This window comes from Nyctereutes procyonoides, unplaced genomic scaffold (assembly GCF_905146905.1).
Source record: "Nyctereutes procyonoides isolate TBG_1078 unplaced genomic scaffold, NYPRO_anot_genome, whole genome shotgun sequence".
In the NCBI taxonomy this organism is placed as follows: Eukaryota; Metazoa; Chordata; class Mammalia; order Carnivora; family Canidae; genus Nyctereutes; species Nyctereutes procyonoides.
Genome location: NW_026575147.1, coordinates 22,970,337 through 23,042,425, shown reverse-complemented (window position 1 = coordinate 23,042,425; position 72,089 = coordinate 22,970,337). Strand labels below are relative to the sequence as shown.

At 40.5% G+C, this 72,089-nt stretch overlaps 1 protein-coding gene and 1 non-coding gene across 3 annotated transcripts; one reads left to right on the top strand and one right to left on the bottom strand.

The window, feature by feature from the left end:
• Positions 1–18,024: 18,024 nt before the first annotated feature.
• LOC129501417 (monocarboxylate transporter 1-like) lies at positions 18,025–28,755 on the bottom strand. 2 transcript variants are annotated; one of them, XM_055312546.1, is made up of 5 exons: positions 28,747–28,755; positions 26,868–27,128; positions 25,630–25,773; positions 21,027–21,893; positions 18,025–18,689 (listed from the first exon to the last, which is right to left on the bottom strand). In XM_055312546.1, exons 2-5 carry the CDS (start codon positions 27,082–27,084, stop codon positions 18,481–18,483), a joined length of 1,437 nt encoding a protein of 478 aa, XP_055168521.1. In that variant the 5' UTR covers positions 27,085–27,128; positions 28,747–28,755; the 3' UTR covers positions 18,025–18,480. The 2 variants fall into 2 exon arrangements, with proteins under 2 accessions (XP_055168521.1, XP_055168522.1); XM_055312547.1 differs by lacking the exon at positions 28,747–28,755 and adding an exon at positions 26,379–26,401 and having other exon boundaries at positions 26,868–26,939.
• A 14,502-nt stretch (positions 28,756–43,257) lies between these two features.
• LOC129501569 (U6 spliceosomal RNA) lies at positions 43,258–43,361 on the top strand. Its single transcript, XR_008662761.1, has one exon. It is a non-coding gene; the product is annotated as a U6 spliceosomal RNA (small nuclear RNA).
• Positions 43,362–72,089: the final 28,728 nt, after the last annotated feature.

Sequence of the window (72,089 nt, the reverse complement as noted above, 5' to 3'; positions counted from 1 at the left end):
AGGGATCAGAGGCTCTCACTTCACTGCCAACAATTAGATCCCAGAGAAACCAGCTCATTCCCATTCCCACCATGCAGGGGCCCTAATTAAAATTGAAACTCATGTTTCCTTTTTTTCCTTTTTAAAATTTCCATGGCAGGGGATCCCTGGGTGGCTCAGCGGTTTAGCGCCTGCCTTTGACCCAGGGCACTATCCTGGAGAACCCGGGATCGAGTCCCGCGTCGGGCTCCCGGCATGGAGCCTGCTTCTTCCTCCTCCTGTGTCTCTGTCTCTGTCTCTGTCTCTCTCTGTCTATCATAAATAAATAAATAAATAAATAAATAAATAAATAAATAAATCTTAAAAAAAAATTTCCATGGCAGGTAATTAACGTCTCCTTTCTGTGGGTAAGCAATTAAGTAATGCTCTGTTGATAATCATGGTGTTCAGAGCAATGTGGTTTTCTTTGGAGTTTGTTTCTTTTATTTACTTCACTTTCCAAAGGAGTGATGCATTGCGGGGTGGGTGGGGGGGTGGGCAAGGCGAAGAAAGGAAAAATGTAATAGTGAGTGTCCACTGTGCAATGGGTTATTTGTTAAGATTCTCATGAAGTCCTTATAACGAAATTCTTACAAGAAGGGTATAAATGGTTTTTCCTGGATCAACAGAGGCACCTGGGCGAGGCTTCCTTAGATGAGGCCAGAGAAATGGCTTGGTTTCTGGACCCAATTCCATTGCATGTGCATGGCAAGTATCCCCACACCAACAAGCATTTTTCCAATACCAGCTGGGTGTCTACAATTTGACTCACTCCTGTCCCTATCTACCCAGAGATAGCATCAGATTCCACAGGTTAAAGGATCAGTCTGCTAAAAAGAAACAACATGTCAAAAATTGAGTCACTTTGGCTAACCCCTCCATGCCTTGATACCTAACCTAGTTACGGTGGACTCAGCTTCCTCCAGGAATGGACTTTGAAGCCAATCAGTCTGGAATGTCCTGGTCCGTACTAGGGAGGTCATCTTTTGAGAAAACCCTGTCTTCCCCAAAGGCAAGGTAATCTTGCCTGAAGTAATCCACCTTTAACTCCCTTGTCCTCCTTTCCTTCTGCTTAGAAAAGCTCCAGAGCTCCTGAGAGGTTCCTTCTACTTGAGGTTGGGATGCTGCCCAATTCATAAAGTATTGAGTAAAGCCAATTTGATCTTCACATTTATTTAGTTGATTTTGCTTTTTTGTTTTTGTTTTTGTTTTTCAGTTGATTTTGCTTTTTAACAAGTCCTACAAGACTGCCCCCCACCACCGCCCTTCAGATAACCAGTTGAAAGTCCAGGTTGTCATCTGTACTTCTGGCTGATAGGCTGTAAACCAGAGGTTCACCCAATCTCCTCTTCAGGCTCCATTCATTTGCTAGAGGGCCTTACAGAACGCGGAGAAACATCTTAACTTACTGGATCACCAGTTTATTATAAAAGGTTTTAACTCAAACTGCCAGATGGAGGAGTGGCAAAGGGTGAGGTCTGCAGAAAGGGTGCGGAGCTTCCCTGCCTTCCCGTGTGCCACTCTGCTGTAATCTTTACATGTCCCCAACCCTGACGCTCTCAGAAACCAGTTCCTTTGGGTTTTTACGGAGTCTTCACTGCCCAGTCATGACTGATTAAATCATTACCCACTGAGATTGACTGAACCAACAGCCCTTCTTTCCCTCTCCGGAGGCCAGGGTGATACTGAAAATTCCAATCCTCTAATCCCATGCTCATGCTGGCTTCTTTGGGAACCAGCCTCCATCCTTAGGTGGAGGCCAAAAGTCACCTCATTGACCTAAAAAAAAAGACCCTTTGGTCTGCTGTTCTTGCTTTGGAAATTCTCAGGCTTCTAGGAGCTATGTGCCAGAAACAGAGAGGAAGAGCAAATGTATTTATGAAACACAACATTACCGGTCCAGAGCTCCCCTGGCTGACCTGGGCTGGGGTCCCTGGGTGTGTGGGCTCCCCTAGTGCCAGTCTGTACCCCTCAGCCTCCCTCCTCCACCAGGCTCCTGAGTCCACCTCCACCACACACACCTCAGCACCAACAGAACTGTGTACAAATTGCAGGTGACAGGTGAATCGATGTGCCCACGGTGGAGAAGAATGTGGCCTTAACTTGTGAAATGGAAGGTTTGCGGATCATGGGACCCAGCACCTTGCGCTTAGGCCTGCGTGTGCAAAACTTGTGCATGCATACCAGGACACCTGTCCCTAAGGGACTTAGCCTCACATTGGGATGGCAAAGGAGTGGAAACAGCCCAAAAGGCCATCACAGGGGAACGGGTAAATAAGGAACTTAGAGGTAACCCAGAAATAAGACAGGGCAGAGCTACCTGCTCCTGAGCCAGTTTCTGCTGCATTGTAAATGCTTATAAATACTGGAGGCTTGAATTACACGCAGGCCTCAAAGTTCATGGGAGAGAGGGGGGCTTTCTAGGAACTCCATTTCTGTCCGGTGGGCACCAGCCCAGGCTGTGCCGCCGCCGGAAGTAGAATTGTGCTCTCTCAGCCCGGTGACTTGCCCCTTCCCAGCTGGCCCAGGGGCGCCCCCTGCTCTCTGCTCCTCGTTCTCCCCAGGCCTCTAGGACACAGGGTCACAGGGACCCTTTTCCCGGATGATTCCAGCCTCTGCTGCCCGGAGGTGGGGGGGGCCTTCAGGCTCCGGCTCTGTCTTGTCTCTCTCCTGGGGCCTGGCCGGGGCTGGCACCCAGCAGCCTGGTAGCAGATTTTATTTATCCATTTGAGAGAGAGACAGCGAGTGTGGTTAGGGGCAGAGGAGTGGGAGAAGCAGGTTCCCAGCTGAGCAGGGAGCTGGATGTGGGGCTTGATCCTAAGACCCTGAGATAATGACCTGAGGAGAAGACAGATGCTTAACACACTGAGCCCCCCATTTTATTCTCAATAACTTTAGATGTGCTGCTCCAGCCTCTGGTCGCCTCTTCTATAATCAGGGTTTGAGTTCTGGGGGAGTGGGCCTCAGGACACTCACTTCCTGCTCATTGCTAACCCACATTAGCCAAACCGGCAGGGAGGGAGGAAGGGAGGGAGTGGGAGGTGGGGAATCTGCCAGTAGAGTGGAACACAGATGCTTCCTCAGTAATTTCTCCAGGCAGCCCGGGAGCCTACAGAGATGCCCTCTATTTCTGCCCTCATCAGACCTGGGCTTAGAAACGCTTTGCCCTTGCTTCATTCTCGAGTCCCGAAGTTCCGCCTCCAGACCTTTATGGTCCTCATACACTGTGATGTGAGCACTGATTTCCTTTTATTGCTCCCAATACACAGAAAACCTAATTAGCATTCTTCCTCTTTGCCTATCCCAAGGCCTGGTGCCTACTCTGTTTACACATGCTGCTCCAGTAAGATTGTACAGTTTCAAAGGCAAGCTGTTTCTACTGATGGTCTCTATACCCATCTCTGGTTTTTGTTTTTTTTTTTCCATCTCTGGTTTATGTTTGTTTGTTTGTTTGTTTATTTTCCAGAAGCAATGCCATTCTTTTCTTTGTCTACCCAATCTGAATCCAGCATTTCATGGCCCAGCTAAAATGTCACCTCTTCCAGGAAGCCTTCCCAGCTCCTCTAGGCAGAAGGGATGTCTCTTTGCTCATTGTCTCGAGAAGTTCACAATCTGGTGTGTGTGTGTGTGTGTGTGTGTGTGTGGTGATGGTGGTTCAGAAAAGCAAGGCAATGTGCCATTTCTGATAGAGGTGATGCTAATAGTGAATATTTACTGAGTATTTACAGTAGGTCAGAGACAATCTTAAGGATTTTACTGCTATTAACTTATTTAATCCCCATAGCAACCTTCTAAGAGAGTTCTATTATTATTCCCATTTTACAGAGGTAGAAACTTAGAGAAACTAAATAACTTGCCTGGAGACTCAAAGCTGGAAAGAGCCTGAGCTAGAATTTAATAGCAAGGCTCATCCTCTTAATATCTGTTGCACACTAGCCACAAGAAGACAAAAGAACCCAAAGGGGCTGCTGAAAAAAGTTGGGGGGGGTTTATCAGCCATGATTGTGCAGAGAATAGACCCTCTAAGCATGAAATAAAATAAGCAATTTATTATAGGAAGTAAACCTTGTGTAATTGTGGGAATGACGAATCTTGTGAATAGCAGTTGTCTGTGCAGGTGGTGTGGGCCTGGGATTACTGCAGACCTGCAGGGTCACGAGTTGGGAATAAAAACTGGAGAGGTGGGGAAGAGCAACCATCAACCCCAGAGGACAAAGGAGAACTCAAGTCTACCCTTTATGACCCCCGTTCTTGATGGGCTGGATGATCAGCAGGGGAAGTTGGTGCCTTCGGTGTGGAGCTGCAAATGTAGCTGGCCCAAGACTTGCAGGAGATATGGTAGAAGCTGGCCATTATGAGTTTGGACGTCACATTGTGCCATGCCTACAAGATTGTCCCCCAGTTCTGTGACAGTGTTGCAATAGGACCTCATTTTGGCAGTGTTACGTAAAATTATCTAAAAGTTAGAAAATAGGGCAAAGAATGATTATGTGTCCTTTCAAAGTCCTCCTGGAGGAAGCCATGTCTAATGGACCCACCCAGATTATTTAATTCTCTAGGTTTTAGAATCTAGAATAAAAGGAGAATAAACCTTTACTGTCTATTTGCTATTGTGTAGAGCCCAGACCTAGGATGTTAGTAAAAAAAATCTAACTCTATTGGGAGCTCAGCTGAGCTATAGGAGAGAGAGCTAAACTGTCAGAGTAGTGGATTAAAGCAACCAGCCATAAAAATAAGAGTTAATCCTTTTACCAGTTACTGCAGTGGTAAAATCAAGAGGCTGAACTTGAGGTGGTGCCTACACTCCCTGTTACATTCTCTGGAGGATCACGTGCATCAGTGCAGACTCAGGGGGGTCCTCTTACTGTTGAGGGAGTCCCAAACAGATGGACCAGCAGTTTGGTGGACTCGGGATGGGGATGGAAGAGAGGGAAGGGCTAGTTGTGGAAAACCTGGGGAGTGAGGAGTGAGGGAAGTGTCTTCATGATTTCCCCACCTCCCCTGTAGGGATGCCTGGGTGGAAGTGTCCAATAGGACCTCTGCCCGAGGCCTCAGAAAAAGACCCAAGAATGAAGGCCTTGGGTGAGGAATCTAATGTGTGCAAAAGCAACAATTAGTTTTATTGGACCCGAAAGCTTGCGACTTTATTTCAGCATTCTGGTTTTCATCGAATGTAGTTTCTTGAATTTTCCTTTGAACTAGATTTACCATTCTGCCAGTTTCTTCATGAATGAGTTAATCTTTATCAAATACTCATTCTATTTTTATATGAGTCCTATTTTAACCCTTTAATGGCTATACACTGGCAGTATTAAGGATGGGTTGGAAATGACAAGTGAGACCCAAGGCTGGGGGTCCTTAGAAAGCCATTTCAAGAACCCCAATGAGGCACCATGAGTGCCTGACACAGGGCTGTGGCCTGGGAAAATGGGTGAGGAGGGGTTGAACGGGGGTGGGGGCATGAGGCAGAACGACCTGTGAGTGTTGGTGATGAGAAATACGAGGAATGCCTATCCCCAGAAGAAGTTTAGTAGCATTCCAGAGCTTCTAGCCCAGAAAACTAACCCTCTGCAGGCCCACATCTTCCTTGCTTGTGCTTATCTGTAGCATCTGAGAAAGTGGATCATGCTTGGAATTTACCCACTTCTAGGACTGAGGCAACGGGTATTACCAAATGTTTCGACAGCCTCAAATGTGGGAAGCATTCAGAATTATAGTCAGACAAGCATCAGGCCTTTTTCTTTGCTTTCTAAATCGAAGAGAAAAAGTTGGGGCGCCTGGGTGGCTCAGTTGGTTAAGTGTCTGCCTTTGGCTCAGGCAAAGGTGTGATCTTGGGGTCCTAGTATTGAACCCCGATGTTGAGCTCCCTGCTCAGCGGGGAGGCTGCCTCCCTCTCCCCTGCCCCTGCTTATGCTCTCTCTCACTAGCTCTCTCTCTCTCTCCAATAAATAAAATTGTAAAAAAAAAAAAAACAATCTTAGAAAAAGTAGGGGTGGAAGGGCACAGAGAGAGAATAAAACACAGCAACAAGAAGACAACAAGAGAGAAACATCCCAGGGTGGATATGTATAGATTACATACATATAGATTGTTAGCACACCGAGTGGGACCACTTAATCCCAGCCCACATCCCCTGCAGCGCTTCCTCCTGTGACACAGCTGAAGTCAGTCCAGCAAATGCAAGCTCTTTTAAGTCCTTGAAACAGCAAAGAATATTAGGAAAAGAAATCCACAAGCAAAGAAAATACATTATGAATTCCAATGCCAAGAAAAAGGATTAAAAGTCAGATTGTGAATTCTTTGGGGAACAGGAATTTTCTTAATTTTTTTGGTGTAGGACCCAAATGATGAGTTTGCCATTATTCACCCTTCAGGACTACCCAGGACTCAGCCTCTTCTGTTCTTGTTTGTTTCCAGAGCTTCCATTCAGCACCATCTTCAGCTCTAGTCTCTGAGCTCTAATGCTCTTGCTTTGCCCTGTTCTGATAGTAGATGACCTGCCAGGATGAAAGCCCAGCAAGAGGGTCAGTGTTGTGATTTTTTTTTTTAATTTCATTTTGGAATTTTAGATTTATAGAAAAATTAGTACAGAGTTCCTATATACTCTTCACCCCAGCTTCCTCTGATGTGAATTTCTTTCATTATCTTGGTTTATTTGTCAAAACTAAGAAATAAACATTGGACAATCCTAATAACTAAACTACAGACCAGTTTTTCCATTAATGTTCTCTTTTAGTTCCAGGACCCAATTCAGAATACTACAGCGTACTTATAGAAGAATCATTGTTTCTAACTATACCTACCTCCTTGGGTTTTGGCATGGACTGGATGATAAACAGTAGGTAAAAGGGCTTTGTAGGAATAGAATAGAGAGCCCAGAAATAAAACCATGATAATATGGTCAATTAATCTTCGACAAAGCGGCAAAAATATCCAGTGGGGAAAAGACAGTCTCTTCAACAAATGCTTGAACAACCACAAATGAAACTTTATCCCTTTCTTACACGGTGCACAAAAATAAACTCAAAATGGATTAAAGACCTAAATGTGAGACCCAAAACCATAAAAATCCTAGTAGAGAGCACAGGCAGTAATTTCTCTGACATCAGTTATAGCAACATTTTACTAGGCATGTCTCCTGAGGCAAGAGAAACAAAAGCAAAAACAAACTACTAGGACTACATCAAAATAAAAAGCTTCTGCACAGAAAAGGAAACTATCAACAAAACAAAAAACCAACATCCTGAATGGTAGAAAATATTTGCCAATGGTATTTCCAATAAAGGACTAGTATCCCAAATATATAAAGAACTTATACAACTCAACACCAAAAAACCCAAATAATCTAATTAAAAACTCAACGGAAGGCATGAACAGACATTTCTCCAAAGAGGATACACAGATGGGCAACAGACACATAAAAAGATATTCAGCAATACTAATCACCAGCCAAATGCAAATCAAAACCTCAGTGAGAGATTACTTCACAGCTGTCAGAATGGCTAAAATCAAAAACACAAGAAAGAAGTATTGGCATGCATGGATTTGGAGAAAAAGGAACCCTCGTTCACTGTTGGGAATGCAAACTGATGTAGTCACTATGGAAAATAGTGTGAAGCTTCCTCCAAAAAAAAATTTTTTTTAGAGATTTTATTTATTCGTGAGAGACACAGAGAGAGAGGCAGAGACACAGGCAGAGGGAGAAGCAGGCTCCCTGCAGGGTGCCCGATGGGGGGACTGGATCCTGGGACTCCAGGATCACACCCTGCGCTGAAGGCAGGCGCTAAACCACTGAGCCACCCAGGGATCCCCGGTTCCTCAAAAAATTAAAAATAGAATTGCCATATGATCCAGTAATCCCACTAGTATGGAGAGAGAGCTAAAGGTATTTAAAGTAGGTATTTATCCAAAGAATATGAAAACACTAATTCAAAAGGATATATGCACCTCTATGTTTATTGCAGCATTATTTTTGATAGCCAGATTAGGGAAGCAGTGCAAGTATCCAGTGATAGATGAATGCATAAAGAAAATGAATAGATAAGGAATGTCATTGCAAATGACAAGATTTCATTCTTGCTGATGACTGAGTGATATTCCATTGCATATATGTACTACATCTTTTTAAAAAGATTTTATTTATTTATTTGTCAGGGGAGAAGCAGGCTCCCCACTGAGCAAGGAGCCTGATGTGGGACTTGATTCCAGGACCTGGGGTTGTGATCTGAGCTGAAGGTAACCAACTGAGCCACCCAGGCTTCCTTGTACCACATTTTCTTTATCCATTCATCAGCTGATGGACATTTGGGCCCTTTCCATAGTTTGACTGTTGTTGATAATGCTGCCGTAAACATCAGGGGCACGTGCCCCTTCAAATTTGTATTTGTGTATCCTACTACAAAAACAATTATTTTTTGGGTCATAGGGGAGTTCTATTTTTAACTTTTGGAGGAACCTCCATACACTGTTTTCCAGAGTGTATGAACCAGTTTGCATTCCCACCAACAGTATAAGAGGGTTCTTTCTCCACATCCTTGCCAACAACTGTGGTCTCCTGTATTGTTAGTTTTAGCCATTCTGAGAGATGCAAGGTGGTATCTCCTCATGGTTTTGATTTCGATTTCCCTGATGATGAGTGATGTTGAGCATATTCTTTTCATGTGTCTGTTAGCCATCTGGATATCTTTGGAAAAAAAGTCTATTCATGTCTCCTGCCATTTCTTAATGGAATTTTTTGGTTTTCTGGGGGTGTTGAGTTTGATAAGTTCTTTATAGATTTTGGATACTAACCCCTTATTAGATATATCATTTGCAAATATCTTTTATTATTCTACAGGCTGCCTTTTAGTTTTGTCAATTGCTTTCTTTTCTGAGCAGAAGCTTTTTATCTTGATGCAGTTACAATAGCCCATTTTTGGTTTTGTTTCTGTTGCCTCTGGAGATGTGTCTAGTAAGAAGTTGTTGCTGCTGAGGTCAAAGAGGTTGCTGCCTGTGTTCTCCACTAGGATTTTGATGGTTTCCTGTCTCACATTTAGGTCTTTCATCCATTTTGAATTTATTTTTGTGTATGGTATAAGAAAGTGGCCCAGTTTCTTTGTTCTGCATGTTGCTGTCCAGTTTTCCCAACACTATTTGTTGAAGAGATTGTCTTTTTTTCATTGGATATTCTTTCCTGTGTTGTCAAAGATTAGTTGACCGTATAGTTGTTGTCCATTTCTGTTTTTTTTTTTTTTATTCTGTTCCATTGATCTATGTGTATATTTTTGTGCTGGTACTATGCTGTCTTGATGATCACAGTTTCGTAATAGAGCTTGAAGTCTATTACAAATTGTGATGCCTCCAGCTTTGCATTTCCTTTTTAGGATTGCTTTGGCTATTGGAGGTCTTCTGTGGTTCCATACAAATTTTAGAATTGCTTGTTCCAGCTATGCAAAGAATGCTGGTGGTATTTTTTTATTTTTAAATATTTTATTTTTAAGTAATCTCTACCCCCAATGTACTCTACACTCAAACTCACACCCCTGAGATCGAGTCTTATGTTCTACTGACTGAACCACCCAAGTACCTATTGGTGGTATTTTGATAGGGATTGCATTAAGTTTATAGATTGGTTTGGGTAGTACAGACATTTAAACAATATTTCTTCTTCTAATCCATGAGCATGGAAGATTTTTCCATTTCTGTGTGTCTTCTTCAGTTTCTTTCATAAGTGTTTTATATTTCTCAGAGTACAGATCTTTTACTTCTTTGCTTAGGTTTATTCCTAGGTATCTTATTGTTTTTTTTTGTTTTTTTTTTGTGTGTGTGTGTGTGTGTGTGTGTGCACTTGTAGATGGGATTGATTCCTTGATTTCTTTTTCTGCTGCTTCATTGTGTATAGAAATGCAACAGATTTCTGTACATTGATTTTATACCCTGTGACTTTGCTGAATTCATGTATTAGTTCTGGCAATTTTTTGGTGGAATCTTTTGGATTTTCTTTTTTTTTTTAAGATTTTATTTAATTATTCATGAAAGACACACAGAGAGAGGCAGAGACATAGGCAGAGGGAGAAGCAGGCTCCATGCAGGAACCCCAATGGACTTGATCCCGGGACTCCAGGATCACGCCCTGGGCCAAAGGCAGACTACTGAGCCACCCAGGTATCCCTGGATTTTCTATATAGAGTATAATATTGTCTACAAAGTGTGAAAGGTTGACTCCTTCCCTGATGATTTGAATGCTTTTTATTTTTGTTGTTGTTGTTGTCTGATTGCTGAAGCCAGACAAAAAGCTTGTTCCTGACCATAGAGGAAAAGCTCTCAGTTTTTCCCTCTTGAGGTTGATATTAGCTGTGGGCCTTTTATAAATATGGCCTTTATGGAATTGAGGTATGTCCCATCTATATTATGTTGAGGGTTTTATCAAGAATAGATACTATATTTTGTCAAATGCTTTTTCTGCATCTATTGAGAGGATCACATGATTCATCCCTTCTGTTATTAATATGGTGTATCATGTTGATTAATTTGAAGATTTTGAACCACTCCTGCAGCTTGGGAATGAATTCCACTTGATCGTGGTGAATAATTCTTTTAATATAATGTTGGCTTCTATTTGCTGATATCTTGTTAAGAATTTTTGCATTCATGTTCATCAGGGATATTGGCCTGTAATTCTCCTTTTAAGTGGGATCTTTGTCTGGTTTTGGAATCAAGTTAATGCTGGCCTCAGAGAATGAATTTGGAAGTTTTCCTTCCATTTATATATTTTTGGAACAGTTTAAGAATAATAGGCATTAATTCTTCTTTAAATGTCTTGTAGGATTCCCCTGGGAAGCCATCTGGCTCTGGATTTTGTTGTTGGGAGATTTTTGGTTACTGATTCAAGTTCTTTGCTGGTTATGAGTCTGCTAAAATTCTCTATTTCTTCCTGTTTCAGTTTTGGTAGTTTGAATGTTAATAGGAATTTATCCATTTCTTCCAGATTGCCCAGTTTGTTGGCATTTAATTTTTCATAATATTCTCTTATGATTGTTTGTATTCATGTGGTGTCAGTTCATTCTTGATTTTATTTATTTGGGTTCTCTCTCTCTTCTTTTTGATAACCCTGGCTAGGGATTTATCAATTTTATTAATTCTTTCAAAGAACCAGTTCTTAGTTTCATTGATCTGTTCTACTGTTTTTGTTTGTTTCTATATCATTTATTTCTGCTCTAATCTTTATTATTTCCCTTCGGTGGCTTTAGGCTTCATTTGCTGCTCCTTTTCTCGCTCCTTTGGGTATAAAGTTAGGTTGTGTATTTGACACTTTACTTGCTTTTTGACATAGGTCTGTATTGCAATATACTTCCCTCTTAGGACCACCTTTGCTGCATCCCAAAGGTTTTGGACTGTCATGTTTTCATTTTCATTTGCTTCCATGTATTTTTAAAAATGTGTCCTCTGGTTTCCTGATTAGCCCTTCATTCTTGAGTAGGGTATTCTTTAACCTCCATGTATTTGTGGTCTTTTGACATTTTTTTCTTGTGGTTGACTTCAAGCTCATACATGGCATTGTGGTCTGAAAATATGCGTGGTATGATTGCAATTGTTTTGTACTTGTGTATGGCTGATATGTGACTCAGTGTGTGATCTATTCTGGAGAATGTTCCACATGAACTCAAGAATGTGTATTCTGAAAAAAAAAAAAAGAATGTGTATTCTGCTGCTTTAGGATGAAATGTTCTTAATATATCTGTTAAGTCCCTCTGGTCCAGTGTGTTATTCAAACCCTTTGCTTCCTTGTTGATCTTCCCCTTAGATGATCTATCCATTGCTGTATGTGGGGCATTAAAGTCCCCTACTATTATTGTATTATTATCAATGAATTTCTTTACATTTGTTATTGATTGATTTATATATTTGGGTGCTCCCATGTTGGGGTCATAGATATTTACCATCATAGATATCTATCCATCAAGACCCCTTAATTATGATATAGTCACCTTCTTCATCTCTTGTTACAGTCTTTAGTTTAAAATCTAGTTTATCTGATATAAGTATGGCCATTCCTGCTTTTTTTTAATGCCCATTAGCATGATAAATGGTACTCCATCCCCTCACTTTCAATCTGCAGGTGTCTTTAGGTCTACACTGAGTCTCTTGTAGGCAGCATATAGACAGGTCTGGCTTTTTAATCCATTCTGGTATCCTGTCTTTTGACTGGAGCATTTAGTCTATTAACATTCAGAGTGATTATTAAAAGATATGAATTTAGTGCCATTGTGTTACCTGGAAATTTGGTGTTTCTGATAATGTTCTCTGTTCCTGTCTATTTTGTGTTTTTTTGTGGTCTTTCTTTTCCATTCAAAGAATCAGTCCCCTTTAATATTTCTTGCAGGGTGGTTTAGTGGTCATGAACTCCTTTAGTTTTGTCTGGGAAACTCTTTGTTTCCTTCTGTTCTGAATGATAGGCTTGCTGGAATAAAGTATTCCTGGCTGCATATTTTTCCCATTCAGCACATTGAATATATCATGCCACTTTATTCTGACCTGTCAAATTTCTGTGGATAGATCTGCTGCAAACATTATCTGTGTTCCCTTGGGGTTTAAGGACATTTTCCCCTTGCTGCTTTTAGGATTCTTTCTTTGTCTTTATATTTTGTGAATTTGACTACAATATGTCTTTTTTTTTAATTTTTTAAATTTTTATTTATTTATGATAGTCAGAGAGAGAGAGAGAGAGAGAGAGAGAGGCAGAGACACAGGCAGAGGGAGAAGCAGGCTCCATGAACCGGGAGCTCGATGTGGGATTCGATCCGGGGTCTCCAGGATAGCGCCCTGGGCCAAAGGCAGGCGCCAAACCCCTGTGCCACCCAGGGATCCCGACTACAATATGTCTTAATGTGGGGTCGTTTTTGTTGAAATTGATGGGAGTTTTCTGTGCCTCTTGGATTTTTATGTCTCTTTTCTTCCCCAGATTAGGAAAGGTTTTAGCTATAATTTGCTCAAATAAACCTTCTTCCCTTTTTTCCACTCTCTTTTTCTTCTGGGACTTATGATATAAATGTTATTATACTTTAAGGAGTTGCCAAGTTCCCTGAGTCTGCATTCATGATCTAATAGCTTTCTTTCCCTCTTCTTTTCAGCTTCATCATTTTCCATAATTTTATCTTCTACATTACTGATTTGTTCCTCTGCTTCATCCATTCTCAGTCATTACATCCAGGCAGTTTTGCATCTCAGTTATGACACATTTTATTTTGGACAGACTAGTTTTTAGTTATTTTATCTCTGCAGTAAGGGATTCTCTAGTGTCTTCTATGCTTTTCTCAAACTCAGCTCATATCCTTATGATTGTTCTTTCAAATTCTGGTTCAGGCATCTTACTTATATCTGTTTTGATTAAACCCCTAGCCATTACTTCTTTCTGTTCTTTCTTTTGGGGCAAATTCCTCCATCATGTCCTTTTGTCTAGGTCACCGTTTGTGTGTTTATGTGTGTGTGTTAGGAAAGCCTGTTATATTTCTACTCCTGAGAGTAATGGCTATATAAAAAAGAGGACCTATACTGTCTTGGGCCTGGTGCTTCAGGAAGTGTTTCAAAATATGCATTCTGCTGCTGTGTTTTGGCTGCTCCTTCCCTCAGGTCAGTCCTCTGAATAGTTTCTCCTTGCCTGCAGTGGTGTGTGTGTGTAGGGGGGTGTTTGGACCTTGTCCATTGTGCAGCGAGTTTTATTAGATGTGTTTTGGTATGCTTGTTAAAAGAAGCTACATCCTCAGAGAAAGACAAATACCATATTATTTCATTCATATGTGGAATTTAAGAAACAAAACAGATGAACATATGTGAAAGGGGGAAGAGAGAGACAGAGGAAGACAAACCGTAAGAGACTCTTAATGACAGAACAAACTGAGGGTTGATGAAGAGAGGTGGATGGGGATGGGCTACATGGGTGATGGGTATCAGGGAGGGCACTTGTTATGAGCACTGGGTGTTATATGTAAGTGATGAATCACTAAATTCTACTCTTGAAACCAAAATACTACTATATGTTAACTAACTAGAATTTAAATAAAATTTTGAGAAAAAAAAAGAAGCTAGATCCTATTTCCTCTAGAGCTAAGCTTTGAAGCATTCCATGATCAGTAGACTTGGTGCATGCAAGGGGTTTGTGCTGGTCTTCTGGGGGAGGAGCCAGCTATGCTGATTCTCAGGCAGACTTGCCCTAGTGGAGATGCACCTGCAGGGTGCAGGAGGGCTCCACTGCTTATAAAAACTTCTGGTAGAGAAGAAATGTGTGGGAAATATCAGAAAGGGAGACAGAACATAAAGACTCCTAACTCTGGGAAACGAACTAGGGGTGGTGGAAGGGGAGGAGGGCAGGGGGTGGGGGTGAATGGGTGACGGGCACTGAGGGGGACACTTGATGGGATGAGCACTGGGTGTTATTCTGTATGTTGGTAAATTGAACACCAATAAAAATTAATTTATTTAAAAAAATAAAAATAAATAAAAATCAGGAAATTGAAAAAAAAAAAAACTTCTGGTAGTCCCCTCTCCTTTTCCTAGTCAGTGGTTTTGGGGAAGAGTTTTTCTTATACAGTCCCCTATATGCTGTTTTTATTTTGTCTCTCTCTCTCTCTTTCTCACTCATCTCTCCATGATCACAGCACTTACTACACAGTCCCCACTAGTCAAGAAGCTGTGGGTGCCAGGAACCAAATATTGTTCACTATTATATCTCCTCTGTTCAGCAAATAGACACATAGAAGATACTCTCCAAAAATGCTAGGGTTTTTTTAAAAAGTTCTATTATTTTTTAAAGTAGGCTTCATGCTCAGTGTGGGGCTTGAACTCACAACCTGAGATCAAGTGTTGCATGCCCTACTGACTGAGCCAGCCAGGTACCCTTCCAAAAAACGCTCTTTAGATGAATGAACTAATGAAAACTGGTCTTATATCCATTGCTCTAGTCTTTATAAAGTGCGGTTTTTCCTTATAGCTTATCTCTTCATTGTCTGTTTCCCCCTACTAGAAAGGAAGAACCATGGAAAACAGTTATGTTTTGTTCCTTAAAGAACCTTCAATGCTAAAAAAGAAAAAAAAAAACTTCAATGCTTACAACAGTGCTTAGAACTGGCACACAGGATAAATGTCAATAATATCTGTTGAATACGTTTGTGAAAAGTTCAATGGTCAACTTCCTCCTTTGACCAACATTTCCCTTTTTCTAACACTCTATTTTTTTCTGGTGTTGATCTCAATAAAATGAGATTCTAAAACAACTCTAACCCCAGGATGTGGTAAGTGCTGAATGCTCAGGCTTCCTGAGTTAAACATTCACTTGAAGCTGGAAGGTGATCATAAGAACTATAGGAATGCTGCCCCCAAGAGCACTGTTTCCAAGAAGGAGGCATTGGTGGCTGGTACCCCATGAACTCTCTGTACACCACAGCTTCTGTCCTGTACCAGCAAAATCATGACTTGAAGCCATTTGTGTTTTGTGTTCTTGAGTTCAGTGTCACACTCACTTCCTTTTCACCAGAATCCATCTCTTAAAGAAGCAAAATGCAATCAACCAATCAATCAATATCTTACAATAATCATTAGCTTTATTAGAAGACAGGTTTCTATTATCAGAAGTCTTATATTTCAAATCTGCTCATTTTTCCTATTGTTACTGAAAAGGTAACAATTACCCAGTAAGAAAAAATATATAGGAAAAAAGTCATCATCCTAATGCAAGTAGTTGGATTTTATGTGTTTTCCTTTCCCCATTTTCCCCCTAAAAGTACATTATATATACTGACCAACCAGTTTGTGTTGTGCTTTTTCATTTAATATTGCATCACACTTATAAGGATATTTCCATTAGATCCTAGATCCTAATAGATATTAGACTTCATAACCACCTATTTAAATACATTGCCACACATTTCAGGATTTTCAAATACAGTGCTCATTTCAAACACAGTGCTCATTTTCAAATACAGTGCTAATTTCAAATATGTCATGAAAAGTCACTTAAATTGTTTTAAAGACAAAAACTCAAGGCCCTTAAGTATTTTTTTGTTTCAGTGTTTTATTTAAATTTTAGTTAGTTAACATATAGTGTAATATTAGTTTCAGGAGTAGAATTTAATGATTCATCACTTATATATAACACCCAGTGCTCATCACAAACAAGGTACTTAAATGTTTCTAAGACTCTGTCAAATTTCAGGATTAAAAAGGTTTTGCTAAAAATATACAGATGACCAAGCTCATGAAAAAATGGTCAACATCATTAGTTGCCAGAGAAATTAAAATTAAAAAGCCTGACAATGCCAGATGCTGACAAGGATGCAGAATTACTGGAATTCTCATACATTGCTAGTTGAGTTACAAAATGGTTTGGCTACTTCCACAATAGTTTTATAGTTTCTTACAAAGTTAAACATGTATTTGCCACATGACCCAGAAACCCCAATGCTAGGCATTTTCCCCAGATAAATGAAAGCATACGTCTACACAGACCTCTGTGGGAATGTTTATAGAGGCTTTATTCATAATAGCCTAAAAGTGGAAAAAAAACAAAGTCCATCAATCAGTGGAGAGATATAAATTATGGTACATCCGTATAAAGAATATTACTAAGCAATAAAATCAGCAAACTATGTATAAATGGAATGACATGGATGAATCCTAAAACATTATGCCATGTAAAGAAGTTAGACACAAAAGCTTACTCAGTTACTCACAACACTTCTCACATTCCATTTTTTCCACAACAGCAACCACTTCTCCAACTCTCCAGACTCTAAACTGGGTATCCTACACTGCAATTCAATGCTGACAGTAAGCCCCTAGAGTTAGTGCAGATTCCACAGTTTTAAAGGCTCAGTCCCACAAGGCTGCCATTACTTCAGATTCCAGCCACAAGTCCCAGGTTGCCACCTGTACTTCTGACCAACTAGCTAGAAGCTGGGAGTTCCCTTCACTTTTTTCTCAGGCTTGGTAATTTGCCAGGAATTTCACAGAACTCGGGGAAACACTTTGCTTACATTCATTGACTTATTTCTAAAGGCTATGACTCAGGAACAGCCAAATGGAAGGGATGCACAGGATGCAAAAGGCAAGGTATGGTGGGGAGGCATGGCACAGAGTTTCTGTGCCCCATCTGAGCACCCTCCCAACACCAGCCCAATCAGTGTATTCACCAACCAGGAAGCTCTCTAAGCCTTGTAGTTTAGCTTTTATGGAGGTTTAATTACATAGATACAATACAATACATTGACTGTTAGTAATTGAACTTAACTTCTAGCTCCCCATGCCACCCACCCATGCCCCCCTGCCCCAGAGTCATGGGGAAGGGCTGAAAGTTCCAACCCTTTAATCATGCCTTGGTCTTTCTGGAGACCAGCCTCATTCTTGAAGCTATCTAGGAGGTTCTAGCCACCAGTCATCTAAGCATGCAAAAGACACTCATCACTTGGGAAAGCCAAGGGTTTTAGGAACTAGGTACTAGGAACTAGGGACAAAGAGCAAATATATATTTCTTACTATGCCAGCTACATACCATGTGGTTTCATTTATTCCATTCTGGAAAAGGCAAAACTATAGGGGACAGAAATCAGATCAATGTTTGCTAGGGGCTGTAGGTAAGGGAAGGGAATTGACTGCAGAGGGGCAGGAGGGAATTATTTTGTCTGTTAGAAATGTTCTGTATTGGAGTGATAGTTACTTATCTAAATACCTCGTCAAAATTCATCAAACTATAATCTTATAAAAGACATTTATACTGTATGTAAAGTACACCTTAGTAAATATGACTTCAAATAGAAACTCTTTCTTTTGCAAATCCCCTGATCCCAAAGGATGTGACATATAAATTATGATTGATGTAAAGGAATGAAATAAAAATCCCATAAATGGACACTTGGTATTGATGTATTTTTGAATATAGGTGAGTTTTAGTGGGGTGACGCCCAGAGCCAATGACCAAGAAAGAATTCTTGAGACGTCTTGGTACAAAATGGTGGTTTTATTAAAGCATGGGGACAGGACCTGTGGGCAGAAAGAGCTGTACCTGAGTTGTGAAGGGTGGCTGATTATATATTTGGGAGTTGGGGGAGATCAGGAAAAGGAAGGTTTACAAAAGAACTTTCCTATGCTAAAGAGGACCTACAGGATACTGGAGGCCTTGCCATAATCAAGTTAAGGTTGTGTTTCTCTCTAGCAAGACATGCACATTAAGACAGTCGGGAGCCCCCTGGAAAAATGCTACATATATCCCACCCAGGAGAGGTAAGGTTGGGGGTATCAGCTCATGCTTTGTCTTCAGCTAGGCTTCTGCTCCCTCATCAGTATCACTTCCACACAGATGTCCACTGGCTGTGGTGAGCGGCACTAACAGAACATGATTCAGTAGAATTTTTAAGGTATTTTTGGTTCAAAGCTCCTCTGGTTATGCATGATTCAGATGAGATCTTTCTCCTCTTTGGGGCCACGTGGGCCTCTCTATTCTATAGATTCTGCTGTTTTAATAACTTCTCTTGGCTTCTCCTCTCTACTTTCCTTTTTCTGCTGCTTCTCTGCTTTCTGCTCTTTTGCCACAAGTTGATAATTGATGCCCATGCCAATGAAGAGATAGATGCCTGCGATAATTAGGATCACACCACATGCCCAGTAGGTGTATTTGTAGTCTCCATAGATGTCATTCAGACGACCTAAGATATCCAAAACAAAGTTATGTGGGCAAAAGTAACAAGTATACCTTCCCCAAATAAAACTTAAGGATCCACTCAGAAAGAAGATGAAAACCAATAGTCAAAGAGCCCACAAATGATGAATTTGTCTAAAAAGGAACTGCTAAAATTTACATCTTTTATGATGTGACATTTGATTTTAGATGGCCTTGCATATCCTGTTATTTCTAGCAACTTGAAGGTAATGAAATCTTAAGTCAGACTTAGGAAATGGCTTCTCATATTCTTCTCTAGTGAAGATTCACGTCATTAGCATATTAAAGGTTTTGCAAGGTCCTCTAGTAGAAATATCTATCAGACTTGGTGTTTCCAAAATGTTTTTGGCCATGAAATCCCTTGTTACCATCTCATCAAATTGGTATGTTAAGGAATAACATACAACCTTACTCTCCACCTAAGAGAAGACTGAATATAACCCATTCCAATACGATTCCTTGTGCTTTTCTAACTCAGGGCACTGGTCATCCAGCAATACTTATTTGAGCCTGCACATGCACCAGGCACTGGGCTGCTGGCCCTGAGGATAAGGGAGAGCAGAGGAGCAAACATCCACAGTTCAGTGGACAAGAGAAATGTTAATCAAATCACTACACAAACTGTGACAAGGAGGGCTTGAAAACAGAAAATGGGGGGTTGGGAGCCGCCAGCAGGGTCAGGGAGGCTTCTCTTAAAGTGCAAATGAAGCAGAGACCTAGAGGGGGATGGGAGTTATCCAGGAGGAGGCGATGGGAGAAGGATGCGGTCAGAGAACAGCAAGTGCAAAGGCAGGTGGTGGGAAGCTGGGGTGGGAGAGGGGAAGGAGGAAGGGCTGGATTGCTGGAGCAGAGAGAACAAAAGGTGAGTGACAGGAAATGAGGCTGGAGAGACAGGTGGCCAGGTTGGGGTGGGGGTTGGGGGGCGCCTTGTAGGCCACTAGAGGGAATCTGATCTCCACCCTAAGGACAATGGGAAGCGACTGGAAAGATCTAAGCAGCTGGGCTATCAGGTTTGTATTTGCAGATAATTTTGCCTGCAGAGAAGAAAACAGATTGAAGGCTGGCTAGAGTGGATTTGGGTAGAGCAGCTAGGAGGCTACTGGAGCAGCCCATATGGGAGACAGGAGCTGTGGACAGGGTGGTGTTGTGATGGAAAAGTGGGCTGATTAGAAAGAGATTTAGGAGGTGAAAACTGACAAGACTTGGGGGCAATCACTAGATATGGGGAGGAAGAGAGCAGAATCAAAAGACAGCTGTAGGACTTTTCTTTTATGTATCCTCACTCACTAGCCAAATCATACTTCCAAAAAGTATACATCTAAAAGGAGGGCCAGGGGATCCCTGGGTGGCTCAGCGGTTTGGCACCTGCCTTTGGCCCGGGGTATGGTCCTGGAATCCTGGGATCAAGTCCCGCATGGGGCTCCCTGCATGGGGCCAGCTTCTCCCTCTGCCTGTGTCTCTGCCTCTCTCTCTCTCTCTCCATGTCTCTCATTAATAAATAAATAAAATCTTAAAAAAAATAAATAAAAGGCAGGCCATATTATATTTTCACTAATGTTATCTAATGAGCTATTAATTCAAAAGATGAAGTATTAATGATCTTAGGAAACAGTTCCCAAATTATATACTCCCTTACTAGCCATGTGATATAAGGCAAATTATTTAACCTTTCGAAGTTTCTAGTTCTTATGAAGTAGGAACTGTGACAGTCCTCTTTCATAGGCTTGTAAGACATGAGGATACACAAAGTAAAACAGTTGCTGGTAAACCATGAGCTTACATGGGAGCTACTATCAGAGATGGAGTTGTATTTTACATGTTTTTCTACAACAAGCACATTAAGTTTTCTGAAGACAAAACATATTTCAAAAAGAATGCCATTTGTAAGAACATTTGACTCCTCTTTCAGGTTGATGGTTCAATATATTTTCAATTCTGTTAAGAATCCGAGCAATTGGGATCCCTGGGTGGCGCAGCGGTTTGGCGCCTGCCTTTGGCCCAGGGCACGATCCTGGAGACCCGGGATCGAATCCCACATCGGGCTCCCAGTGCATGGAGCCTGCTTCTCCCTCTGCCTGTGTCTCTCTCTCTCTCTCTCTCTCTCTCTGTGACTATCATAAATAAATAAAAATTAAAAAAAAAAAGAATCTGAGCAATTATGCTGTGCCAACCATTGTGCCAACAGTGAGGCTACAGAAATGAGAAAATGAGAAATGTTCTCTGCCACCAAGCAGCTCACTAATCTCTGTTTTCTATTACCTTTTCCATCTTCTATGCCTGTTTAATGTTAACAGAACCAAAGAGGTAGTAAGGCATACTATACCTAAAAGTGGTGGCCCTAGGAGGACAGGACAGCATTCCACAATGGTCACCAGTCCCACGGCGCTGGAGAACCTCTGAGGTCCAACGAGGTCCATCAGTGTTTCAAACAACACTGAGCTGAGCCATCCAAATGCAAATCCAAGGAAGCCCACATAGACACAGAACCCAGTGTAGCTGGAGGTTAAAGGTGCTAGCAGATGACACACTCCATTTGCAACAATAGAAGCTGCAAAAAAATACTGAACTCGAGGTCTTATCCACTTGGTGTTGGCTACAAGTCCCATAGAAGGTCTCGCTATAATATCGAGAAAAGACAGAATAGAAAGAAGGAAGGCAGATTTCTCACTAGAGTAATGTTGACTCTTGGCATAACTATTAAGAAAGACTAAAGGAGTAGCCAGACCAAAAACCATGATCACATTTCCAGAGAGGTATAGTAGAAAGCCTCTGTGGGTAAACAGGGATAAGTCCAACTGTTTCTCAACTATTTGGAAAACCGATGGTTTCTCCTCTTTAGAGTTTCTGCCATTAAAGTCTGTATTTGTGTCACCTGCTCCCTTTTTCTCATCAGATTTTCCAGCTTCCTGAAGGGATTCTTTAGACCTATTTTTCCCCACACTGGTTGGTGGCGGCCCTATTGGTCGCATCAGGGCTCCAGCTACACAGCAGTTTAGTAGGAGGCCCCCAAGAATTAGGAAGCTTCCCCTCCAGCCAAAGATATCAAAGAGAGCCTGATTGAGGGGAGCCAGAGTAGAGAGGAACACAGGGCTGCCTGCCATGGCCAGTCCGTTTGCCAGTGGTCGCCTCTTGTAGAAATACTTGCCAATCATGGTCAGGGCTGGATTCAAGTTGAAGGCAAGCCCGAGACCTGGGAAGGACGGGGGGAAGAATTACATATCAAAATAAATGTCAGAAACATATTTGTTATCAACCAACTAGACAAACTGAATGGCAAGAGGTCAAAATTATCATCATAACCAGTAGATCATTAAATGGGCTGTTATCAAACACAGATATAAATCTCTTTATGCAGCAAATACTAGATATAAAATATATTATTAAAATAATTCTTTTTGCTTTAACAATAATAAAAATAATAAATGTAGGCTCCTTTGTTTAATTTCATAATTTTAGGTTTCCTGAAGAATAGGAAATTGAAAACAAAAAGGAGAGAAGATGAGTTTTATAAATTCAGAGAGCAAGATGGAAGAGGAGGGGCAGAGGGCAGGAAAAGAAGAAAGTGGGTGGTGGGGAGAGGGAAAATATTTTGGAACAGTAAATACAACATTGTGAAGATAGAAACATTATCTCACTAAATTCATTAATTTTAATGTAATTTCTTATTTATTTATTTATTTATTATTTATTATAGGCACACAGTGAGAGAGAGAGAGGCAGAGACACAGGCAGAGGGAGAAGCAGGCTCCATGCACTGGGAGCCCGATGTGGGACTCGATCCCGGGTCTCCAGGATCGTGCCCTGGGCCAAAGGCAGGCGCTAAACTGCTGTGCCACCCAGGGATCCCCAATTTTAATGTAATTTCTATAAAAGAGTCAATGTATTCGATTTTTCAGATGAAGTACAATGACTCTAAAATACACCCAGAGATGTGACACCTGGATTGCTGAGTCAGTTAAGCATGCCGACTCTTTTTTTATTTTTATTTTTTATTTTTTTTTATTTATGATAGTCACACACACACACAGAGAGAGAGAGAGATAGGCAGAGACATAGGCAGAGGGAGAAGCAGGCTCCACGCACTGGGAGCCCGACGTGGGATTCGATCCCGGGTCTCCAGGACCGCGCCCTGGGCCAAAGGCAGGCGCCAAACCGCTGCGCCACCCAGTGATCCCTCGACTCTAGATTTTGTCTCAGGTTACGATCTTGGGGTTGTAAGATCCAGCTGCACATCCAGCTCCGCACTCAGTGTGGAGTCTGCTTGGGATTCTCTCCCTCTCTCTCTGCCCCTCCCCCTGCTCTCTCACCCTCCCTTTAAAATAATAAATAAATCTTAAAAAAGAATACCACCCAGAAACCAAATATATTAAAATATTCAAAAAGTATAAATAATTGGCAGGATCAACACTAACAGGTATATAGATATTTTCTACAGCTATAGTAATGAGAACAGCATGCACTTAGTCAGAAATAGAAAAACTGATCAATAAAATTGGGGAAAAGTCCAGGAATAGGACTGAAAGACACATTTAAGTTAATAGGGAAATTAGTAGATTTTTCAATCAATGGAGCTGAGACAAGTATCCCAATAACCTCCTAAGTGGTCTCTCATTCTGGCTCTCTTACTAGGTAAACCTGATTAGAATGTGCCCATTCCATCTCTCTAATGACTGCCATCCACAGCTTTTCGCTCTGGGTTAGGAAGCACCATGATTTGGCCCTTACCTACCTCCCTACCTGCAACCCAGTGTTTTCTCATAGGTGCTGAGCACAGTTGTTCCTCTAGATTTTCACAAACCTGGATACTACTTGCCATTCAGTTCTCCACTCAAGGTCACCAACTCTGAGAGAGAGGCCTTCCCTTTAGGGGTCATTCAATCCTTCTCCATCAAAATTCTGTTTCAAGTTTTTGCAAAGCACTTATCACAAGCTGATATTTTTCTTATTTATTCATGTATTTGTTTGTCTGCTTATTGTCTGCTTCTCTCCACTATACAGCAGGAATCTTGTCTATCATATTGACTTAATCCCCATAGAGCTTGGAAGAGTCCCTAACATATGGTAGGGACTCAATAAATATTTATTGAATAAGTTAATAAATGAAATAATGAACAGGCTGAATAACCAAGGGGAACAAATATTGTTCCTTTCTTATGTTGTCCAAATATTCTAAATGAATTAAAATATTTAAATGCTTAAAATTTTAATTAATGTAGTAAAAGTACAGATCCAAAAAGAAAATACCTGCTATTGGCATTATCTCATATCCTGCCGGTGGGACTGTACATTATTAGAATCTTTTTTTTTTTTTAGATTTATTATAGAGAGAGAGAGAGAGAGAGGTAGAGACACAGGAGGAGGGAGAAGCAGGCTCCATGCCGGAGGCCCGATGCGGGACTTGATCCCGGGACTCCAGGATCGCACCCTGGGCCAAAGGCAGGCGCCAAACTGCTGAGCTACCCGGGAATCCCTATTAGAATCTTTCTAAAAGGATATTTGGTCAATCCTATCAAAAACCTTTTCCCCCAGTGATTCCACTTCTAAAATTTGCCCTGAGGAAATTATCATGTTCACAAAGATATACAGAGAAGCATTATCATACAAAAGCTGTTTAATAATAGTGAAAAATATAAACAACCTAAAGGTCGTTCAATTAGAGAATGGTGAAATAAACTACAGCACATTAATCCAATGGAAAAAAAGTATCTGCAGCAGTATGTTTATTGAGATGGGGAACTATATACATAATGTATTAGTAAGTTTTAAAAAAAATTGGTTACAAATGTGATATGTAATCTTATCCCTTTTTTTCTAAAAAAAGTATATGTGTGAAGTGCCTGGGTGGCTCAATCAGTTGCATGTCTGCATTCAACTCAGGTCATGGTCCCAGGGTCCTGGGGTCGTGCCCCACATTGGGCTCCTTGCTCATCAAGGAGCCTGCTTCTCCCTCTCCCTCTGCCTGCTACTCCTGATGCGTGTGCTCTCTCTCTCTCTCTGTCAAATAAATAAATAAAATCTTTTTAAAAAAGTATATGTGTATGCATAAAAAATATATGAGCATCAAAATATTAATGTTTTTCTCTGAATTGTAGTGCAATGGATGACCTATATTCTTTATCCCCAGCAGTTTCATTTCCCAAATTTAGCTATTAGGAGGGAGGGCATGTGTCTGACAGGGGAAAATGTGTATGACTACTTTACCAGAAAATTCTTGCTTTGTATCTGACATTCTCTCTTACTCTAATTTGAAACTCTTCTTGGGTAGTAGGATAATGAGTGGGAATCGCTGATCACCATTTCAACAACTTGCCACACACTCTTTACTAGGGCCATTATGTCTTTTAAGATTAAAAAAAAAAAAAAAAAGAGGGATGCCTGGGTGGCTCGTGGTTTGGCGCTTGCCTTCAGCCCAGAGTGTGATCCTGAAGACATAGGATCGAGTCCCACATCAGGCTCACTGCATGGAGCCTGCTTCTCCTTCTGCCTTTTTCTCTGCCTCTCTCTCTGTGTCTCTCATGAATAAATAAACAAAATCTTAAAAAAAAAAAAAAGGAAGAAAGAAAGAAAAAAACCCTCCCTTTTAATGAAAAATAACCCCAAAGTGCCAGAACTTTCTTTAAAGACATGTTTCTCTGGGGGAACCTGGGTGGCTCAGTCCCTTAAGCATCTGCCTTTGGCTCAGGATCCTGCTCAGCAGGGAGTCTGCTTCTCCCTTATGCTCTCTGTTGCTCAAATAAATAAAATCTTAAAAAAAAATAAAGACATGTTTCTCTGGTACTATGCTATTAACATATGTATAGCTCTTAATAATGACCCAATAATTTTTCTAACAAAGAGCTTTCATTTTTTCAAAAGAATTGGCAGATGAATGCTACAAAGAGTCCATATAATAATTAATGCTTGAAAATATATCAGTAGCAACTCACCTCCAATAAATCCAATATACAAGTAAAGTTCCTGTACAGTTTTGGAGAAAGAAGCCGCAATCAAGCCACAGCCTGACAGGCAGCCGCCAACAACCATGATTGGACGACTGCCATATTTATTCACCAGGATACTGCTGATAGGACCTAGGAGAGAGCAAACAACTTAATAACATAGAGCAGAAGCCTACCCCTCACAGGTGTATACACCTGTACAAGGCATTCCCAACATGAAAAGATGCAGAGACATAAATACCCCACTCCACAAAATAAACAGATAAAACAGAAGACAGGGTTAAGAAATACTGCTTCCTACTTTATTTCAGAGTCCCAGGTTTGTGTAATGGGAAAAATATAGCATTGATTGTACAATGTATTATGTACTTCCTCTATACATCGAGAACATACAGGATGGATTTTAACTGAAGTATGGAAGGTTTTAACTTATCTCCTTCAAGGCAGATTAGGCTGCAAATAGCCTGATTATAAGTGATTATAGGATGTTTCCTGTACTTGTATCCTGGAAACACAGGATACATGTATCTAGGATATTAACAACATATTTGTAGCAAGTTTGCTCTGTCTTTAATTTTTGAGATGGAGCAAATGTGCATGAATGTGATGCAATGTATGAGCAAGCCTGATCCAACTTCTGACTTTCCAGAATATTTTCAAATTAGCTGAAATGTACTTTGTTTCTCATAGAAAACAACAACAAAACCAAAACAGAACTACAAAACAAGAATGCCTACCATCACTTTTCTTCAACATTATACTGGAGGTCCGAGGCAGTGCAGTAAGACAGGGGGCAAGAAATGTATAAGGAAAGGAAGAAACCAAACTATCAGTATTTGCAAAAGATGTTTGTCTATCTTATAATTTTGAAAAAATATCTACCAATAAACTATTGGAAGTAATAGAGGTTAGCAGGAATATTTAATTAAAACACAAACATCGACTGACTTTCCATACACCAGCAACCAACACAAAAATCATTCTTAAAGACAGTTACCCTTTATAATGATATCTGTTTTGTAATGTAACTGATCTGACAGTACAAGGCTATGTGTAGACTTTATTGTTAAAGGGAATGAAAAATAAATTATGCCAATTACATAGCTTCAAAAACTAACACTTAAAATATCTTACACATATCACACACATCAAAAACAAAAACTACTTAACATGGAGCTTTTGTCTGACTATTGAAAATTAAAAGAGCAGACTTTCTGGGCACTTACCTCCAGCATACATGACAGCAAACACAATAGAAGAGATCCACGACACTTCGCTGGTGCTGGCATTAAATATTTCTTCAATTTCTTTGTAAAATACAGAAATAGATTTGCCAAACGCACAAGAGAAACCAATGGATATAAAAGCTCCAACAACCACTGCCCATCCCCAGCCTCCATCTGGGGGGGTGGGTCTAACTGGATGGTCATTTGATGGTGACATTGTAAGTAATGATGAATTCCAAAATGCAGTTCCAATCCAAATATCTAAAGGATTTGAAATTAAAATAGTACTCAACAAGTAGGTCAATATAAAGCACTTCCATAAAATCCCTTACACTTATGTTATAAATAACCAAAACACTTCTTTTTTTAAGATTTTATTTATTTATTTGACACGGAGAAAGTCAGAGCACAAGCAGGGGGAGCAGCAGGCAGTGGGAGAGGGAGAAGCAAGCTCCCCACTGAACAGGGAGCCTCAGGTAGAGCCTGATTCCAGGATCCTGGGATCCTGAAGCTGAGGTAGATGCTTAGCCAACTGAGCCACCTAGGTATCCCTGAAACACTTTTCAATATTACTTGTACTCTGTGAAAAGAGTAGAAAAAAACCAAGAGTTATAGTATTGCCCCAAATTTTTATAGGCTTAAAGTTATAAACTCACCACTACTTGAACCATTCACCAAAATCCTTTTCAATCCTTTCCAATAAATATATTGCTTCTTCAAATTTGTAAACGTACTTGTTTTAATAACAGAGATCAGTACTTTTTCACATTATCAGGGATAACTAAATAACTCATTTGACTTACCTACATGCAAAACTCACAAATACACACACTATAAAAGGTTCACAATCTAGTATTTCCTTTATAATTTCTCTTCTTTCCCAAAATATATTCTCCAATACTCACCTGATTTTTCTGTTTTCTAGAAATTATAGGCTAACTTAAAAAGGTCAGGGAGGACATACTAATATCCCACACCTCACTAGACATATAGCAATTTTCAAAAGAAAAGTTCTTTCTACTTTGGGGGTATTATGAATAATGTTGCTATGAAACTTTTGTGTGGACAAGTTTTCAATTCTTCTGGGTTTATACTCAGGAGAAATTCTAGGTCCTCTGGTAATTGTTTAATATTTTGAGAAACTGTCAGGCTCTTTTGCAAAGTAGTTGCACCATTTTTCAATTCCACAAGCAATGTATAAGGTTCCAATGTTTCTATATCATCACCAATATTTGTTATGTCTCTTTATGATTTCCAACCACCCTAATGTGTCTGGAGTGGTAACTCATCATTATTTGGATTTTCATTTCTCTGATTACTACTGATGGTGAGCATCTTTTCATGTGCTTACTGGCCATCTGTATATCTTTTTTTGATATATGTCTTTGGTGAAGTGTCTTCTTTGGAGAAATGCCTATTCAAATTTGCTGTCTATTTTTTGTCAGATTTTTTAAACCATTGAGTGGTAAGAGTTCTTTATATACAGGCATACCTCAGAGATATTGCAGGTTCAGTTCCAGACCACTAAAATAAAGCAAGTATTGAAGTAAAGCAAGTTAAATGAATTTTGGTTTCACAGTGGATATAAAAGTTATGTTTACGCTACAGTGTAGTCTGTTAAGTGTGCAATACCATTATGTCTAAAAAGATGATGTATATGTCTTAACTTAAAAATACTTCATTGTTAGGGAAGCCCCAGTGGCGCAGTGGTTTAGCGCTGCCTGCAGCCCAGGGCGTGATCCTGGAGACCCGGGATTGAGTCCCACGTTGGGCTCCCTGCATGGTGCCTGCTTCTCCCTCTGCCTCTCTCTCTAGCTGTGTCTCTATGAATAAATAAAATCTTTAAAAAAAAATACTTCATTGTTAGAAAATTGCTAACCATCATCTGAGCTTTCAGAGAGTCATAATCTTTTTGCTGGGGTAGGGTCTTGCCTGGATGTTGAGGGCTTCTGACTAAACAGGGTGGTGGTTGCTGAAGGCTGGAGTGGCTGGGGCAATTTCTTCAGATAAGACAACAGTGAAGTTTGTCACATTGGTTGACTCTTCCTTTCATGAACAATTTGTAGCATGTAATGCGGTTTGATAGCATTTTACCTGCAGAATATAGAAATGCTTTAAAAACAGGATCAATCTTCTAAAACTCTGCTGCCGCTTGATCAACTAAGTGTATGTGCTATTCTAAACCCTCTGTTGTCATTTCAGCAATCTTCACAGCACCTTTACCCAAAGAAGATTTCATCTTAAGAAATCACTTTCTTTCCTCATCCATCAGAAGCAGCTGCTCACCCATTAACATTTTATCATGAGATTGTAGCAAATCAGTGCCATCTTCGGGTTGTATTTCTAATTCAAGTTCACTTGCTGTTTCCACCACATCTGTAGCTACTTCCTCCACTGAAGTTTTGAGCCCCTCAAAGTCATCTATGAGGGCTGGATTTAAATTTTCCAAACTCCTCTTAATGTTGATATTGGAACCTTTTCCCATGAATCACAGATGTTCTTAACGGTGTCTAGAATAGTGAATCCTGGGGCACCTAGGCGGCTCAGTCAGTTAAGTATCTAGCTCTTAGTTTGGGCTCAGGGTCCTGGGATCAAGCCCGGTGTTGGGCTCTGTGCTCAGCTGGGAGTCTGCTTGAGATTCTTCCCCTCTCTCTCTCTGCCCCTCCCCCTACTCATGCATGCACTCTCTCCCCCCCCAATAAATAAATAAATCTTAAAAAAAATAGAATAGTGAATCCTTTCTAGAAGTTTTTCAATTTACTCTGCCTACATGCATCAGAGGAATTGCTGTTTATGGTAGCTATCACCTTATGAAATGTATCTCTTTTTTTTTTTTTTAGAATTTTTTTATTTTTATTTATTTATGATAGTCACAGAGAGAGAGAGAGAGGCAGAGACACAGGCAGAGGGAGAAGCAGGCTCCATGCATCGGGAGCCCAACGTGGGACTCGATCCCGGGTCTCCAGGATCGCGCCCTGGGCCAAAGGCAGGCGCCAAACCGCTGCACCACCCAGGGATCCCTGAAATGTATCTCTTAAATGATAACCATTGAAAGTTGAAATTACTCTTTGATCCATGGGCTGGAGAATGGATGCTTGTTAGCAAGCAAGAAAATGACGTTAATCTCATAGTCCATGTCCATGAGAACTTTTTGGTGACAAGGTATATGGTGAATGAGAGTAATATTTTGAAAGGAATCTTTATATATATATATATATATATATATATATATATATATATATATATACAGTAGGTCTTCAACAGTGCACTTAAAATATTCAGTAACTCATGTTGTAAACAGATGTGCTGTCATCCATATCTTGTTATTACATTTATAGAGCACAGGCAAAATAGATTTAGCATTATTCTTAAGAGCCCTAGGATTTTCAGAATGGTAAATGAGCACTGGCTTCCACTCAAAGTCACTAGCTACATTAGTCCCTATCAAGAGAATCAGCCTGTCCTTTGAAGCTTTGAAACCAGGCACTGACTTCTTCTCTATAGTGACAAAAGACCTAGATAGCATATTCTTTCAATAGAAGACTGTTTTGCCTACGTTGACAATCTGTTTTTTTTGCATAGTCACCTTCATTAATTACCTTGGCTACATCTTCTGGATAACTTGCTGGGCTTCTACATCAGCACTTGCTGCTCCATGATGCACTCTCTTCTGTTACAGAGAAGGCTTCTTTCCTTAAACATCATGAACCAATCTCTGCTAGCTTCCAACTTCTCTTCTGCAGCTTCCTCACCTCTCTTGGCCTTCACAGAATTGATGAGAGTTAGGGTCTTGCTCTGGATTAGGCTTGGGTTTAAGGGAATGTTGAGGCGTGTTTGATCTTCTATCCAGACCCCTAAAACTTTCTACATATCAGCAATAAAGCAGTTTCTTACCATTTGTCTATTCACTAGAGTAGCACTTTTAATTTCATCAATAACTTTTCCTTTATTCACAACTCAGCTATCTGGATCAAGAGGCCTAACTTTTGGCCTATTTTGGCTTTCAACATAACTTCCTCACTAAATTTAATAATTTCTGCCTTTTGATTTAAAGAAAGAGACATGCAGGTCTGCTTTCACTTGAACACCTAGAGACCATTGCAGGGTTATTAACTGACTTAACTGCAATATTGTTGTGTCTCAGTCAATAGGGAAGCCTGAGGATGGAGAGAGATGGGGGGAATCAGTTAAGAGCAGTCATAGCAGACACAACATTTATTAAGTTCACTGTTTTCTATGGGTGTGGTTTGTCACACCCCAAAACAATTATTATAGTAACAATGATTACTGATCACAAGGCATCATAACAAATATAATTAAAAAGTTTGAAATACTGCAAGAATTACCAAATGTGACACAGAAACGTGAAGTGAACACAGTTGGAAAAAAATGGGATACCAATAGACTTGTCTCAAAGTTGCCATAAACCTTCAATTTGTAAAAAACAAACAAAAAAACCCACAATACATGCAAAGAGCAATATAGTAAAACATAATAAAATGAGGTATGCCTGAATTCTAGATTCAAGTTGCCTATCAGATAAATGAATTGCAAATATTTTTTCTCACTCATTGCATTGCCTTTTCACTTTTTTGGTTGATGTCTCTTAAAGCACAAACATTTTGACAAAGTCCGATTTATTTTTCTTTTGTTGCTTGTGCTTTTGGCATCAGATTGAGAGACCATTGCCTAGGGATCCCTGGGTTTAGCACCTGTCTTCAGCCCAGGGTGTGATCCCGGAGACCTGGGATCAAGTCCCACAACAGCCTCCCTGCATGGAGCCTGCTTCTCCCTCTATCTGTGTCTCTGCCTCTCTCTCTCTCTCTCTGTCTCTCATGAATAAATAAATAAAATATTTTTTTAAAAAAGAGACCATTGCCTAATCCAAGGTCATAGAGTTCACTCCTATGTTTACTTCTAAGAGGTTTATAGTTGTAGCTCTTACATTTAGGTCTGATCCATTTTTTTAAAGATTTTATTTATTCATGAGACACACACACACACACACACACACACACAGAGGCATAGACACAGGCAGAGGGAGAAGCAGGCTCCATACATGGAACCTACGTGGGACTTGATCCTGGGTCTTCAGGATCACGCCCTGGGCTGAAGGTGGTGCTATAGAGTAGGGGTAGGGGTTTTATTGAGGTAGGGGTCCAAATTCTTTCTCTTGCATATGGATATCTAAGTTACTTCAGCACAATTTGTTGAGAAGACTATTATTTTCTCATTGGATTGGCCTTGGCACCCTTGTTGAAAGTCAATTGACCATTGATGTATTGGTTTGTTTCTGGACTCTTCATTATATTCCCTTAATCTATATATTTAGCCTTCTGGCAGTACCACAAAGTTCCTAATTACTGTAGCTTTATACTAAGTTTTGACAAGAAGCATGAGTCTTCCACTTTTCTTCTTTTCCAAAGTAGTTATGATGATTATGAGTCCTTGTATTTCTATATAAATTTTAGGATCTGTTGTTAATTTCTGCAAAAAAAAGAAAAATAGCTGAGATTTTGAGGACTATGTTGAATCTGTAGATAGATTTGGGGAGTAATGCCATCTTAACAATATCAAGTCTTCTGATCCAGAACACAGGAAGCTTTTCTATTGATTTAGGACATCTTTCAGTAATGTTTTACAGATCTCATTGTACATGTCTTGAACCTCCTTGTTTAAATTTATTCCTGAATATGTTATTTTTGATGGGATTATAACTTGAATTGTTTTCTTAATTTTGCTTTTGGACTTTTCATAGGTAGTGTATTGAAATATAATTGGTTTTTGTATATTAATCTTGCATCCGGCAAATTTGTTTAACTTAATTATTATTTCTAATTCTTATGTTTATAAGATCACACCATCTGTGATCACATCATTATTACTTCTAATATTTATGTTTATAAGATTTACATCTTCCTTTATAATCTGAATGCTTTTTTAAATTGCCTAGTTGGCCTGGATAAAACCTCCAGGACAATGTTAAATAGAAGTAGTAAGAGAGGGATCCTTGTTTTATTTCCGACCTTAGAGGGAAAGATTTTAGCAGTTTACCATTAAATATGATGTTAACTATAGTTTTTTGTAAATGCCCTTTATTAAGCTTGGGGAGTTTCATTCTAATTGTTGAGTGTTTTTATCATGAAAGGGTGTTGGATTATATCAAATGCATTGTTTTAAGTCCATTAAGATGATCATGTGGTTTTTGGGTTTTTGGTCTTAATTCCATTAATGTGGTTTGGCATATTGCCTGATTTTTGTTAAGTTCAGCAACATGAATTCCCATTTCCTTTTTTTTTTTTAAGATTTTATTTGTTTATTCATGAGACACACACACACACACACACACACAGAGGCAGAGACACAGGCAGAGGGAGAAGCAGGCTCCATGCAGGGAGACCCACGTGGGACTTGATCCTGGGTCTCCAGGATCACGCCCTGGGCTGAAGGCGGCGCTAAACTGCTGAGCTACCCCGGGTGCCCTGAATTCCCATTTTCTGAGATAAAAATCTCAGCTTGTCATGGTATATTACCCATTTTATGTGTTGCTGGATTCAGTTTGCATATATATATATATATATATATATATATATATATATATATACACATATATATAAAGATTTTATTTATTCATGAGAGACACACAGAGAGAGGCAGAGACACAGGCAGAAGGAGAAGCAGGCCCCATGCTGGGCGCTGGACATGGGGCTTGATCTGAGGACTCCAGAATCACTCCCTGGGTCAAAGGCAGACGCTTAACCACTGAGCCACGTAGGTGTCCCAGTTTGCTCATATTTTGTTGAGAATTTTTTGCATCTACATTAGTAAAGGGTAGTGATTTGTAGTTTTCTTTTCTTGTGATATCTTTAATTTTGGTACCTGGGTAATACTAGCTTCAAAAAACAAACCGGGAAGTGTTTCCTCTTCTACTATTTCCTGAAAAAGCCTGTAAAGGATTAGTGTTAGTTCTTCTTTAAATATTTCATAGAATTTACTAGTGAGGCCATCTGGGCTTTGAGTTTTCTTTGTGGGTTTTTTTTTTTTAATGATTACGTCAATCTCTTTAATATAAAAGATATATTCAGATTTACTTGAGTCACTTTGGTAGCTTTCTTTTCTAGAAACTTGTTAATTTCCTTTAGGTTTTCTAATTTGTTAACATGTTCATAGTATTTCCTTCCAGTTCTTTTTATTTCTGTAAGGTCAGTAGTGATATACAGAGAGTTTTAGCCAGCTAGGAACAGTCCCCACAACACTATCCTCACTTTTAACACTAATTGTAAATTTAGTGGGGAAAAGGTGGAAGTGTTTCTAAAAACACTCTCAGCTTTGATAATTTAATAGAAAGACTCACAGAACTCACTAAAAGCTATTATGTTCATGACTTATTACAGGAAAAGGACACAGGATAAAATGAGCCATAGGAAGAGATCCACAGGGCAGAGTCTGGAAGATGTCCAAATGCAGAGCTTCTGGTCATCTCTTCTCATGGTCCTGGATACCATTAACTCTTCCCAGTGACAATACAGTGTTACCAACCAGAAAAGCTCACTCAAATCTTAAGTGTCCAGAGTTTTCAATGGAGCTTGATCAGTCTGCAGCTCTTCCCAATAGGTGAGCTAATATCTTTAGTCTCTAGTTCTTTTGAAGGTTGGAAATAATACAATATGGCCAAAGGCCCCAGGCAAACAAATATACTCTTATTAGGCAGGATTTTCAGAGGCCTAGAGACAAAACTACAGTTGCCAGGGCAAAGGCCAGATCTCTCTATGGGTGAGGTTAATTCTTCATTACACATAATGTACCCGCTTTCATTTCTGGTTTTAGTAATTTGTGTCTTCTCTTTCTTCTTTCCCCTGGTAGTTTAGTTAAAAGTTTGTCACTTTTTTTTCTCTTTCCAAAAACCATCTTTCGGTTTCATTGAATTTTTGTTATTTTTGTACTTTCTAGTTCATTTATTTATTTTCTAATCTTTATTATTTCCTTTATTCTGTTTGCTTTGCATTGTTTGTTTTTCAAGTTTCTTAAGGTAAAAGGTTATTAACTTTGAGATTTTTTTTAGAAAGGGGGAGAGAGGAAGAGTGAGAGAGAGCAGAAAGGGAGGATTTTTTTTAAGATTTCATTTAATATTTGAGAGAGAGAGAGCATGAGCAGAGGGGGAGGAGCAGAGGGAGAGAGAGAGAGAAGCAGACTCCTCATTGAGCAGGGATCAAGTTCACTTCACTGTGGTCAGAGAACACATTGGAGTCCTTTTAAATATATGGAGACATATTTGTGGCCTAATATATTGCTCTATCCTGAAAAGGTTCCATGAATATTTCATTGTATACTCTACTGTTGTTGGGTGAAGTGTTTTATGAATGTTTTTTGGTTTACTCAGAGTGTTGCTCAAGTCTTCTATATCTTTGATTTTCTGTGTAGTTGTTCTATTAAATCGTTGTTGAATCTCCAACTATTATTAAGTTGTCTATTTTCCCCTTTAATTCCATCAGTTTTTGCTTCATGTATTTTGGGGCTCTGTTGTTAGGTTTGTATTTATTTATAGTTGTGATGTCTTCTTGATGGATTGACCATAACACAATTGTGTCTAGTAACAATTTTTGTCTTAATCTATTTTGCCTGATTTTCTCATAGTCATTCTTGCTTTCCTTCAGTTACTGTTTGCATAGTATATCTTTTTTTTCTCACCTGTTTATTTTGTTTAAGGACTTTATTTATATATTTGAGAGAGAAAGAGAGAACACAAGCAGGGGAAAAGGGCAGAGGGAGAGGGAGAAGCAGACTCCTTGCTGAGCAGGGAGACTGATATGGGGCTCAATCTCAGAACCCTAAGATCATGACCTGAGCTGAAGGCAAATGCTTAATCAACTGAGCCATTCACACACTCCTCTGTCTTCTTTTTATACTAGTCATATTGGATTAGGGCCTACCCATATAACATCATTTTACCTTAATTAAGTCTTTAAAGGTTCATCTCCAAATTCAACAAATGGTGCTGGGAAAGTTGGACAGCTATATGCAAAAGAATGAAGTTTTCCTATACGATACACAAAAATAAACTCAAAATGGAATAAGAACCTAATGTGAGACCTGAAACCATAAAAATCCTAAAAGGGAGCACAAACAGTAATTTTTCTGACATAAGCCATAGCAACATTTTTCTAGATATGTCTCCTGATGCAAGAGAAACAAAAGCAAAAATAAAATATAAGGACTACATAAAAATAAAAAGCTTCTGCATAGCAAAGGAAACAAACAAAAAGACAACCTACTGAATGGGAGAAGGTATTTGCAAATGACATCTCTGATAAAGGGTTAGTATCCAAAATATATAAAGAACTAACAATTCAACATCAAAAAAATCAAAGAATCCAACTGAGAAATGGGCAAAAGACATGAACAGACATTTCTCCAAAGAAGACATCTGATGTAATTACTGAGAAGATAGGATTTAAGTCTGCCATTTTCCTATTTGTTTTCTCTAAGTCTAATGTCTTTTTTGTTTCTCTATTCCTCCATCAAAGTCTTCTTTTATGTTAAACAGATATTTTTTAGTTTGCCCCTTTAATTACCTTGTTTACTTCACTCTATTTTTGCTATTCTCTTAGTAGTTGTCTGTGGATTGCAATTTTTTTTTTTTGAAGATTTATTTATTTCAGAGAGAGTGAGCATGCACATACAGTGGGGAGGGGCTAAGGGAGAGGGAGAGAGTGAATCCCAACAGACTCCCTGCTGTGCACAGAGCTTCACATGGGACTCAGTCTCACAACCCATGAGATCATGACCTGAGCAAAATCAAGAGTCAGACACTTAACTGACTGTGCCACCCAGGTACAGTCTGCAATTAATATCTTAATTTAAAACAATCTAGTGTGGATTAATACCAACTTAGTTGCAGTAGCATACAAAAACTGTGCTCCTATACCCACCTCTCCCTCATTTTTGTATCATTGCCATATAAATTACATCATTATACATTATAAGCCCATAAATTGTAATGTTTGCTTTATATAGTCATCTTTCAAATCAGGTAGAAGAAAAAAGTTACAAAAAAAATAAATAACTAAAAAATAAAAATTAAAAGAAAAGTTACAAATAAAAAATACACTTATACAGTTTTTTATATTTATTTATGTACTTACCTTTATTGTTCTGTATTTTTTTATGTGGATTCTAGTGTCCTTTCAATGCAACATGAAGGACATTTTTTGGTATTTTTTGTAGTGCAGGATGGCAGGCAATGAATTCTCTCAGTTTTTGTTTATCTGGGAATGTTTAACCTTCCTATTCATTTTTTTAAAAAAGTTTATTTATTTATTTATTTATTTATTTATTTATTTATTTATTTATTTATGATAGACATACAGAGAGAGAGAGAGAGGCAGAGACACAGGAGGAGGGAGAAGCAGGCTCCATGCCGGGAGCCCGATGTGGGACTTGATCCCAGGACTCCAGGATCGCGCCCTGGGCCAAAGGCAGGCGCCAAACCGCTGAGGCACCCAGGGATCCCCCTCTCCTATTCATTTTGAGGGATAGTTTTACTGGGTATAGAATTCTTGGTGGACAGTCTTTTTGTTTCAGCACTTTGAATATTTCATCCCACTGTGTTCTTTTTCCATGGTTTCTTTGGGTTGTTTCTTCTTCATCTTCTTCTTCTTCTTCTTCTTCTTCTTCTTCTTCGAGAGAGAGAGAGAGAGAGAGAGAGAGAGTGAGTGGGAGAAGGATCAGCGGTGGGGAGAGGGAGGGAGAGAGAGAATCCCAAGCAAACTCTGTGCTGAGCATGTAGCCCAATTTGGGGCTTGATGCCACAACCCTGAGATCATGACTCAAGCTGAAATCAAGAGTCAAATGCTCAACTGACTGAGCCACCCAGGCACCCCAGCTTCCATGACTTTTAACTTAAAAAATAGCTGTTATAGGGCACCTGAGTGGCTCTGTCAGTTAAGCATCTGATTTCAGCTCAGGTCATGGTCTCAGGATCCTGGGATGGAGCCCTGTATCAGGCTCCCTGTTCAGCTCCCTCAGTCTTCACCCATTTCCCCACTTGTCCTCTCTCACTCTGTCTCAAATAAAAATCTTAAAAAAAAAAAAAAAACCTAGCTGAGAATCATTTGTGATGAATTGCTTCTCTCTTGCTACTTTCAGAATTGTCTTTCACTTTTGGAAGATTGTAATGTGTCCCTTTGTGGATCTCTGAGTTTATTCTTAGAGTTTGTGGAGCTTCTTGGATATGTAGATTGTTTTTCATCAAATTTGCAGATTTTTTGGCCATTATATGTTAAAATGTTTTTTCTGCCCCTTTCATTTTCTTCTGAGGTTCCTATTATGCATATGTTTGTACAACTGATGTTCCACAGGTCTCTGGGATTCTATTCATTTTTCTTCATTCTCTTTTCTTTGACTTGATAATATCAACTGACCTATATTTAAGTTCACGGAATCTTCCTTCTGCCAGCTCAAGTCTGCTTATGGGGTCCTCTCCGAAATATTTCATTCGGTTATTGTACTTTTCTACTCCAAACTTCTATTTGGTTCTTTTTCATAATTACTCTTTATTGATTGATAGTCTCTATTTGGTAAGACATTGTTCTCATACCTTCAGTTCTTTAGAGATGGTTTTCTATAATTATTTGAACATATTTATAATAGCTAATTTAAAGATTTTGTCTAGTAAGTCCTATATCCACGCTTCCTTAGGGATAGTTTCTATTGAATGATTTTTCCTCCTGTGTAGACCATACTTCCTGTTTCTTTGTGTCTCATATTTTTGTTGTTGTTCTTGATAACTGGACATTTTACATATGTGGAAGCTCTGGGAATCAGATTCCCTCCCACCCCAGTGTTTTGTTTTGTTTTAAAGATTTTATTTATTCATTCATGAGAGACACAGAGAGAGAGGCAGAGATACAGGCAGAGGGACAAGCAGGCTCCATGCAGGGAGCCCGATGTGTGACTTGATCCCGGGACTCCAGGATCACACCTTGGGCCAAAGGCAGGTGCTAAACCGCTGAGCTACCCAGGGATTCCCCCCTCCCCAGGGTTAGTTGTTATCACTGTTTGTGGTTTGTGTTGATGATGTTATTGCCTTTTGTTTAATGACTTCCTGAACACGTCTGTGAACTTTGTAGTTGTTGGTTTGTTTGGTTTGTTTTGTTTTGTTGTCATATGTGGTCACTGAAATTTCTGCTCAGTTTCACTTAGTGTTAAGTAACAACAAAGACTTCCTGAAATGCCTTGAATCAGGATATCACCCAGGTATTGCCAAAGGGCATTTCGTGTATGGTGGGGAATATTTTCAAGTCTCTAGGAGGCAGCTTACACCTCTACATTAGTCTTCAGTTCCTGCTTGCCCAGGGCTTCAAGGTGAGGCAGTGGTGGGAAATTCAGGTTTTCTCAGGTCCTTCCTGAACATGGGTATAGTCACATGTGTATGACCTTCTAGAGTCCCAGGATTATGTCGAGTTTTTCAAAATCCCCTATGGATATTTTATTCCCAAGACTTTCCTTTCAGGTGTTTGATCAGCTTTTTGTTTGCCCCAGTTGTTTTTCCAACTCAGGCAGTTGAGATGTTAAGCAATTGCCTCTGATTGTTTTCAACAAATGTCCTGGGGAAAAGGCTGTTCACACTAAGCAAGCTTTGAATCAGGTCAAATAAAGATAAGCCCTCTGATTGGGGGTTAATGAGGAATCAGATATGTTAAATAATGACAATTCTCTGAAAACGGGGCTTTTTAGAGGGTTCCAAACCCATTCTGCCCCACTAGGGGCTAATTAGGCTCCTGGTTTTCATGGCTACTGTGATTGTGAAGTTATTTGTTTTCAATGATTTTACAAAACTGGGGAGAAAAGGATGGGACTAGGTCATGGTTAAGCATCACGAATCTTGCTATTCTTAGATTCAGCTATTTTCTTATGTACATATTCATTAGGTTGTTATAAACCTTTGGTTAATTTTGAGTTCAAAAAAGATGATTTTAGAATTTTTTATCAGTGTTCTCATTGCTTTTATGGAGTAATAGATTTTCAGGGAGCCTCACTCCATCATTACAGAAGTACCACCAGAACTGATTTTTGTATACTGATTTTTAATTTGAAAAACTTGTAAATGTTTTATTGTTTTTAATAGTTAACTAGTATATTCTTTAAGGTTTTCTACATAGACAATCATATTACCTGGGATTATTTTTTTCCAAGATTTATTTATTTGAGAGAAAGAGAGCAGGAGGAGGGGCAGAGGGAAGGGGAGAGAGAGAATTTCAAGCAGACTTCCTGCTGAGTGCAGAGCCTGACTGGGGGCTCGATTTCATGACCCCAAGATCATGGCCCCAGCTGGAATCAAGAGTCAAGAAGTCCAACCAACTGAGCCACCAGGTGCACTTTACCTGGGATTATTATAATTTGGTTTCCTCCTTTCTAATTCTCACACCTTTTTTTCCCTATCTTATTGTGCGGGGTTCACTATCATATGAAGTGAAGGCTAAGGCTGCCATAATAAATACCACAGACTAAGTGGTTTAAACAATAGAAATTTATTTTCTTACAATTCTGGAGGTTAGAAGTACCAGATCAAGTGTCAGCAGGTTTGGTTTCTTCTGAGGCCTCTGTCCTTGGTTTGTAGACAGCTACTCTGTTACTATCTATTCACATTGTTATTTCTCTGTGTGCAAGTTCTGGTGTCTCTCCTCTTTTTTTTTTTTTTTTTTTTTTAAGATTTTATTTATTTGAGATGGAGAGAGAGCACAAGTGGGGTGAGGGGTAGAGGGTGAAGGAATAATAGAGGGAATGGGAGAAGCAGACTCCTTGCTGAGCCTGGAGCCTGATGTGGGGCTCAATCCCAGGACTCTGAGATCATGATGAGCCAAAACCAGACACTTAACTGACTGAGCCATCCAGGGGCTCCCCTCTCCTCTTTTTATTGGGATACTAGTCACATTGAATTAGGGCCTACTCATATAACATCACTTTACCTTAAATTTTAAAGGCTCTATCTCCAAATACCGTCATATTCTGAGCCGTTGGGGGTTACGTCTTCAACATATGAATTTTGAGGTGACACAATTCAGCCCTGTTTTATGATTTTAAAGGTGATGTATATGACGTTTCATTATCAAGAAAAGTATTTACTCCAGAGTTTGGTAGATATGCTATCAGATATAGAAAGTTTTATTCCTAGCTAATTAGGAATTTATTTTAAATTGAGTGACCACAGAATGCTTTAAATGCCTTCACATGACATTTCTTCTTTCATCTGTAAAAGTAGTTAATAACATATATTTATATGTTAAACGATCTTGCATTCCTAGGGTATTCCCAACTTGGTCACAATATATTATCTTCTTAATACATTTCTAAATTAAATGTGCTAATATTTAGTTTGGATTTTTTGAACTGTGTCTATAAATTATTTGAAAACATAATTTTCCCTTCTCATACTGTCCTTTTCTGATTGCAGTATCAAAATTATATTAGAGTCACAAAGTGAGTTTAGAGCTGTTCTTTTCCCTCATCTCAGGAAGAGATTATATAAGATTGGAATGATCTGTAAGACTGGTAGAATTTGAAAGACTGGTAGAATTTATTTGTAAAAAACACCTAGACCTTGTATTTTCTTTCTGGGAGATTTCAAATCATCTATTTCCACTTCCTTAACAATTATAGGTCTCTCTCCATTCCTATGATGGCATTTTGAATCTTTCTTCATATTTTTCTATAACTTCTTCCAATTTGTCAAGGTTTTCAAATTTACAGGCACAGAATTTTTATATTTTAATCTCTTTATAGGTCTGTAGTTATATTCCCTTTATCATTAATATTTGGGTCTTCTGGGCAGCCCTGGTTACACAGCGGTTTGGTGCCGCCTGCAGCCCAGGGCATGATCCTGGAGACCCGGGATTGAGTCCCACATCAGGCTCTCTGCATGGGGCCTGCTTCTCCCTCTGCCTGTGTCTCTGCCTCTCATTCTCTGTGTTTCTATGAATAAATAAATAAAATCTTTAAAAAAATATTTGGGTCTTCTTTCCCCCTATTAATCTTAGAAGTTTATCTATTTTATCAGTTTTCTTCAAAGAACATCCTCAGTTTAGTATGTGGGTCTTGATCTTGGGGTTGTGAATTCAAACCTCAAGTTGGGCATAGAGTTTACTTAAAAAAAAAAAGACTATTCTCAGTTTTATTGATTTTTTATTGTTCTCTCACCCCCTTTCTCATTGATTTCTGATACTACTTTTATAATCATCTTTTTTTTTTAATAATCATCCTTCTGCTCACTTACATTTTTGGAATTTATTCTGTTCTATTTTAAACATAAGGTGGATTAGCCCTATTTTTCCAATACAAGCATGACAAGTATTAAAATACTATAAATTGAATACTATAAGACTACGTATTTCTATGTTTCACTTTACTGTATACTATCTATTTTTTAAGGTTTTTTAAAATATTTATTTCTTCATTTGAGAGACAGAAGCAGAGAGAGAATAAGCAGGGGAAAAGGCAGAGGGAGAGGGAGAAGAAGACTCCCTACTGAGCTGGGAGCCAGTTGTGGGGCTGGATCCCAGGACCTGGAGATCATGACTTGGGCCAAAGGCAGATATTTAACCACCTAAGTCACCCAGGCATTCTTAAGATTTATTTATTTTAGAGAGAGTCTGATGTGGAGCTTGATCTTACAACCCTAAGATCATGACCTGAGCCAAAACCAAGAGTTGGGACACCTAACTGACTATGCCACCCAGGTGCCCCAATTATCTAATTTTTTAGTATTTTCACTATTGTTTGTTCCAAGTGTTTAGAAAATTCCCATTGTGATTTCTCCTTTGACATAGACTAGTTATTCAGAGTTTTTTAAATCTTCAAAGGAAATATTTTGCTTTGTTCTACTGACTTATGATTAACAACATTGTGGTAAGATGAACTGGTTGGTGCAATTTGATGAGACTGGCATTTATGGGATGGTACATTACTATTTGAAAATATCCCATGTATGCTTGAAAAGAATGCACATTTTTATTTTTTATTTTTTAAAAATAATTTCCTTTTTTTTAAGATTTTATTTTATTTATTCATAAAGACAGAGAGAGAGAGAGAGGCAGAGACACAGGCAGAGGGAGAAGCAGGCACCACACAGAGAGCCTGATGTGGGAATCGATCCCGGGTCTCCAGGATCACGCCCTGGGCTGCAGGCGGCGCTAAACCGCTGCGCCACCGGGGCTGCCCAAAGAATGCACATTTTTAGCAGTTGGGTTTGAATTGCTTATTTGTTGAATCAAACTTTTGTTTTATTCAAATCTTCTAAATCTTTACTATTTCCTGCTTCATGTAGCAATAGGTGAAGAGAGGTATGTTGAAATCTCCTAATGATGATGTGTTTCTCAATTTTTCCATTTGATGCTTGCTTTGGCAGCACATATACTAAATTTGGAAGATACAGAGGTTAGCATTGCCCCTGCACAAGGATAACACACAAATTCATGAATTCATAATAAAAAAATTTTTTCCCATGTCGTTCTTTCGGTAATGTTATAGGCTTAGGTGGTAGACCTTAATCTCTGAGAAACCAGATGGCACAAATTGAAGGCACTGTCTTCCAGAAAGAAATATACATCTCCCAGAAGCTAGGGAACATTAAGGCCCTGGATGACTTTAGCCTCTGCCAGGATCCCTGGCTTAATGTGGGGGGCTATGATTATCTTTCCTTTGCTGTTGGTTCCTATCTCCCAACTACTAACTCACATATACAAGGCATAATATAGAGTAAATGCAAGTCAAACATTTGAGTGACTTCATTTAATTTACTAAAGACAACATAAATTAAAATATGGTTCCTGCTCCCAAGGAGTTTGCAATTTGATGGCAGATGACATATATTTTTACCATTATAGAAACTGTTCCTTAATTATCTATTTTGTGCTGGATACTTTCACCAGGATTGTTGGACAAATTTCATGTGTCCTTGCTTTAACATTAATTAAATTTACCATACATTGTTAAAATCATTAAAAATGTAGTCTTAAATGCTCTCTTTCTTTGACTTCACTCTGGATTTTCTTCCTTTCTCACAGGCCATTTACTCCTTTTCAGTTTGACTCAATGACTCCATTTCTTCTGCTTACTTTAATTTGGTTGGCAAGTGACCAAAAACATAATCTAATCTGACTTTAACAAAAATAAAATGCTTAAGAGGCTCATGTAACCACGAAATCTAAGGTGGGGGTTCAGACTCTGGCACAGCCTGCTCCAAGGACCAAATGATGTGGTCAGCAATATTTCCCTCTTTATATTTCTATTTTCTTCTACATTGTTTCCACTCTTAGGCCCTCAACTCATTGAGGCAAGAAGACTGCCAGTAACTCCAAATTTACACATTCTCAACAACAATCCTACCTTCTTTCTTGGCAACAAAATTCCCAGAATGTTCACTCTAGCAACATAATTAGCTTTGAGTAAGTGCTTGTTTCAATAAGGGATAATCATTGTGTAAGCTTTGACTGCCTGGATCTAACTCACATGCCTACTTCTGAAGCATGAGGTCCAGTCACAGAATGGAAAGAACGGAAAGCCAAAGTTTTTTTTTGTTTTTTTTTTTATTTATGATAGTCACACAGAGAGAGAGAGAGAGGCAGAGACACAGGCAGAGGGAGAAGCAGGCTCCATGCACCGGGAGCCCGACGTGGGATTCGATCCCGGGTCTCCAGGATCGCGCCCCGGGCCAAAGGCAGGCGCCAAACCGCTGCGCCACCCAGGGATCCCAAGCCAAAGTTTTTAAATGCTACAAAGGCGCTATGTAATTTTCCTTACTTTATTTCCTACCTATTGTCCCTCCTGGCTCATACCACTCCAGCTACACTGGTTTTCTTACTATCTTTAAGGATGTCAAACATGCTTACTCTTTAGGGTTTCTGGATTTATTCTTATCTTTGCCTATAATTTTGTTAACACCAATATCATTTCAATTAAGTTTTTGTTTAAATGTTCCTATATCAGGGAGGCTTTTCTGGACCATGCTAGATCAATCTCCCACTTCCCACTCCATTTTCTCCATAGCATCTACCTAAAAAACTAAATAATTGAAAACCCTCATATAGCGCTTTCTATGGTACAGGCATTAGATTTAAGCACTTTGATTAGTTTAATGCTCTCAACAACCCTATGCACTAAGCACTATTACTATTCCCAATTTAGAGTTGGGCGAACTGAGGAACAGAAAGGTTAGTAGCTTGCTCAGGACATGGTAGAGCTGGGATTCAAACCTGAACAGAATGGCTCCCAAGTGTGTGCTCTTAATGGCTAGATTATGTTACCTCTTAGTGTTGCCAGTCTTGCTATGCTAAAAAATAAGCTGCATCAAAACAGGGACTTTTTACAGTGAGATGTCCCTAGCCCTTTGGCATGTAATACTATATACTCAACAAATATTTGATGAACAAATAAAAAAGGAGAGTGATCTAGCCAGAAGAGACAATGAATCCTAGTCAGGCCCTGAACGTGGCACTCCACACCCACCATCCAAATCAACATTCTGCAGACTCAGAACTCATCTACACCAGTGGCTTCAGTATCATCAAGGTGATGACTCAACTGCCTATTTCCAGCTCAAATCACTAGCCAATCCAGAACCTGGGAGCCAACCTTCTCTCATTTGCCCTCATACCACATACCTGACCAATCTGAACAGTTCCTGAATTTGTCCTTCTCTCCACTCTCATAGCCACTACACCTTAGATCAGGTTGCCATCTCCCACGGGGTGATCCAATAGTCTCCTAATTTGTTTCCCTACCATTCACATTTCTGCCTCTCCATTTCATTCTCTCCATGGCAGCCCAAGTGATCTTCTGAAAGTAAAGCTTGGTCATGTTGCTCCTTTTCTGAAAAGTCTTCTATGGCTCCAGATATACCACCCTCAGGATAATTTCTTTCTTTTTTTTTTTTATAAATTAATTTTTATTGGTGTTCAATTTACCAACATACAGAATAACACCCAGTGCTCATCCCGTCAAGTGTCCCCCTCAGTGCCCGTCACCCATTCACCCCCACCCCCTGCCCTCCTCCCCCTCCACCACCCCTAGTTCATTTCCCAGAGGTAGAAGTCTTTATGTTCTGTCTCCATTTCTGATATTTCTCACACATTTCTTCTCCCTTCCCTTATATTCCCTTTCACTATTATTCATATTCCCCAAATGAATGAGAACATACACTGTTTGTCCTTCTCCGGTTACTGTGGCCAAGTTCAAAAAGGGTGTTGCCTGAGTTCTCCTCTAGGATTTTGATGGAATCTTGTCTCACATTTAGATCTTTCATCCATTTTGAGTTTATCTTTGTGTATGGTGCAAGGGAGTGGTCCAGTTTCATTCTTCTGCATGTGGATGTCCAATTTTCCCAGCACCATTTATTGAAGAGACTGTCTTTCTTCCAGTGGATCGTCTTTCTTCCTTTATCGAATATTAGTTGACCATAAAGTTCAGGGTCCACTTCTGGGTTCTCTATTCTGTTCCATTGATCTATGTGTCTGTTTTTGTGCCAGTACCACACTGTCTTGATGACCACAGCTTTGTAGTACGACCTGAAATCTGGCATTGTGATGCCCCCAGATATGGTTTTCTTTTTTAAAATTCCCCTGGCTGTTCGGGGTCTTTTCTGATTCCACACAAATCTTAAAATAATTTGTTCTAAGTCTCTGAAGAAAGTCCATGGTATTTTGATAGGGATTGCATTATACGTGTAAATTGCCCTGGGTAACATTGACATTTTCACAATATTTTTTTTTTTATAAATTAATTTTTATTGGTGTTCAATTTACCAACATACAGAATAACACCCAGTGCTCATCCCGTCAAGTGTCCCCCTCAGTGCCCGTCACCCATTCACCCCCACCCCCCGCCCTCCTCCCCCTCCACCACCCCTAGTTCATTTCCCAGAGTTAGAAGTCTTTATGTTCTGTCTCCCTTTCTGATATTTCTCACACATTTCTCCTCCCTTCCCTTATATTCCCTTTCACTATTATTCATATTCCCCAAATGAATGAGAACATACACTGTTTGTCCTTCTCCGGTTACTGTGGCCAAGTTCAAAAAGGGTGTTGCCTGAGTTCTCCTCTGGGATTTTGATGGAATCTTGTCTCACATTTAGATCTTTCATCTATTTTGAGTTTATCTTTGTGTATGGTGCAAGAGAGTGGTCCAGTTTCATTCTTCTGCATGTGGATGTCCAATTTTCCCAGCACCATTTATTGAAGAGACTGTCTTTCTTCCAGTGGATCGTCTTTCCTCCTTTATCGTATATTAGTTGACCATAAAGTTCAGGGTCCACTTCTGGGTTCTCTATTCTGTTCCATTGATCTATGTGTCTGTTTTTGTGCCAGTACCACACTGTCTTGATGAACACAGCTTTGTAGTACAACCTGAAATCTGGCATTGTGATGCCCCCAGATACGGTTTTCTTTTTTAAAATTCCCCTGGCTGTTTGGGGTTTTTTTCTGATTCCACACAAATCTTAAAATAATTTGTTCTAAGTCTCTGAAGAAAGTCCATGGTATTTTGATAGGGATTGCATTATACGTGTAAATTGCCCTGGGTAACATTGACATTTTCACAATATTAATTCTGCCAATCCATGAGCATGGAATATTTTTCCATCTCTTTGGGTCTTCCTCAATTTCTTTCAGAAGTGTTCTATAGTTTTTAGGGTATATTTTGAGAACCATTTGAATGGTAAATGGTTCTCCAACCTTTTATTTTCAGGTTGTAGGTGTCCTTCTGTCTAAAATGAGTCTCTTGTAGACAGCAAATAGATGGGTCCTGCTTTTTTATCCAGTCTGAAACCCTGCGCCTTTTGATGGGGTCATTAAGCCCATTCACGTTCAGAGTTACTATTGACAGATATGAGTTTAGTGTCATCATGATATCTATTTAGTCCTTGTTTTTGTGGATTGTTCCACTGAACTTCTTTTTAAAGGGGAATTTTAAGAGTCCCCCTTAAAATTTCTTGCAGAGCTGGTTTGGAGGTCACATATTCTTTCAGTTCCTGCCTGTCTTGGAAGCTCTTTATCTCTCCTTCCATTTTGAATGAGAGCCTTGCTGGATAAAGTATTCTTGGTTGCATGTTCTTCTCTCATTTAGGACCCTGAATATATCCTGCTGGCCCTTTCTGGCCTGCCAGGTCTCTGTGGAGAGGTCTGCTGTTACCCTAATATTCCTCCCCATGAAAGTCAGGGACTTCTTGTCTCTTGCTGCTTTAAGGATCTTCTCTTTATCTTTGGAATTTGCAAGCTTCACTATTAAATGTCGAGGTGTTGAACGGTTTTTATTGATTTTAGGGGGGGATCTCTCTATTTCCTGGATCTGAATGCCTGTTTCCCTTCCCAGATTGGGAAAGTTTTCAGCTAGGATTTGTTCAAATACATATTCTGGCCCTCTGTCCCTTTTGGCGCCCTCGGGAACCCCAATTAAGCGTAGGTTTTTCTTCCTTAGGCTGTCATTTATTTCCCTTAATCTGTCTTCATGGTCCTTTAATTGTTTATCTCTTTTTTCCTCAGTTTCCCTCTTTGCCATTAACTTGTCTTCTATGTCACTCACTCGTTCTTCCACCTCGTTAACCCTCGTCGTTAGGACTTCTAGTTTGGATTGCATCTCATTCAACTGATTTTTAATTTCTGCCTGATTGGATCTAAATTCTGCAGTCATGAAGTCTCGTGAGTCCTTAATGCTTCTTTCTAGAGCCACCAGTAGCTGTATAATAGTGCTTCTGAATTGGCTTTCTGACATTGAATTGTAATCCAGATTTTGTAACTCTGTGGGAGAGAGGGCTGTTTCTGATTCTTTCTTTTGAGGTGAAGTTTTCCTTCTAGTCATTTTGCTCAGTGCAGAGTGGCCAAAAACAAGTTGTATTGGAACACGGGGGAGTATCACTGGTCCGTCTAGCTGGTCTTCTGGGGGAGGGGCCTGCTGTGCTGATTTTCAGGTGTTAGCACTTGGGGGAGCTGCTCTGCCCCTGCCTGCTGCAGGGCTCAGCGGGGGTTGTTTACCCCGTGAGGCCCCAGGAGCAACAGCCGCAGTTGCTATGGCAACTCTGGAAGCCTGGATTCAGCCTCCGCAGGAACTACGGGGCTCTCGGCTCTCCGTCTGCAGGGCCTGGAGGCTCCGGGGGCGGGGCCGCTGATCTGCTCAGCTCTGGGCAGGAGCGTCCTTGCTGTCCTGGGCCCTCCCGGCCTCTGCCTGTCCCGGGGGGAGGCCGGATCCTGGGCTGTGTCCCCGCGCCCTGTGCTCCGGGGCCTGCGCTGTTGGATTCGCGCTCCCGCCCTGCAGCTCCCTCCCTGGAGCCGCTCCCGAGCCCCTCCGAGCTGCCCTTAGGGAGCTCGGCGCACTCTCCCGGGGCGCAGGTGTCTGTTAGTGTCCCCGGGAGCCCGAGGGCATCCCCGCCCTCCTGGGTCCTGCTCCAACTCCCTGCGAGCCCCTTTCCCCCGGGAAGGTTGGTGCAGCTCCTGCTCCTCCGGGACGGGGCTCTCCTGTCCTGGGGACACTCGCCCCGGCCTCAGCCCGGCTCCTCGCGGGGCCCCTCCCCCTCGGAGGCCTTTCGTTTCTTTATTTCTTTTTCCCCGTCTTCCTACCTTGATAGAAGCGCGAACTCTTCTCACTGTAGCGTTCCAGCTGGTCTCTCTTTACATCTCAGGCCGAATTCGTAGATTTTCAGGATGATTTGAAGGTTATCTAGGTAATTTGGTGGGGACAGGTGATTTGGGGACCCTGCTCTTCCGCCATCTTGCCCCTCCTCAAGCCCCAGGATAATTTCTTAATAGAGCATTCAAAACTTACCTAATCTCATGCTTGCTTACTTCTCCAAACTTTCCCTCTTCCTGGCTTCCATCATACATTATGCTGGAGCCTTAATGGAAGACATGTCGTTCTTCCAAGTACCAGGCTCTCTCGCCTTCTGCCTTGTGCACATTCCTATTCCTTGTGTCTTGTACTGGTTCTCCCGTCACCTGACTAACTGCCATATCTTTCAAGTCTCAGATGCCAGGGGTAGGCTTGGCATCTCTGTTACATGCACTTCTATGTGCATGGCACCTATGTTATAATGTGTTTGCCTGCCTCTTCTAGTAAACTGTGAGCAGAGACTGTATCTATTATGTTCAGTGATATGCTTTCATTATCTTAGAATAGGTTCTGGCAGATAGTAGGTAATTATAGTTGTAAAATTTAATGAAGCCCCACTTTACTGATGAAGAGGTACATAAAGTTGTTAAATGGTAGAGCCCACACTAAAATACAAGTGAATTTGATTCCCAAACACATGTGCTTTAATTTAACATAGTACAGATCCTTTCTAAAAGAGGAGGAATGAAAATTCTTATGGATTGCTGGGTTGACGAATTATTATGTATATACGTACATATTAGGTAAAGTAATACTAAACAAAATCACTGAAATGAACATGAATTTATAGGATGAATGTTTTGGCATAACCGGGTTAATGCTGTCATAGTGAATATGCCTATGCTACTACATGCTTTTTTCTATTTAAACTAATATAAAATTTCTTTTACAGTGTTTAAAGTATAAACACTTTACTATAAAACCACCTGATCTACATTTGTGTAAATCTGTTATTTAAATATTAAGTATGCTTCCATATTCTTCACCAGTCTGCACACTTAAATCCATAACATTTGGTATCTGCATGCTTTTGTTTTTTTTAAAAGATTTTTTGAGAAAGAGAGAGAGAGAGAGCGCACGCGTACACAAGCAGGGGAGGGGTAGAAGGAGAGGTAGAAGCCAGCCCTCCAAGGAACAGGGAGACCAATGTGGGGCTTGATCCCAGGACCCCAGGATCATAAGCTGAGCTGAAGGCAGCCATTTAACCAACTGAGCCACCCAGGTGCCCCTGGGTTGCTTTTAAACAAATACATAGTACTTCTCTCTTCTTTTAGTACTTCTCTTCTAAAAGGATGGTCATCCACAATATCCAGAAAATGCTTTATCTATTTTAGATTGTCAATTAAAAATACAAGATATGAAAAATTATCCTACAAGACTAGTTATTCTCCATAATATGTATATATGTACACAGATATCTAAGAAATGCTACTTTATTTTGGAATCTCATTTAAACACACACATCCACCCATGCACATGTAAAGGCAATGCCATCACAAAAAGCAGGAGCTTGGACAAACTTTTCATATTGCTTCTGTTCCTCCAGAGGAATTTGAGACTTCTTCCACAGTGTTCCTTGAAAAACTCTGACCTTGCCCCAAACTTCCCCAGGACCTCCTGGCCAGAAGAACAGGCCTGAGATATGACCAGAGCAGGAACTTCCACTAATAAGATTGCTTCAAATCCTCAAAGTGATTTGGGACAAATGGCCCAGACATCTTCTCCTAACATTTAGAACTTTCCAAGTAGCTGCTTTAGCCCAGAAATTGATGGAAACAAATCTGTACAGGAGGCCACCATTGTTCTAGGGCTTGATAGCAATTATAGAGTCATCTCCTTCAGTCTTCCTCCAATTATTTTGACTATTCATAAGAATGGGTCTGATCAGACATACAACTTTTCCTACATTCCCATTTGCTGATGGAGCAAACAAAGTGAAAGTCTTGAAAGAATACAGAATATATTGTCCATTTCCCTACAAAAGAGATATGGCTGATGTAGAAGCCATTTCAAAGTCTCCCCAATGTAACTAGGGTCTGATTTCCCAAAGCAGAATTCATCCTTGGTAAAGGCACTGGTTGGTTCTGATGCAGGAACTTTGTCCCAAGCTAGGTTTCTGGTTTTGCTCTGGAAAACAGTATTGCAACCCATAATATCCTTTATGGGGTCTTTTTAGACAGAGCTACTAAGTTAATTTTCTTTCACAACTATAGTTTTTTCTTTTTAATATTTTATTTATTCATGAGAGACACACAGAGAGAGGCAGAGACACAGGCAGAGGGAGAAGCAGGCTCCCTGCAGGGAGCCCTATGTGGGATCCGATCCCTGGACCTGGGATCACACCCCGAGCCAAAGGCAGATGCTCAACTGCTGAGCCACCCAGGCATCCCACAACTATAGTCTTTTAGAAGATTCACATTTGATTTGAGGCATAAGAAAAAAATCAAACAAAATAGTGAATGATATAAAGTCCTAACTTACACCATTCTGTGTTCTCTTAACCTAACATCTTTTGAAGAGAACTAGATGTATGTACAAGTGACTCCCAAGTCTGGGGTTTTCAACTGTCTTGACCCAAAAGGAACTTTAGAAAACATGCACCTCTTTTGCCTTGACTACTAAAATGTGTAAGTTTAATAGTTGCAAATTTGTAGTTCCTAGCTATTGTACATTGTGTTTTATGTGCTTTAAATATATCATTGTCAAAACCTTGGCACTTGATTCATTCTGTTTGTGGAAGATGGCTATTCTATAACCTAACTGGCCAGTCTTCATCGTCAGGAAAGATCTGACCTCAATTGAATTCAAAACAGTGAATTGATAAATATTCCTATTACAACCTATTCTCTTCCAAGTTATTTTTTTTAAGATTTTATTTATTTATTCATGAGAGACAAAGGCAGAGGGAGAAGCAGGCTCCATGCAGGGATCCCAACGCGGGACTCGATCCCAGGACTCCAGGATCCCATCCCAAGCTGAAGGCAGGCGCTAAACCGCTGAGCCACCCAGGAATCCCCTCTCTTTCAAGTTCTAAGATTGATAGAAGACCATCAGGGATAGTAGAAGTTTGTGTCTGGGTGAAATATGTTCCTGCTTCCTTTAGTATTCTGTCTGTGGGGCTATGCAGCCTGTATTTTTTCCCTTTGATTTGTTTCTCAAAGATTTCTATACCCTGGGGCAGTGCACCAGAGTAAGAACTGGGATGAGTGAAGCAGCTTTCCTTTTGTAAAGGAGACAGAATCCATGTTAAGATGAATTGGTAAAGAAGTCCTGAGGCATCCATTCTCATCTGGATAGAGATCTTTTTTTTTTTTTTTGAGATCATTTTAAACTCACGGTACATAAACAGAATTTGCAAAATAATCCGTAAGACCACACCACTGTTTGAAACTAAAGATTACCTGTCCTAGAGCACTTTTCACCTACCTATGCTGGAGGTAGGATCATAAAAATATTCCCAAATCAGGGGTGCCTCAATGGCTTAGTCAATTGAATGTCGTCAGACTCTTGGTTTCAGCTCAGGTCATGATCTCAGAGTCATATCGAGCCCTGCAATAGGGACTCAGCATGGGGTCTACTTGAGATTCTCTCTCTCCCTCTCCCTTCCTTTGCCCCTCCTCCTGCTCTCTCTCTAATAATCTTTTAAAAATATTTCCTAATATTTTTTCAAATATTAGGAAAGTTTTCTTTCTTTTTTTTTTTTAGAGATTTTATTTATTTATTCATGAGAGACACACACACACAGAGAGGCAGAGACACAGGCAAAGGGAGAAGCAGGCTCCATGCAGGGAGCCCAACGTGGGACTTGATCCCGGGTCTCCAGGGTCAGGCCCTGGACCAAAGGTGGCGCTAAATCACTGAGCCACCCGGGCTGCCCCTTAGGAAAATTTTCTAAAAAGTTTTCTAAAATTTCTACTTGAGTTATAGAAACTCTAACATCTCAGTTCAAAGGAAACAATCTAAGACTACATTAAATAGAAATGCTCCAGGGCATGAATTTTATAAGTTTTTCCTCTGAATTAAGAGTAAAAAAAAAAAAAGGTTAATTCATCGCAGAATATTTATAATTTTTTTGAAATTTTATTTTTAGACAATCTCTACATCCTACATGGGGCACAAATTTACAGCCCTGAGATCAAGAATCCTATGCTCTACTGACTGAGCCAGTCAGGGGCTCTATGAATATTTATGCTGAGATTTACATACATAATCACAATAGAGCTGCTTGATACATTAAGGTTCACTTGGAATAGCTAATAAAATACATGCTGGATGTGATTAAACTTTGAAGCTTCCTTGACAATTATGATGTCTCACTGTTTGTTTTTTAAAATCAGTTTTGGGACACCTGGGTGGCTCAGAGGTTGAGCCTCTGCCTTTGGCCCAGGGCATGATCCTGGAGTCCCTGGATCGAGTCCCACATCGGGCTCCCTGCATGGAGCCTGCTTCTCTCTCTGCCTGTGTCTTTGCCTCTCTCTCTGTGTCTTTCATGAATAAATAAATAAAATCTTTAAAAAAAAATAAAATCACAGTTTTTGGTCACTTAAAACTGATTCATCACAGTCTTAATAGTAAACTGTCTTGTATTAAAAATTTTATTCATCATAATTATATTTGTCTTAAAACATATTCAGAAAGAAAAAGCGAATCAATTTGAAGATCCAAAAGCAAAATTGTGGAATTAAAAAATTCACAACCCAGACATGAACTCAACACAATTTTGCCAAGTGAACTAATTTGTTTTTGTTATTTGAATTCATTTTGGCTTGATTTCTAAATACAGGCCCTTCCCCGCCAACCCAATATTTTAAAAAGGACATTAGACTCTGAAGAGTGAAAAAGGGAGAAGGTAGAGAAACAGTCTCTACCTTCAGAGACTATGTCTCTGCCTTTAGTCTTTTTACACTATACAGGAGAGGTTTGCTCAGAATTCCAGATTACAATCTAGAATACAATTTTCAGCAGCAATGCAAAGTAGATTTTCCTTTTTTTTTTTAAGATTTTATTTAATCATGAAAGACATGCACACACACACACACAGAGAGAGAGAGAGAGAGAGAGAGAGAGAGAGGCACAGGTAGAGGGAGAAGCAGGCTCCATGCAGGAAGCCCCACGTGGGACTTGATCCCGGATCTCCAGGATCATGCCCTGAGCCGAAGGTGGCGCTAAACCGCTGAGCCACCAGGGCTGCCCCAAAGTAGATTTTCCAAATAAAAACATAATATACTATTTTAATACATGACTAATTTTATCCCAGGATTTGAAGCAGAAATGTACTGGCTCTTTTTTTTTTAAGATTTATTTGAGAGAGAGAGAGAGAGAGAGAGTATGTATGTGTGTACACAAGCCAGGAGAGGGAGAGAGGGAGAGAGAATCTCAAGCAGGCTCCTTGCTGAGAGCATGGAGCCCAATGTAGGGCTTGATCTCAAAACCCTGAGATAATGACCTGAGATGAAATCAAATGTCAGATGCCCAACTTACAGAGCCACCCAGGTGCCTGTGTACTAGCGCTTTTTATGGTCATCTACATTCCACCTTTTGAATAGAAATGTTAGTATACCACTGCCAGCATCCACAGTTCTTTTGAGGCCAAGTTGGGAAAATACATCACAAAGAGGAAGCCAGCAAAGAAAGTTGTTTCCTTTTCTGGAAAAAAAAAAATTGAACTACTCACAGAAAGATTTAGCACAAAATTAGCTTCAATTGCTTTTCAAAAGTTTTATAGTTTATAGGTCTATGAACAATGAATCCTAGGTTTTAGTAACTAAAGACCACAGACTAAAATTTTATTTTATTTTTTTTTACAGACTAAAATTTTAAAGTTTTATTCATTACTCTGAAAGTTCTCATCCCAAAATTAAGAGTCTTAAATTTGTCTCCAATTCTTTTTTTATACATACTTAACATTCCATGAATGAGTCTGAATATCATTATTATAACATCTGAGCCCCTTACTTCAAAGAAGGGATAAAGTTGTTTTTGTTTCTGTAGAAGACCTAATAATCCACCAAACACTAACAAAGTGAGTATTGGGGGCTCCTGGGTGGCTCAGTCAGTTAAGAGCCCACCTCTTGATTTCAGCTTGTGACATGTTCTCAGGGTTATGAGATTTAGCCTGTGTCTAGCTCCATGCTCAGCGAGGAGTCTGCTTGAGATTCTCTGTCCCTTTCCCTCTGCCCCTCACCCTGTCCCCACCTAAACACACACACACACACACACACACACACACACACACACACACAAAACCCTAATTTATTAAACATTAAAAAAGATAATAAACTTGAGTATTGTTTGTCTAGGTAAGCATTACACTAAGCACAGGTAAATGTTTATTTGCAAAGTTGTTTTAGAGAGCATTTATGGACACTAAAGTATCAGGGGCATGTGGGTAGCTCAGTTAGTTAAGTGTCAGACTCTTGATTTTGGCTCAGGTCATGATCTCAGGGTTGTGACATGGAGCCCCACAGTGGGCTCCATGCTCAGTGAGGAGTCCACTTGAGATCATCTCTACCCTCCTCTCTGCCCCTCCCCCTCCGTGTACATGCTCTGTCTAAATAAATAAATCTTAAAAAAATGTCAATAAGGAAATTTTCTTACTTCAAAACACAATTACAGGATAAACTTAAAAAGTTTCAAAATGCTGACAATATAAGCTCTAGAATATACTATCATTAAGATAAAAATCTCTTCCTTTAAAGTATATTTACAATAATTTCAACAATCTATTTCACTTTCCAAAAAAAGCCAACAGTAAATTGTTAATCTACTGCCCTGCCATATTCTGTTTCCTACACCATAAACTACAAACATCAGCATGTTGGGATCACAACAGAGGGAGGTAAACATCTGCATTTCTGATTTGCAGGTAGGGCATCCCAAATCTAAGGGTTAAGGACTCCCAAGAGGTTACTGCAACTGGCATGACAAAGAGTGGTTCACTCTGGACAAGAACTGGGGCTAATTCAACTAATGTAACTGGATCCAGGAGAAAATAGTACCCCCTGGGCCATAGTAATTACCCAAAAAGTTGCTCAGGACATATTCCGTTCAACTTTGTGCTATGGGCACTACAAAGATAGTCACTACCTTAAGGAAATTAACGATAAAGGAGAGAAAGTCAGCAAAAATATAACCAGAGCAAAGGTTACATCGGAGGGGTTGGATTCGAGAAGAAAACGCAATTTCTAAGGGCGGAGCAAAGTCTGAGAATCAAGAACAAGGAAGAATTCAGTTTGTCACGATAAATTAGAGGAGGGCCAAATAGGGGCCCCTGGGTGGCTCAGTGGCTGAGCATGTGCCTTCGACTCAGGTCACGATCCCCGGGCCCTGGGATGGAGCTCCGCATCGGGCTCCCCACCGGAGGCCTGCTTCAACCTCTGCCTGGGTCTCTCTCATGAAGGAAGGAAGGAAGGAAGGAAGGAAGGAAGGAAGGAAGGAAGGAAGGAAGGAAGGAAGAAATGAATGAACACTTTAAAAAAAAAAAAAAAAGAGGACCAAATGGGGGTGTCTGACTGGCTCAGTCGGTGATGGGACTCCTAGGGTGGCGAGTTCCAAGCCCACTTTGGGTGTGGAGATTAAAGAAGATGAAGAAAAGGCCCAAATAAAAAATTTAAAGATTAGAAGGTCAAAGGCGGCATGCCAAAAGGCCAAAACTGAAAAAAACCCCAAACAAAAAAATCCTCTCCTGCCCAAGTCACCCTGCAGATCGCAGTCACAATTCGGCCAAGAGCCTTGAGGCGCGGCATTAGTCAACCGTCTCCGACCTGACAGCCCAGGTCATTTTTCTTCCAGAACCCAAGCATCCCCGGGAGAGCTGAAGCGATTTCCCACAGGTCACCGGTGCCTCGTCCGCCCCCTGCCCACCCCGCCTCGGCCGGTGGCCCCTGCCCGAGTCTCCCGCTCCCGGCTCCGGGACGGTCCTCGCGGGCCGCCTCCCTCCGCCGGGACCCGGTCTGCGCCCCGAGGCACCAGGGCAAGGGCACCGCCGGGCCCGCGCCGCCGCCCGTTCCCCGACTGACCGTGAGGCGCGGCTCCCGCCGCAGAGCGAATAGGTGACGCGGCTGCGCGGGGCGGAGCCTCCCTCGGCGGCAGCTTCGACGCGCGGGTCGCGCTCCTCGCCGTGTGAGCCCGGGGCGCCGCGGCCCTGCGCCCTTCGCAGCCCGAGCCCGCCGGGGCGGGGCCTGCCCGCGCCGCCCCCCCGCCCCCCGGTCCCCCGGGCGAGCAGCCACCTGCCCGCACGTCCCACCGGCGCCGGGCGTCGACCCCCTGCGGCCACCGCGCCCCGTGCGCGTGCGCGACCCCGGCGCGCCCTCCCCCCCCCCCCCCCCCCGCTCTGGCCCGGGCGGAGAGAAGGGAAAAGCCGCCGAGGACCGACAGGGCGCACCCCCGGGGCCGACTCGGAGCCTCCCGGGGCACTGGGTGAATGCTGGGCGTTCGCCAAACACCGAAGTCGGGGAGGAAGAGCAGGTCGGAGCGGGGCGAGGCGGGTCCCTGGGGAGAGGGGGTGTATGTCGGAAACAGGGAGACGCGAGAACGCAGAGGCCAAGTTTTTATGGACACTGAATGTTCGGGACAGGATGTGATTAGCGCCAGCAGTTCCGAGGGACCAGTGATGTGCTAAGCACTTCACCTGAGTCACGGTGACCCTGTGCAGCAGGTACATTGTACAAATAAAGCCCCCGAGGCTCAGAGAGATGAAGCCGTTTCCGCAGGGCACACAGCGGGCCGCAGCCAGCCGTCGAGGTCAGACCGCAGAGCCTGATTTTGTCCTAAGGGCCATTGTAGTGTCTTGAGCAAGTCTAGAGACCAAAGCGTCTCTGTGACAGTCATTTTAAACACTGTTGACTTTTAAGAAATAACCAAAAAGGAGAAATCAAGGCCCCTGCCTGCTAAGAAATTACAACTTCTTTGAGGAGGCTGAGGTACATTTGTTGAGTATTCGCTGCATCCTGGGACCTTGTCCAATCACTTCACTCCCACCCCCTACCACACACAATTTTCAAAACAATCCTATGGGTAGGCCTTAAGGTTTTGTTTTGCAAACGACTGAGAACTGGTCCTGAGAGGTCCCCCACTCTTCCTATTTCACAGCAAAATTTTCCAGAACAGTTCAAAGTACTAGTAGAAGACAGTATAGCATCTATGGCCAAGTACTGCTTAAGAGCAATAATTGCTTTTGTCTTTGTTAAAAAATGAAGAGAAGGAAAGATCTTCAGGTCATTATGGTGGCCAGGACTTGAACACTGGTGCTTTAGGATTGTTAGGGTGGCAGCAGTATTTAGGGTGGACTGTAGACAGTCGAGTTAGGGAGACAGAGTGGAAGACACTGGTTCAGGAGTGAATTTATAATGGCAATGGGAAAAGATAGAACAGAGTGATTCCCAGGAAATTTCTCAAAGAAATCTTGTAAAGTGCAGGGTAGTGGGTTCAGAGTATGGAGCCAGACTGCCCAGTTTTCAAAAACCAAAGGACCTAATTAGGGTTGTTAGGGAAATAAAACTAGTGTTTGTGAAGCACTGGGACAGACAGAGCCTAGCATCTAGCGAGTGCTGAATGAGTGTTAAAAACAAAGAGAAAAAGAAATTACGAAAACAATCGCGTTTACAACAGCATCCAAAAGATTAAAATACCTAGGGCTATATTTAACCAAGGAGTTTGCAAAGCATTTAGGCAACAGTACAGTCTGAAGAAACAGTGTGCCCCAAACTGCCCTTACTTTAGACACCAGCTGTATGTAAGTTGGGGGGTCCCCAGTGCCACCCTCACTTTAGACCATCTAGCCACAAGTTGGGGGGTTCCCAAAATCACCCTCAAACTCACTAACTTGCTAGCAAGACTCACAAAACTTACTGGAAGTTATGATACTCAAGGTCATGTTTATTACAGGTTAAGGATAAGTTGAAATCAGGGAAGCATAGGGTAGAATCTGGAAGGGGTCCTAACTCAACATTCTAGTCCTGGCTCCCAACTATGATGTGGGACAATGTTCAAGGAGTTTTGCCAACCACAGAAAGTCATGATCCAGGGGTCCTGGGATCAAGCCCCATGTCAGGCTCCCTACTCAGGGGAGTTGGCTTCTCCCTCTTCCCCTGCCACTCCGCTTGCTTGTGCTCTCTGTCAAATAAATAAAATCTTAAAAAAGAAAAACCCAGGGGAGAATCTTAATGAACTTGGATTCGCAATAGATTCTGAAATATAACACCAAAAGAGGAGTTTCTTTTGTTAAAGAAAAAGTATGTAAATTGGATTGCATCAAAATTAAAAGCTTTTGTGCATCAAAGGATAATTATCAAGAAAGTGAAAGGGGCACCTAGCTAGCTCAATTGGGGGCGTGTGTAACTCCTGATCCTAGAGTTGTAAGTTTAAGCATCATGTTGGGGGTAGAGATTACTTAAAAATAATAAAATTTTGGGGGCACCTGGGTGGCCCAGTTGGTTAAGCGTCTGACTCTTGGTTTCAACTCTGGTCATGATCTCAGGGTCATGATTTCAAGCCCCACATTGGGCTCTGCTCAGCATGGAGTCTGCTCAAGATTCTCTCTCTTCCTCTTTCTCTGCCCCTCCTGCTCATGCTTACTCTCTCTCAAATAAATAAAATCTTAAATTTTTTTTTTTTTTTTTTTTTAGGGCAGCCTGGGTGGCTCAGCGGTTTAGCACCACCTTCAGTCCAGGGCGTGATCCTGGAGACCCGGGATGCATGGAACCACATGCATGGAGCCTGCTTCTCCCTCTGCCTATCTCTCTGCCTGTCTCTCTCTCTCTCTGTCTCTCATGGATAAATAAATAAAATCTTTTTTTAAAAAAATCTTTTTAAAAAAAGTGAAAAGACAACCTACAGAATGGGAGAAAATATATGTTAATTAGGGTCTAATATCCAGAATACATAAAGAACACTCACAACACAATAACAAAAAGATAGTTTAAAAATGAGTGAAGGACTTGAATAGACATTTTGCAAAGAAAATATGTAAATGGCCAACAAACACATGATAAGATACTCAACATTATTAGTCAATAGAGACATGCAAATCAAAACTACAAGATGCCATTTCACATCCACTAGGATAGCTAAAATAAAATTTTTTAAAAAGAAAATAAGTACTGGCAAGATTGTGAACTAATTTGAAACCTCATACATTGCTGGTGGGGGTATAAAATGGTGTAGCCCCTGTGGAAAAACAATTTGGTGGCTCCTCAAAAAGTTAGAGAATTACCCTATGATCCCCCAGTTCTATTTTTTCTAGGTATATATATCCAAAGAATTGAAAACAAATATTCAAACAAATACTTATACAGGAATGTCCATAGCATCACTATTTACAATGGTGAAAAGTTGCAAACAATTCACTGCCCATTATCGAAGACCATCATGGAACAGACGTGGTATAGCCATTCAATGGAAGGTTATTCAGCCATAAAAAAGAATGGAGTACTGATAGATGCTACCGCATGTATCAAAATATTGTATGTGAAAGTAGCAAGGCACAAAGGTCACAAGTTACATGATTCCATTTTGTGAGATAATCCAGAATAGGTAAATCTGTAGAAATAGAAAGAAAGGAGGTTTAGTGATTGCCAGGGGCTGAAGGACAGGGGGAAAGGGAATGACTGCTTAATGCATACAAAGTTTTCTCTGGAGTAAAGAAAATGATTTAGAACGTGATATAGGCGTTGGTTGTGCAACATTGTGAATGTATTTAAATACCATCAAAATGTACATTTTAAAATGGCTAATTTTAGGTGATATGAATTTATCTCAATAAATAATCCAAATAAAGGAGAAACAGATTTTTCATGAACTTAATGACGTTTGCTGTAGGGTCATATCAAACTTGTAACTGTATTTTTTTCTTAAAGAAAGACAGCATGATAGTCAAAATAAGTCCCTGCCTCAAGACATTCCTGTCCTAAGCCTTGGAACCTGTGAATATATTACATGACAAAAGAGAATTATGGATGCAGATGGAATTAAATTTTCTAGTCAGCTGACGTTAAAATAGGGAGATTATCCTAGATTGTCTGGGCCCGATGAAATTAAAAGAGTTTTTAAAAGAGAAGGGAAAGGGGGCACCTGGGTGGCTCAGGGGAAGAAGCATCTGCCTTTGGCTCAGGTTATGATCTCAGAGTCTTGGGGCTGAGACCACAGCCCCAAGCTCCACCCCCTGTTGGGGTCCCTGCTTATTGGGCAGTCTGCTCCCCCTTCTTCCTTGGCCCCTGCCCCTGCTCATGTGCTTGCCCTGCATTCTCTCTTTCTCTTTCTTTCTCTCTCAAATGAATGAATAACATCTTACAAAAAAAAAAAAAAAAAAAAGGTAGGAGCAACTCTTACTATTTTGTCAGATTTCTTCCTGCCTTGAAGGCAGTACAAAATAGAATTTTGGAGTTGACAGTAACTTGGAAACCATATAGCAAAACCCACATGTTTTGTAGATGTGGAAGCTCAAAGACTTCGTAAGGCCACCCAGCTAGTGACTGGTTGACAGGGTGAATATACAGTTCTCTGGACTTCACTGTGTGAAGCTTATTATTTTTTTTTTTAAGATTTTATTTATTCATAGGCACAGAGAGAGAGGCCGAGACACAGACAGAGGGAGAAGCAGGCTCTATGCAGGGAGCCCGATATGGGACTCGATCTAGGGTCTCCAGGATCACACCCCAGGCTGCTGGCAGCGCCAAACCGCTGCGCCACCGGGGCTGCCCCACTGTGTGGAGCTTAATCTTGAAGATAAAAAAGGATTTCTGCACAGAAATGTTTAACTGCAAACACCCGGGGTACGGTGCCCTCTAGTGGCTTTGAGTTTTATCTTACAAATCGCCATTCCTTCACCTTTCTGTTTTATAGTTTGTTATAACCACTGGAGATGGGGCAAGGTAAGCTGCCTTAGATAAACTTACTGTTATTTGCAAACTCAGGAAGATTTCAAGCAAGTTTTAACTTCAGAAAATGAGGACAAGGATGGGAAACAGTATTAAAGAAAAGGGGGGAGCAGATCATGTAAATGCAAAATTGGAAATTTTTTACTTTTGCTGAAAACATTGCTCAAATATTTTATCTGAAAATAAAGAAAAATGAGTTCCTGTTGTGTTTTCACTGTTTTACTAAAAATGATGTTGTGTTTTTAATTCAGCTGCCTCACTTCCATTCTGTCCCTTGGTTATTCTTTCAACACCTCTCTTAGGTAAGAAATAGGAAGGTGCTCTTAACCCTATTTCACCAATAATAAAATGTAAAAAAAAGGTTTTGTTTTATTGAAATATAACCCTCATCTAAATTCATGTATGAATGGTACACAATTCCATATTCCATAAAATACCAGAAAATTCATCATTTTAAAATGTCTTTTTTAAAAGAAATTTTATTTAATTTGAGAGAGAGTGAGAGAAAAAGCAATCACGAGCACAGGGGGAGGGTCAGAAGGAGAAACAGACTCCCTGCTCATGCAAGACCCAATCCCAGGATCCTGGGATCGTGACCTGAGGCTGAAGGCAGATGCTTAGCCAACTGAGCTACCCAGGCACCCTTAAAGTGTACATTTAAGTGGTTTTCAGTATGTTCACTACATGGTACAATCATCATCATTATCTAATTGCAGAACATTTCCATCTCCCCAAAAAGAAACCCTGTGCTATTAGCAGTTAGTTTCAATTTGCCCTTGGGTCTCCCATCCCTTGGCAACAACTAAGTGAGTGTACTTTTTGCCTCTATAGGTTTTCCTATTCTGTATACTTCATGTAGATGGGATAATGTAATTATGTGACCTTTCATGGCTGGCGTCTTTAATTTAAGCATAATGGTTTTTTAAAAAAATATTTATTTATTCATGAGAGACATACAGAGAGAGGCAGAGACACAGACAGAGGGAGAAGCAGGTTCCATGCAGGGAGCCTGACATTGGACTTCCGGGTCTCCAGGATCACGCCCTGGGCTGAAGGTGGCGCCAAACCACTGAGCCACCTGGGCTCCCCAAGCATAATGTTTTCAAGGTTCACCCAGATTCTAGCATGCATCACTACTTAGTTCCTTTTTATGGCTGAATAACATTATTTTTTTTAAAGATTATTTATTTTTTTTTATTCATGAGAGACACACAGAAAGGCAGAGACACAGGCAGAGGGAGAAGCAGGCTTCTCATTGGGAGCCTGATGTGGGACTTGATCCTGGGACCCCAGGATCAGGACCAGAACTGAAGGCATATGCTTAACTGACTGAACCACCCAGGTGCCTATGTCCAGTTTCATATTTTTGTGGGTAGCTGCCCAGTTTTCCCAGCACTGTTTTGCTGGAGAGACTTTTTCCTGTTCCATATCCTTGACTCTTTTGTTGAAGATTAATTGACCATATAATCCTGGGTTTATTTCTGGGCTCTCTATTCTGTACCATTGATCTATGTGTCTATTTTTGTGCCAGGACCATAATTTTCTGATTACTTCAGCTTTGTAGTATATCTTGAAATCTGGGATTGTGATATGTCCAGTTTTGTTCTTCTTTTTCAAGATTGCTTTGGGTATTCAGGGTCTTTTGTGGCTACATATAAATTTTAGGATTATTTGTTCTAGTTCTGTGAAAAATGCTGTTGGCATTTTGATAGAGATTGCATTAAATCTGTAGGTTGCAAAAGCTTCTTATTTTGGTGTAGTTCCAATAGTCTATTTTTGCTTTTGTTTCCCTTGTCTGAAAAACATATATCTGGAAAACAATGTTTCTACAGCTAATGTAAATAAAATTATTGCCTGTGTTTTCTTCCAGGAATTTAATGGTTTCAGGTCTCACATTTAGGCCTTTAATCCATTTTGTGTGTGTGTGGTGGTGGGTAATAAAAATGTGGTCCAGTTTTCTTCTTTTGCATGTAGCTGTTTAGTTTTCCCAACACCATTTGTCGAAGAGACTGTCTTTTCCCCATTGCGTAGTCTTGCCTCTTTTGTTGAAGATAAATTGACCATATAATCATGGGTTTATTTCTGGGCTCTCTATTCTGTTTCATTGATCTATGTGTCTATTTTTGGACCAGTACCACACTATTTTAATTACTCAGCTTTGTACTTTGTAATATTAGTTCATTATATGCATGCTCTAAGAGGTAGTGATAATTTCATCAGAAGATTTGAAAAGATTGTGAAATTATGTAAGGAATAACTTAGAAAGTCCCATGTATTGAGTAGCTGCATTTTTCATAGTACAGATCTAAGGATAGTTTTGAACATACCTATGTTACACCAACTCTGAAATTGCTTGGAAAAACTTTTGGAGTGACTGAATTTGTTTTCCTGGAAGAAGATTGCATTAACCTTACCCTTATCACTAGAGTGCTTCAAATACTTATTTGCAGTTGTCAGTAATACACATTGTTTTGAACAATACTTGCACAGCAAAGATTGGTCATATAAACATATACTCCCATTGCCAGCTTCTATATCCAATAAAAACACATGCATTTTTCTCTCCTTTCTCCTCTACCCCTAAATTAAAAAACAAAAAAACAAACAAAAAATTAGGCAGCAGTTGCAGCTACTAAAGAGAAGGTGGAAATGGGGCTGAGGGCTAGAGCTGTGGGGAACAGTAGTCACATTTCTTTCCTCCTCCTCCTTTCCCTCCCCAAATCCATCCATTTCAAATTGTGATGTTAAACATGAAATTACATGCATGGATCTTATGTCATAAGCTCAGCAAGTTTTGACAATTGTATATACCTCTCTAACCACCACCTAAAATCTGTCACTCCAGGAAGTTTCTTCATGCCCTTTCCTGTCTGGTCCCCTTCTTCTTAAAGAATCATAGTTCCTTTCCTTTTTTTTTTTTTAAGATTTTATTTTTAAGTAATCCCTATACTGAAGTAAGGCTTGAACTCATAACCCCGAGATCAAGAGTTGCATGGTCTACAGACTGAGCCAGCCAGGCCCCCCCAAAGGAACCACAGTTCTGATTTTTGTCCTCATAGATTAGCCTAGTCTTGGACCTCACATAAATGGAATTGATATTATTTTGTGTGTGGCATCTTTCACTCAGCATATTTCTAAGATTTATCCATGTTGGGGTCCCTGGGTGGCACAGTGGTTTGGCGCCTGCCTTTGGCCCAGGGCGCGATCCTGGAGACCCGGGATCGAGTCCCACGTCGGGCTCCCGGTGCATGGAGCCTGCTTCTCCCTCTGCCTGTGTCTCTGCCTCTCTCTCTCTCTCTCTGTGTGACTATCATAAATAAATAAGAAATTTAAAAAAAACATTTAAAAAAAAAAGATTTATCCATGTTGTTGCTGGTTTCAGTGGTTTGTTTCTTTTGATTGCTGAATAGTATTTCATTATATGAATATACCACATTTTTCCCAAGACTTCATTTTTTAGAACAGTTTTAGATAGACAATGAAATTATTTTTTTCATTTAAATTCAATTTGCCAACATACAGTACATCATTAGTATCAGATGTTGTTTTCAATAATTCATCAGTTGAGTGTAACACCCAGTGCTCATCACATTACATGCCCTCCTTAAGGCCCAGTTACCCCAACCCACGACCCACCTCTCCTTCAGCAACCCTCAGTTTGTTTCCTGGAATTAAGAGTCTCTCATAGTTTGTCTTCCTCTCTGATTTTTCTCCACTCAGTTTCCGCTCCTTCCCTTATGGTCCCTTGCACTATTTCTTATATTCCACATATAAGTAAAACCATATGATGATTGTCTTTCTCCGACTGACCTATTTCACTCAGCATAAAACCCTCCAGTTCCATCCAAGTCGATGTAAATGATAGGTATTTATTCTTTCTGGTGGATGAGTAATATTCCATTGGTATACGATGAAATTGATAGGTACAGAGATTTCCCAAATATCTGCCGCCCCCACACATGCATAGTTTCCCCCATTATTGTCACTCACCCGAGTGGTACATTTGTTACCAAGGACAACATAGTCATCCAAAGTCCATGGTTTCCTTCAGGGTTTATTGTTGGTGTTATACATTCTATAGGTTTGGACAAACGTATAATGACATGCATCCATCTTCATAGTATCATACAGAGTACTTTCACTGCCGTATTTTCACTGTATGGTGTGCTATTCATCTTCTTTCCCACCCCCAGCAATCCCCTGCAATCATTAATCTTTTTACCATCTCCATAGATTTGCCTTTTCCAGAATGTCATATATTTGGAATCACATAGTATGTAGCCATTTCACATTGCTTCTTTCACTTGGAAATATCCACTTAAGTTTTTTCCATGTCGGGCAGCCCACGTGGCTCAGCGGTTTAGCGCCGCCTTCAGCCCAGGGCCTGATCCTGGAGACCTGGGATCGAGTCCCACATCAGGCCCCCTGCATGGAGCCTGCTTCTCCCTCTGCCTGTGTCTCTGCCTCTCTCTCTGTGTGTATGTCTCTCATGAATAAGTAAATAAAAATCTTTTTTAAAAAAAGTTTTCTCCATGTCTTTCCATGGCTTGATAGCTCATGTCTTTTTAGTGCTGAATAATATTCCATTGTCTGTATGTACCACAGTTTATCCACTTACCTACGGAAGGATAGCTCAATTACTTCCAGGTTTGGGCAATTATTAATAAAGCCGCTATAAACATTCATGTACAAGTTTTTGTGTACACATAAGTTTTTAAATCTTTTGGGTAAATACTAAGGAATGTGATTGCAAGATTACATGGTAAGAGAATATTCAGTTTTTTCAGGAACTGCCAAACTGTCTTTCAAAGTGGCTATACCATTTTACATTCCCATTAGCAATGAATGAGCATTCCTGTTGATCTACATCCTTGCCAGCATTTGGTGGTTGTCACTGTTCTGGATTTTGGCCATTCTAATGGATATATAGTGATATCTTGTTTTCATTTGCACTTCCCTGATGGCATGTGATGTGGAGCATCTTTTTATATGCCTATTTGCCATCCGTACATCTTCTTTGGTAATTTGTCTGTTCAGGTTTTTGGCCCATTCTTTAATCATGTTGTTATTTATGAGTTTTCAGGGTTCTTTGTATATCTTGGATAATAGTCTTTTGTCAGAATGTATCTTTTGAAAATATTTTCTTCTAGTCTCTAGCTTATCTTCCAATTCTCTTGATATTGTCATTCTCAGAGATAAATTTTTAATCTTTTTTTAAAGATTTATTTATTTATTTATGATAGACATAGAGAGAGGCAGAGACACAGGAGGAGGGAGAAGCAGGCTCCATGCCGGGAGCCCGATGTGGGACTCGACCCCGGGACTCCAGGATTGCGCCCTGGGCCACAGGCAGGCGCTAACCCACTGAGCCACCCAGGGATCCCCACATTTTTAATATTAATGAAATACAGCTTATCAATTATTTCTTTCATGGATCATACCACATTTTTCAACCCATTCTTCTGTTGATGTACTTTTAGAATATTTACAAGTTGTGGCTGTTATAATGAACATAGCGGTGACTGTGTGCCAGTATTTTGTGTAGACACATGCTTTTAGTTCTCCTTGGTAGATATCTTAAAGTGTAGTTGTTAGGTCATAGGATAAAGGTGTGTTTAAGTTCATTAGAAACTCCTCTAAGTTCTCCAAAGCAGATGTACTATTTTGCCCAGCAATGTATGAGAGTTCCAGCTATTCCATATTCTTGCTAACATTTAACATTGTTAGAGGTTTTTACTTGGCCTACCTGACAGGTAGAAAGTGGTCTCTAATTGTTGTTTTATTATTTTTTTTAAGATCTTATTTATTTATTTGAGAAAGAGAAGGCAGAGGGAAAGCGAGAGCACACAAGTAGGGGGAGGGGCAGAGAGAAGAGAGAGAATTCCCTCTCAATTTAGGGCTCAATCTTAAGACCCTGAGATCATGACCTGAGCAGAAATTAAGAGTCAGACACTTGGCACACCTGAGTGGCCCAGCGGCTGAGCATCTGCCTTTGGCTCAGGTTGTGATCCCCGAATCCCAGGATCGAGTGCCGCATCGGGCTCGATCTTCTTTAACAAATAAAGTTTTAATTTATTCATTTAAGTAATCTCTATACCCACCATGGTGCTTGAAGTCATGACCTTGCGATCAAGAGCTGCACGTTTCTCTGACTGAGCCAGCTAGGTGCCCCTGACATGTTTTTCTAGCCACCCATTAATACATCTTATCTTATTGATTAATTTCAAAGGAAATTGCAAAGTTTAGTATACTTTCTTCTATTTTTTAAAAAAGATGTTATTTATTTATTCATGAGAGATACAGACAGAGAGAGGCAGAGATATAGGCAGAGGGAGAGCAGGCTCCCTGCAAGGAGCCAGATATGGGACTCCATCCCAGATCCCGGGATCACACCCTGAGCCAAAGGCAGATGCTCAACCACTGAGCCACCCACGAGTCCCAGTATACTTTCTTCTAAATGCTTCAGCATATGTGCATTAACTAGAGTTCAATATTTGTTGATAGTATTTTTTCTTTTCAGGAAAATTTGGATGAATATATTTTATAAGGTGTAATTTGTAATGTTAGTTTATTAATATTATGGTCAATGACTTTACAAGAGCAAACTTGATCATTATAAATAGAAAATTTTGAAATTGGCACGTTGTGCACTAATTTATTTCTACATTTAATTTTGTTTGCATGGCATTGAAATGATTGCTGTTTGAAGATCAAAATAAGTAATCACATATGGTAGCCCATTTTCTAATAGCTCACATTGTAATTTAGGTCACTCTTCAGTCACATTAATTCCAAAGCTTGAAGGAAGAGTAGTAGAGAGTCTTCTTTCTAAACTGGTATAAGGAGCACCTGGGTGGCTTAGTGGTTTAACATCTGCCTTCAGCTCTGGCTGGGCGTGATCCTGGGGTCCTGGGATCGAGTCCCACATCGGGCTCCCTGCAGGGAACCTGCTTCTCCCTCTGCCTGTGTCTCTGCCTATCTGTATCTCTCATGAATAAATAAAGTCTTTTCTTTAGAAAAAGGACTTCACTTATTGAATCATTATATTGTACACCTGAAATTAATGTAACACTGTATATTAGTTATAATTGAGTTTTAAAATTATATATTCATATATATTTAATATATATATTTATATATTTATTCGTGAGAGAGAGAGACAGAGGCAGAGACACAGGCAGAGGGAGAAGCAGGCTCCATGAAGGGAGATGGACATGGGACTCGATCTCGGGTCTCCAGGATCATGTCCCGGACTGAAGGCGGCGCTAAACCACTGAGCCACTTTAACCACTTTAAAAGTGGTTACCACTTTAAAAAAACTGGTATAAAAGTAGTATCTAATAAGAGTTTAGATTCCTTTTCATATATGTAATAGCTAGACATAACTTACTCCAACAAACAATAAATGCTAAAAGTGTCTATCAGTATTAACTAGTTTTTGTACAACTGATCAATGCAATGTAAAAGGCAAAAGATTTATATCATCTTTTTTTTTAAAGATTTTATTTATTTATTTATGAGAGACGCACAGAGAGAGGCAGAGACACAGGCAGAGAGAGAAGCAGGCTCCATGCAGGGAGCCCGATGTGGGACTCTATCCCAGGATCATGCCCTGAGCCAAAGGCAGACACTCAACCACTAAGCTACCCAGGCATCCCAAGATTTATGTTATCTGAAGAGAAACCAGTATTGATCAATGCAATGTTAAGAAAATTTGCTACATATAGGTGAACCTGTGCATTTTATTGAGTGTGCTATTGTTACCGAAATCACTTGTTCAGTTTTGCAACCTGGATTTTTTTTTAAGATTTTATTTATTTATTCATGAGAGACCCACACAGAGAGAAAGGCAGAGACACAGGCAGAGGGAGAAGCAGGCTCCATGGAGAGAGCCCGATGTGGGATCCCGGGTCTCCAGGATCACGCCCTGGGCTGAAGGCGGTGCTAAACCGCTGAGCCACCTGGGCTGCCCTGTAACCTGGATTTTTAAAAAAGGGTTAATTAACAATTGGGGCGCCTGGGTGGCTCAGTTGTTTAAGCATCTGACTTCGGCTTGGGTCATGATCTCACAGTCATAAGATCGAACCCTGGGTAGGGCTTTGCTAGGGAATCTTTCTCCCTCTACCCTTACCCCCACCACTCACATGCACTGTCTCTCTCTAAAAGAAAAAAAGAAAAAAAAAAGAGTTAACACCTTCCTAGTCAACCACACTTTTAAAGTTCATACTGAGTGCACAGCAATGGCAGAAGCTGTATTCAGAGATCTGTGTTTCTGTCCAGGGAGGAGTTAGAAAACTGCACTCAAATGACCTACAACTCCACACTTGAGAATGTGGAGGAAGCCCTTGGCAGCCAGGCCCAACAGGCTTGACAGATTAGTCTTTCAAATTCCTCCCTGGGAACACCCTGCCCAGTTGATGTCTGCTGTAGTGGCAGAAAGCCAACCCTGCTGCTCCACACATAGCAGAGGGCACCACCGCCCTGAGGATTGTCAGTGGCCTGGGGAGACCGGACATGGACTCGTTTCTCTCAGAGCACAAGGCCAGTTGGTACCCCTTGGAGCATTTAACTGAAAGAAGTCACCAAACCCACGCAAGGTGTCTTAAACAGCCACACTTAATTAAGGCACGCTTTTCAGAGTCTTCCGTCCAAGAATGATTGGCATTTCATTCACTTCTACAAGGAGGAAAGGAAAGTTTCGGGAATACTCAGGGACTGACCTGTTTTCATTGGAATGGCCCAGTGTGTTCTGAGAAGTGTGCTGCAGTGTGGTATGGCAAGAAGAATACCGGTTTCTGAGTAAGAAGACTTATAGCCTGGAACATATTATTAAGTGACCTTGAACAAATCTCCTAACCTTAATTTCCTCATCAGTAAATGGATTGCTGTGGTAAGAACTTCATAAAATAATCCATGCAAAAGCACCTAACAGGACAGCCTGGGTGGCTCGACAGTTTGGTACTGCCTTCGGCCCAGTGCGTGATCCTGGAGACCCGGGATCGAGTCCCACGTCAGGCTTCCTGCATGGAGCTTGCTTCTCCCTCGGCCTGTGTCTCTGCCTCTCTCTCTGTGTCTCTCACGAATAAATAAATAAAATATTTTTAAAAAGCACCTAATACTAATTCTTGGTATATATTAATCTGAAAACAATCAGATTTTTAAAACAAATATTCTTTAACACACCAACAAATGTTCTTAAGTGATAGAGGGATGAAAGGGGCAGGAAGTTTTTTTAGTGGACTATCCTCAAATAAATTAGAGGTTTTGGGAGTGCCTGGGTGGCTCACTCAGTTAAGTGTCTGCCTTCTGCTCAGGTCATGATCCCAGGGTGCTGGGATGTAGTCCCATATCGGGCTCCCTGCTTAGCGGGGAACCTGCTTCTCCCTCTCCCTCTGCTGCTCCCTCTGCTTGTGCGCGCTCTCTCTCTGTCAGATAAATAAAATCTTAAAAAAAAATTGGAGGTGTTCATGTAATTGTTGCTATTAATATTTCACTTTTTAGAGTTGAAAGGGACCTGAAGCATCACCTGAGACAATGCTAAGGTAAATACATTTAACTTCTGCTTTTTTTTTTAATGTCTAGTGATAGATACTGCTGCGTCTTTCCAGGGAGGCCAGATCACAAAGCCACCTCAAGTGTAAGTAATAATGGGCAGCCTTTACTCTTGTCTGGCTAGCATTTATTATTACTCCTTTTA

Coding starts and splice junctions, on each gene's coding strand:
- LOC129501417 (XM_055312546.1), bottom strand. CDS start 27,084: ATGTCACCATCAAATGACCATCCAGTTAGACCCACCCCCCCAGATGGA. Junction 21,894..25,629: donor GTATATTGGATTTATTGGAG/GTGAGTTGCTAC, acceptor CGTCCTTCCCAG/GTCTCGGGCTTGCCTTCAAC. Junction 18,690..21,026: donor CCTAGGGCCACCACTTTTAG/GTATAGTATGCC, acceptor TGGATATCTTAG/GTCGTCTGAATGACATCTAT.